We start from the raw sequence: 60,948 nt of genomic DNA, 5'->3' as shown, positions 1-60,948 counted from the left end.
ATTCCGAAACCAGATCCAGATTTATTTTTAAGATCTATAATTCAAGTTCAGAATCCAGAATTCTGGTCCAAAACAATTTCCAGAATTCAGGTCTAAACACTTAAAACCGTATTACTGATTCTTTAGTAATTCACATGCTCTTTTCCGAAATTCGTTAAAGTAATATACTGATATCTCGGTAAAGCGTATTCTTTTGCCGAAGTTTGGCATAATACTATGCTGAGCTTGTCAGTAAATAACAAATATGCCGACATCAGCCAACCAATTTGCCGATATTTCGAACAGTGAGTTAGATTTTACTGAAACTCGGTGAGGCACTTGTCATCTAATGTCTCTTTTCTATTTTGAAAGCACCACGTCGCCGTTGCTCGTGGAGCTAGAAAAAAAAATGGAGTGAGGAAATTGATTTGTGTATTCCGTGCAAAGATAAGTGAAATAAAAAACTATCTACAATGCATATATACTATAAGGAGTGTATCGGTAAGTAGTTAGCAACATTCAAACAGTTATTACTCTGAAATGGCTTAATTTTTTGCAGCGTGTTTTGCGGTGACATGTTTGTTTACATGTCAATAATAGCTGCACAATTGGTTTGGTTTGGTTTCAATGATGAGTCGAATCGATCCGGAAACGCGAAATAAAATTCTGCACACTTGATGCGTAGTGGTGTCACGTACAACGAAATTGCAGAACGGGTGAAAGTGCACCACATCAGTGTCCAAAATATTATCGAGAAGTTCGGTAAGACCCTTTCCATGAAGGATTTGCCCCGATTCGGTAGGAAAACGGGTCCCAGCCAGCCCGGCCAGGACTTAAAAGTAATTGAGTACATCAGGAAAAACCCATCGGCGTCGACGCGGGATTTGGCCAAGCAGTGCAACACCAGCATCGGGATGATTCAACGGATCAAAGTTCGGAACTCCCTGAAAACGTACAAGAAACAGAAGGTGCCGAAAAAGTCCCTGGTACAGCCAGTTCAGGCAGGAACAAGAGCGCGAAAACTGTATAACCGGATTCTACAGAATAAAAACGGATTCATCCTGATCAACGACAAAACCTATGCCAAGGAAGACTCTCGAGCGCTGCCCGGACCGCAATATTATACGAAATCGGTGTACCAGGACCTGGACGACACTGACACCACGGTGGCGATGGAAAAGTTTGAGCAGAAGGTGTTGGTCTGGTAATCAATTTGTACCTGTGGTTTGCGGTCGTCGATTTTTTTTCACGAAGGGCACAATTAACGCCAAGGTGTACAAGGAAGAATGTTTGAAGAAGAGAATGCTGCCACTGTACAGAAAGCATAAGGCTCCTCCTCTTTTCTGGCCGGATTTGGCTCCAGCCCACTACGCCAACTCCGTTCTACAGTGGTTGTCAAAAAAAAAAGTGCAATTACAGGTCCAGAAATCAGATGCAGAATTCAAGTCCTGAATTAAAGCTCAGAACTAAGGTTCAGAATTCATTCCCAGAACCAAAGTACAGCACCAGTATACAAATTTATAATTCAGATACAGAATCAAATTTTATAATTCTAGTGCAGAATCTAAAATTCTGTTCCAAAATTCATTTCCAGAATCAAGATCCAGAGTTAAGGCCATCGTCCAAGTACCATGCGCGCGGGTGGTTTTAGGAAATTTTCGATGGAAATTTTGAAAAATTTGCCAAAACCAAAAACATACAGACCTTTGAAATACTTTCATCTATCTACAGGGTGAAAATGGCTGGAAAATTCGGATGATTTTCCGAGTCTTATCAAAAATAGCACTGAAAAAATGAGATTTCTTTGTAATCATTCACAATTATTTGGAAAAATAATTCGATGGTATGAATTTTATTTTTAAACCTAATGTTCAGTGCAAAAGTCAGGTCTAGTATCCAAACCTAAAATCCAAGTCCAGAATCCAGGAGTAAGTGGAGAGTACAGAATACAGGTTCAGCTCCTGAATTCAGTTCTACAATTCATTTCCAGAATCCAAGTCATGAATCCAGATTCAGAATTCGTGTCCAAAATCCAGTTTCAGAATTCAGGTTCAGAATTCAGTTCAATAAAACCGGATCTGAATCCAAATCCAGAATCGTTATTGATTCACCTGAATATTTTAAATAAGACGATCATGACTCGTTTTGCTCATTTCTAGAATCGGAATTTTGCCCGTGTAAGTAACTGATTATAGCTTTAACACTACACTCACATATGATGTAAAAATGATACAATAGATTATAATTCCGAAGATGGAATGAACCAGCAAAATGTTCACAGGGTATGAAGAAATTTGTACTTCACTTGCAAGATAGCTCGCTGAAGCATTTCTTATTCCGTTTTCAAGAATGTAGCTTATAAGCCGAAAGCTAGAGGTGCACTTTCATGAAAATACAAATACAATCACTTCACTTCAGCATTGATATTTAAGCATTAAGCGTAGTTTATTACAATGACATAAACCATCTGAAAATACATAACTCGCAGAAGAAATTAAAACATCTACCCAGTACATGGAAAACTTGTTTTACAATTAACTTTTATGCTCATTTGCATACTTTCACTTGAATAAAATGGCCACTACGTAACTGACATAAATGACGTTCAATTGCCATTGAAAATTTTCAATATGAAACGTTTCTGGTGAAATGAGGAATATTATTGTTTTGTGTTTTGCTGTCTTCGTTCTCAGCCAAGTGACAGCATTCGAATACATCGATTTTGTTTACCTGAATGGTTATGACAAAATTAACAGATGTGTTAGTTAAATCAAAAACATTTCAGTAGAAACAACCAGAGCGTGAAACAACAATTGTAATATTGAAATTTTGTGATCTGTGGGTTCTCCGTTCTCCGAGTTTTTTTTTTACGATTTGCTATGATGGCTTAAAATTTGAAAAAGAGCATCATATTGTAATTCAGTTGTGCCATTCACTATCAGTAGAATTTGATTTTATGTAAATCTGATATGAGTTCGACAGACTTCGCAACCGACTCTGACACTAAGAATCCTACCAGTTTGGGTCACTATGTAAACTGACTTTTGTACCGAGGTCCGGAGGGACGAATGTCATATACCGTTCGACTCACCTCGACAAACTGAGAAAATGTCTGTGTGTATGTGTGTATATGTATATGTGTGCATGTGTGTATGTGTGTATGTGTATGTGTGTATGTGTGTATGTGTGTATGTGTGTATCTGTGTATGTATGTATGAGTGTATGTCTGCAAATCTGTGTGTATGTGACAAGTACTGTCGCTCGATTTTCTCAGAGATGGCTGAACCGATTTGCACAAACTTAGATTCAAACTAAAGGTCTTATGGTCCCATAGCTCGCTATTGAATTTAATTTTTATCTCACTTCTGGTTCCGGAATTACAAAGCAATATGTGTAGATCTATGAGAAAATGTGCACTCAATTTTCTCGTAAATTTCTCAACCGATTTTTACAAACTAAGATGCAAATAAGAGGTCTTATAATTCTTTAAAATGTTCTTGTAAAGTTAATCCAGATCCTAATTTCGGTTCCGGTATTACAGCGCGATAAGTGAAAAAATTTCAATTCCATGAGGATTTTTTCAAAAGTGATGGCGAAACGAGGAGCAAATGTTTATTATATATCCTGGTAAATTCATCTAGCTGGCAGACCGTGTGGGTCCGCGGGAAACACCCCCAGGTTACGAATACCCGGCGGGTGGCCCGCATGCTGTTGATAAGTTTCCGTGGGCGATGATGGTGTTGTTACAGAAGAAAATGAAAAAAAAATATAGCGAAGTAAATATTGCGGAAAACGGAGTAAAAAGGGGATATGGGAATGAAATGACTAAAACGACAGAGATCTAATTAGTTGACATCGAGATGGTGAAGAGACGGGGAGGGGGGAAGCGAAGGTTAGTGACAGCAAAAAGATCTTGTTAGTTCCGATGAAGATGGTGGACAGATGAGGAATCGGGATAATCGGCGGAAGTTAGTGTCGAACCTGCAGTTGTTCACGGGCGTATTGTCTTTGTTTCTGTTGTTTCGACCGTAAACGATTTTCGACTGCGTCGGGTGAGATGCGAGCACGAATTGATTTTTTTTCTTTTTTTTTACATTTATTTTTAGAAATATCGATAAATCGGAAGTTATTATCTTGAATCTTGAAACAACTTAAACCAACATCTACTCATCAATCTCGTTTCAAAAAATATTCTCAATCCACCTAACAGTGAGATCATCATTTTTTTTATCAGTCCGCATGTATTTGCAAGAATATTTGTCGGTGTTGTTAGTTTTCAAATTGAATTTGTTACATTATAAAGGTATTATTATTGATTATTAATAATACAAGTTTCTGGTTACTTTCACATTTTTGGAAATTTATCGTTATCTTGAAATTATGTTATTTTTTAATTGTGGTTAGGAAAGAATGACAATGTAAAGGTCAGAAATAGATATCGTTCTATGCCAAAACGCGAGTGGGTAATGTTATACATCTTACTAGATAACGTGAATACGATCAAAACTGACATGTTTCTTCCACACTTCGAAATATCGGTAATAGTATGTAGTTGTTGATTGATTGTGTGAATTTTACAACTTTCAATGCTTTACTTGCAGAATTTTAACGGTGCATCAATATTAAAGTACGTCTTATTGACGACAAACATAGTATACCACACACAATTAAATAAGATGGTACAAAACAGAGCAAAGTTTTACGGGGTTGAGTACGAGACACGACCGATTACGATGACAATCAAAGTCAATCTTCAAACTCATTTATAAATTAATTCAAATTTGAAAAATACACGACTTATTTCTCCAGGAGTTTAGGATTGAGTAGAATCGTAGTACTAGCCAGGCAATGATTCTGTGGTTTTTTTTACACACATATAAAACATTATAGCCCTTATTCACTACACGGTGAAAACCAAGTGAAGTGATTGTTACCCTTATTATCGATATCACTTCACGGTGAAAATCAAGTAAGGTGAACGTAGGTTTTAATCACAAAAGTCGCTTCAGAGATAAAAGTAAATATTTTGATGAGCTTGTTGTTATTAGAGCAATTCTAGGAATGAGTAGACGAAAAAGTGACAAAATCAGAATCGACCTTCTCCGATTTGGATGAAACTTTGCACATGGCTTCAGTATGGCAAACCATAAGTTTTGAACCGATGGAGAGATCAATCTGACTCACGACTGATTTTTAAAAAGAGCGTTTGTATTTTTGCATTTCACAAAAATTGCCTTTTTCAAATCGTTGTAACTCGGAAACCGTTAATTGTACAAAAATGGCGTTCAGGAAGAAGTTGTAGGGAATCGATTGGGCACTCTAAAAAAGTATACACTGAAGAAAATTTTTGATTTTTTTTCTCAATAATTACAAAATAATCCGAAAAAGTTAAATAAAAAAAATTAGGGTGTTAATTTTTTTTTGAAAATTTTTATTTTTAAATTAAATGTTTCCAAATAGATTGGTAGATTAATTATATAAATTCATCACAAATCATGGAGTTATAGGCACCCAACGCAACGATAGAAAAAGTCAAACGCGCGCCATGAGTTTTTCTCTTTGATGAATGATGAACGAATCATTTAATTAAATTTAACATAAATTGTTGAACATCTTCCCGATGGTATGAAGAAAAAATTGTGTTTCTGCGTTAAGTGCAACACCAGATGTTTACGATAAAATTTTTCCCATTCTTGTGCAGAGTGAATTTTGAAAAGAGGCCCTATAGTAAAACAAAACAAGAGTGGTAGGATGCTGGTTCAGGCCAAAACAGAGTTGATTCTTTATGATTCCTTTTGAATAACATCTTAAGCGCATCGTTGATTGTTCCGAAAGTGATGAAGGCATCACTTATTGCTTCTCATAACCGCAAATCGCCGGTCAGATAAGGAACTTCATTCCATATTTCGATGATTTCTTTTTTCGAACAGCCTCCGAAATATCAATCTTTCACTTGGCAATGAAATATACTTTGCACGGTTTGTGGGCCAACATGTAATCCAGCACGCGTTTTGATTTTTGGGTATTTTACTATCCATTAGAAATGCGGAGGCTTGTTTATTCCGTCTAGCAGCCTTAACTTAACCCCTTTTCTAAAGTAAGTATGGTAAAATCACATAAGAAAACTCAATTAGTATGATTTCCAAGACTGCCCATGGTTTAAAAAAATGATCTGATCTCGGGGGCAAATAAATTGGAACAAACGAAATTCTGTCAGTTGTATATTACAAAAAAAACAAGAGAACAAATATTTGTTTCACAGCACACTATGTTCCTAACTGAACAACTTTCGCTTAATGGAGTCCAGAACAGTTTGATCTTGTGGCACTGTTGCTTTGTACCGTGCCTCTTCTTCCAGGTAACGGATGCGAATCGGTTTCAGTTCTGGACCCCACTCGGGCAGTGGGCGGAACGATTTCTTTAATGAGTCGAAAAGTGATAGCGATGATTTTGTTTTGAGCCGCCATGCAGCATACAAAGCCCATCCTGGTAGTTGAAGAATGGCAAGGATGTAAATACCCCAACCGAGAACTGAAACGAAAAAGAAACGTAACGATCTCAGTTGTTAAAAGTAAGCAAGTTGTTCTACTTTACCATTATATCCACTTGGAACAGAAAAAGCTTCATACTCAAAAAAGCTCAGCAATAGAATCAACATCGTTACCAAGGGAGTTACAATACCCCAGCAGATCTTCCAGAACCAGCTTGTACGTCGTCTCAACATGAATTTTATATCGCGACAGAGCCGGTCTACGCCGTAGATCCAAGCAAGCGTCACCAGTTCACACACCGCCAGAGTCAAAGTCACGTATTTAGCTCCATAATAGTCCAAAATATCCAGCAGATCTAGTCCACCAGGAGTCAGATAAATCAATCCAAATGAGAATCCAACTACGGAAACCACTGACACTATCTGCCAATTCTTCAGCCACGGGCACTGATCACGGATTGCTGTCACGATGCTGGTGGTCACTCCCAAATTGCTGCCCAGTCCCACGACGAACAGCATCAGGAAGAACAAAGCCGAAAACAGTTGAGGTAGTAGTTCAAATTTGGCAATTGCATTCGGGTAGGTCATGAATGTAAGTCCGGCACCACTCTGTACCACTTTCTGGATGTCGTCCTGCTCGGTTACGAATGCCAAGTTGCCGATTACACCGAACACTATGCATCCGGCAATGATGGAAGTTAGCGTGTCCAACCAGGAAATGATCATTGCCACCCTTCGGTCGAGGGGAAAATAATGAAGCATTAGTTAAATTTGTATTGAGCAATTCCAAAAATTGATGACAGAACATGAGGAAAAATCAGGATTAGTTTACTTCGATTTAAATGAAACTTTCCAATAACTAACTTCGGAAATTCACGTTGAAAAACCGCGTTAAAAAGATCTCAGAGTAATCCGATTTTGATAATAATTATTGTTTTGAGTTTTATAGATAAAATTTAAAAGAAAATTCAACACATGTTGAATTTTATAATTTTCTCATAATTTACTGTTATTAACTGTAAATTACTCAGAGAAAGCAGGGTATTTAAACGCAATAAAATGTGTAACTTACTTGTATACATCGTTAGTAAAATTGTTGAATGATGAATAAGCAATTATACCACCGAAGCAAACCGATAGCGAAAAAAAGCACTGGGTAACGGCTTCGTACCACACCTAAAAAAAAGATATCTTAAACCACACATTGTTTCGCATAACAAAGTCTACTTGCAGGCTCATTGCAACCAGTGGTGGGTGCAATTGGGCTTTCGGCAGTAACGCACCGTAACATTCAACAGTTGATCCCACTGCGGTGTAAGAAAGTATAGAATGCCATCGAATGATCCTTTCAGTGTGCAAGCGTGCACTAGCAGAATGATGATAATGACGTACGGAAAGATAGCCAAAAAGTAGGAAGCCTTTCCGGAGCTTTTAATGCCTTTGATGAGAATAGTTGCAACGCATAGCCATGAAAACGTTAGGCACAGGATCAGCTTCCAATCTGGGACTCCAACGCCGTCATAAAGAGATTCGTTCTTATGCATTACGGTGATGCTGAAAAATGCAAATATATTCAAAAAACGACTTCACTCGTTACTAATTCAATCCTTACGTGAAATAAAGCTCTGCAGATGCTTTTGGTGGGGTGGTTGAGTTAGTAGACTCGACTTTCCCTACGTTGGCTGAATCGACACAGTTTGTCCACGATGGGTCACACTTAGCCCACGGTAATTCGGCACTGAAGGATGCCACCAGGTACCGCAGTGTGATAGCCAATATTGGCGTGTAGTAGGTCATGACGACGAACATGGCAACAGATTGACCTACTCCGATTCCTGTAAATTATTGGGAGTAGATTAGTTCGGTGATGGACTGTCTATAACATGAGAACATCTCACCCCTCATAGCAGGACTCAAATCGTACACTTTCACTACTCCGCGGCTGGCAAACTGACCAATAACCATTTCCAAATAGTAGATAGGACGTCCCACGATAAACAGTACCACCAGATACGGAATCAAAAATGCTCCTCCACCATTTTTCAATGCGGTGTACGGAAACTTCCATACGTTGCCGAATCCAACGGAATAGGCTATACAGGATAGCATGAATTCCACATCTTTACCCCATTTATCTCGGACCGGTGTCGATGATCCCGTTGTTGAATTTTCATTGCCATACGAAGACAACGATGTTCGCGATACATTGTGAGACTAGTTGAAGGGAAACAATAAATGAAAATGATATCACAGCTGATAATGCGTTTTTTTTCTGCAGCAACGAAAGCTACTTCAGCGTTTATCTGCATTTTATAATGTTGATCTACACGTCTGTGCACAATCTGTACATGTAAAGATTCTGACGTGTTCTGATTTCTAAGGTTGAAGCCCAATAAATCTTTTATGGCAACTGATTTTAACGACTCGGTGAAGTACGTGTAAAATGATTGCTTATCAGGGATCTTTCATAAACCACGTGATCTCAGGAAAGCCAGGAAAGGTGTGTCGTAAAAACCCACGATTTTGACGTAAGACTACGTCTTTGTTTTCCACATAGGCGTTCGAATTTAAATCTATAACTCAATCGATTTTAAATATTTTTTGATATCATACACCTACAGAATGTGTAGACGATAAGATGGGATTACGAAAATGAAAATTTTCAAGGTAAGTTAGACTCGAACTTGTGACCTTTTCCAAATCCAGAAACTGTTTATCCAATTTACCCATCGTTAAATGTGGTTAAACATAGAATAAAGCTACATTTTGCAGGGTCGATGAAGTTCTATTTTTATCTTTCTCGTGTGTTTTTATATTGCAAGTAAGTGTGCACAAACATTACTCAGTCATATATTATATATTCTATCGTTCGACCGATAAAGGCTTTCAAAAATGTGATTTGGCATTAAAACTTATCTTCGTTATCTACTTATAATAAAATTTAAATATTTCGTTCAGGTCACAGAGAACAGACATCCAAGTAGAGATTTCAATTTGTGTAAGAAATTTAACGGTTGTTTTAAAAAGCAATCACCAAGTAGCAATTCTCCTGTAGAGGCGCATCGAGCAGTCCAGTAATTCCTTATGGGTTCTTGCGTTCTAACTTTCATACAACGGTGATTCGTGCGTGCAAAGTCGTGTGCAATGGTGAGTTTTCAATTCAATTCAGAACAATTCAATGATATGTTTTCGCAGTTCAAAGTTGTATTTAAAAAAATCACAAACACGTAAATCGAATTGATCAGATTTCTTCAGTTCGGTTTTACATCTCATTCAAGTCAGTCGATAAAACAAAACCAATTACGTTCGAGACAGAAGAAACCAAGTACAGTGTTGTGTAGTGAACAATAGAACGACCTCGAAATGAGTGAATAGAATACAATTGTTGTTGACTTCAGGCAGTGCAAAATTCGACCTTCGATACGAGAACTTGAAGGTTTGCTTAAGGAGCAAATGCATCTTGATATTAAACGTGTGCATTTACTTCAATGCAATAAGACCAATGATGTTGTTTATATCCAGTTCTATAAAGAGTTGGATGCAATTCAATTTGCTAAAGACAATAATAATGTGCACTATGTGGAGCATGAAAATATCAAGTACAACATTCCAGTATATATGGAAGATAGTGCTATAGAAGTGCGTGTGCATGATCTTTCCTCAAGCGTCATCGATCTTTATATTCGCAAAACTATGTCCCAATACGGATTCTATCTATCGAAAAAGAAAAGTGGAAGAATTTTTTCCCCATTATTTTAAATGGCGTACGTTTATTACGCATACACTTGAAGAGGCCAATACCTTCTTATTTGATTTTCGGTCAAGATACAGGAATTCCGTGCAAATCACTTGTTACCTATGACAATCAGATGGCCACATGTCAATATTGCCAACAAGCTGTTCACTACGGTAAGCCATGTGATAAACTGGACAAGGAGACAACTACACCAAAGGACAACGGTGCTTCCTTCACACAAACCCCAAGCAACCCCAGTACACCTGAGACAGCCGCCAACAACAATGAAGCATCCCCTTCAACGAAACCATCAGTATCCCCTATAGAACAAAGTACACCAGCTGCAGTTAACAACTTACCCTCCAACCAACCAGCAATTGCAACCAATATACAACAAGGTGCATCTACAGCGACTAGCAACGAAAAGAAGACGGAAATCGACAACAATACCATCAGTGCGACAATGGATGACGAGACGAACCACGAACGAAGTGCCCCTCAATCCTCGCAGGAGGGAAATGGAAGCTCCCCTAGAAAAAGGGTGACAACGAGATCCAACTCAAAAAAAAATTTATTTAAAAAATCGGCTTAATCGGCCACGTAAAGCTTGTACGCAAATAGGCCTGAATAAAAAAAATCTTTTAAATAAAAAAAAAGGCGGGTGGGTAATGTCAGGGACATAACTGGATGTCGTGAATACGAAAACAACTGACATGTTCCTTAACACTTCCGAATATCAATTGTATGAATTATGCACGCATTCCCCTTTTTCACATTTTTCGCAAAAACAAAGAAAGCTTCACTTGATCTCGATTACTGTGAGTTTCACACAGCGAAAAGTGCACAAATCTAAGCAAACTGTTCTTGATTTGCACTAAAATGAGGACAATTACCTTCGATTTGCGAACAACAAATTCTAATAGTTCTTTAGAAAACTTTTAGAGCCATTAGAACGGCTGATATTGTGCAATGCTCTCCACCGTTGTTTTTTTTTCCCAATGCTAATGACTGGCAGCTGTGACGTAATCGCTCTTGTCGAAAGCGTGCAGACGACACAAAACACATCTGCTCGCAGTGGCGATACAATCCAAACTGATTCAAGTTTTGTTGAGAGGCTTGTTTCTACCTGATTTCGTTTGTAGCTTTTTCACTAATGGGCGGTCCTAACGGCTATAAAAATAGCCGCATACAGAATTTTAATGTCGATTATTTCATTTCGGATTTGCATATTTTATTGAAAGAAACTATCAATATGCTGAAGGGACTCGTTTCTAGCATTCACAAGGACCAAATTGAGGAACTCACTGCGATATTCACCACTTTTCGGAACATTTTTCCCGGACGATTTGTACAGCAGCAGATATTTTGTTCTCTTACTTAGAACGCGTTCGGATTGGCTGGTGTTGACATGGAGCAAATCATGCAGATCACTGAGCTATGAGCTTTAAAAATACGAGAAAGGCAAACGCGCCTTATGAATTATCCTCTTTGATACTCGTTTATACCAAACATTTCAGAAATGTTTAATTTTGAATTATTTGAGACTATGTCACAAAAATGAAAATTTTATCATAAAATTGTGATCATATTTCCATGTCGGCATGTCGCAAGAATTATGTTGATTCATTAGACACAACAATAGATATTCACGATCAAAAACTTATCACTCTCTCAGAGGGTAAATTTTGAAAAGGCACCCCATAGTAAAGTAAGTCGTATTCACGACAAAAATGGGTTGTATAGAGGTACAGTAAAGTAAATTCCGCATAATTCTTTAGGAGTATTATTATGGTTTTAAGAAGAACCGAATAGAAGTCTGGAATAGAGAACTGGACCCTGAGTTCAAGACCTAAATTTAGATCCAATAACACTCAGAATCCAGTTTCAGTCGCTGCTGGTTCTCGCCTTGGTGGCCAGCAAGCGAATGAGAGATGCGACCTGAGCGTTTGAGGTTTTTAACCACGCAGAAGGTGCATTCTCCGTCGCTGCTGGTTAACTCTCGCTGCTGCTGCTGGCTGGTCCTCGCGCCTCGATGGCCAGCAAGCGAATGAGAGATGCGACCTGAGCGTTTGAGGTTTTTATTAACCACGCAGAAGGTGCATTCTCTCTCGCTGCTGGTGGAAAGTTTAACTCCCGCTGCTGCTGCTGGCTGGTCCTCGCGCCTCGATGGCCAGCAAGCGAATGAGAGATGCGACCTGAGCGTTTGAGGTTTTTATTAACCACGCAGAAGGTGCATTCTCTCTCGCTGCTGGTGGAAAGTTTAACTCCCGCTGCTGCTGCTGGCTGGTCCTCTCGCCTCGATGGCCAGCAAGCGATAGAGATGGGCAATTCGCTCCTGAGCTGTTCCAGTGAATCGAATCATTGAAGTGAGCTGACAGCTCACAGCTCTTTTCAAAAGAACCGCAGGTCACCAGCTCACTCATTTGCTACCCAGTTCACTGCATTATGTCGAAGGGAACACGCTACGAGCTGATCGGATCTTCGGCTCTTTAAGAGATTCAATTTAGTCGACATCAATTAAAGATAAGTTAATTCGCATTGCATTCATTGCATCATTGCAAATCAATGATTCAATTTCGATCATGCATATGAAAGAAAACCGGTGCATAAGAAAAACGGCATACAAAATGAACCTTAAGTTTAAACTAAAAGAGCTGGTGAGCTGATACATCGAATCGATTCACTTTGGTGAGCTGATCGGTTCGGAGCTGTTCACCAAAATGAGCTGTTTTGCACACCTCTAGCAAGCGAATGAGAGATGCGACCTGAGCGTTTGAGGTTTTTATTAACCACGCAGAAGGTGCATTCTCCGTCGCTGCTGGTTAACTCTCGCTGCTGCTGCTGGCTGGTCCTCGCGCCTCGATGGCCAGCAAGCGAATGAGAGATGCGACCTGAGCGTTTGAGGTTTTTATTAACCACGCAGAAGGTGCATTCTCTCTCGCTGCTGGTGGAAAGTTTAACTCCCGCTGCTGCTGCTGGCTGGTCCTCGCGCCTCGATGGCCAGCAAGCGAATGAGAGATGCGACCTGAGCGTTTGAGGTTTTTATTAACCACGCAGAAGGTGCATTCTCTCTCGCTGCTGGTGGAAAGTTTAACTCCCGCTGCTGCTGCTGGCTGGTCCTCGCGCCTCGATGGCCAGCTAGCGAATGAGAGATGCGACCTGAGCGTTTGAGGTTTTTATTAACCACGCAGAAGGTGCATTCTCTCTCGCTGCTGGTTGATGATTCCACTCCCACGACGTCTGCTTCCATCGAACGCACGAAAAAAAAAGATCGATTTTCGACCAAGGTTCCCCTTTTATACGCATTCAGTTGAAGATATGTGCCTGACTATCTCAAAATCGTCGCCCTTGCGCGAAAAACCCAAGCGAAAGTAAAAAGTTTTCCGCGTTGTTTTCAAATTTTAAGAAAACTTAATTTTTGAGTTGTTTGTGGTTATCGCACATTGTTCAAAATATTATCCTGAATTCCTGATCATATTTTTGATGAAATGGTGAAAGAATTATGTTGCTACCATTAATACAAGTCGAGATATTCGCGATTAAGTTCTGCCCATTCTTCCATATGGCTAATTTTGAAAAGGCACCCCATAGTAAAGTAAGTCGTATTCACGACAAAATCAGATTTCTTCGATAAAACCAGGAAGATTCGAACTTGTTTTTATGCTTAGTTCTCCAATCGATGTTCTACACTCATTTTGCCTTACTGTTTTCTACACTCAATAAACTTAAAACAATTGATTATCGATTATTCGTCGCACATTTGAAGCCTCTTGTTAGAAAGCTTGCCCTTGCAGACATATTTTTCAATGAGTGATAAGTAATAAGTCTTTGTACACCAATTTCTTATTATTATTATTATTCGTTTATTTATCTCGAGTTTGACCGTTTGGTCATTCACCGAGGTGTGTACATGAAATTGTTTTACAGTGCAAACTACAAGTCCAATGAAAAAAACAAAACATTTTCGGAATATGCTTCATTCAAACATGTTCTTGCTTAGAGTCCTTAAGTTATGCTTCCACATACATGTAAAAGATTTTGTTTTGGTACGACATCCATCTCGGATTTGGCAATAAGATTACGGTTTCTTTACAAAAAAACTGACACTCTGTAATTAACCCTAGATGACTATTTGAAATAAGCGAAAATGTGTGTTTCAAATTCACAAAGCCGGGAACTGAGTAGATGAATATTGGGAAACAACAATCAAATCTCATTTCAAAACACACAAAAAATCGTAATCTGGATAAAAATCTTTTGCATGAAAGTATAAAATTTGATAGAAACTTCATCAAAATAATCAGGATGAAACATTATGTTATGCCATCAATATTGTATGTTGTTGCGCTGGTGCTCTTCTTGCACTGACTTAAGAAGATAATTTTTTTTTTATTTCAATTATAGAGGCTTTAACATCTTAGGTCATTCGCCTCTTCGGACCAGAAAATCTTTCTGACCCTATGTGCGAGGTTGGGAATCGAACCCAGGCGGGCTGCGTGACTTAAGAAGATAATGAATAACGCCCTCATTTAGAGTTCTTGTAGGATAACTCGCTTGGTAGAATGTTCGGACATAGGCGTTAGTTTTCGTTTATGAGCTTTAGGCCTGAGGACAGCGGGTCGCGTATAGATCTTCTTCCCTGACTCCCCAAATTCCCTTTGTGTCTGTGTGTTTAGGAACCTTGTTGAGTAGATTTGATTTCTCTCCTCTTATTTGCCCGGATACCACCAGGAAACTAAAGCGAATAAAATGGCGGATGCACTTAAACTAACTTTGTTTCACAGAAAAATACAATACTTCATTTGTATCGCGATAGCATATATGTTTTTATGCACCAATCTAAACTGAATTATCTAGACTTTGTCACGGTAGATTTATGATACAAGCCTTCAAAGCCGAGATATTCGATGAACAAGTAGAGGTATGCATTTCCGAGCGTTCCAATTTTCAGCTGTTCTTCTGTCAGAAAAAATACAACACGAGCGGTAAACTCAATGACTCTTTAGCGTACTGTCCTCAGTTCTAAAAATGAAAGTGAAAAGTAAAGCGCTACCTGAAGAGAGTGGCATAAAACTGATTCCATTTTTCTTTGCAGCAGTTAAGTTCCAAGGGATTAGAATATATTTTGATGACCAATTCGACTCAAGACTGGTTTTTAAAAAGGGTGGACTTATTTTGTAACTCAAAAGTGGTAAATTGTACGCGATTGAGGTCCAAGAAGAAGTTGTAGAAATTAAATTGAGCAATCCAGAACCAATATACACTAAAAAAAAATAAACTGCACAATTCAACAAAAAACCGACTTTGCTTTGAATTTTATATCAAAATATCTGAAGCACGACTATTTTAAGGAGAAAAGTCCTCTGTAAGTAAACTTATTGAACAGCGAAATCATATTCTAGGTTTTGAAAGACTATTTTTCATTAAGAATTTAAAGTACTTTCAAATTGCTTCAGTGTAGGGCGGATCGGGGCTATATCGGACGCTTCCTGGAAATTGAACAAAACACGCATTACAACTACGTTTTTACCCAAGTAATCTACAATATTATAACTTAGCTATAATTCCCAATTTGTGATATTGGAAAATATATCTACGTGCAGTATACTTCTACTAAATATACTTCGTAACTTGAGCTCATATTATTACAAGCGGGTTTTGTAATTCCAGGAAACGGTATTTGTTTCATAAAAAACCGATTCCATTTTCTATTATTTGGTTATACTGCTGGCGAGAAACTTAAAAAAGCGTCTAAAGTGAGAAGAACAATTGCTCGCAAGTTTCAATTTTATGCCTTTCCGTGAGTCTATGATGACATTTGGACAATAGAGATACAATGCAAATACCCGAAACCCGACCCGTACCCAAAAATGTTTGTCTGGTTTGGATCGGGCACTGGCGGTGATTTCTTCTTTTTTAAACTGATACGAGTCGAGGTCGAGTTCAAATATTTGGTCGGTTTGTTGGTCGGTTTTTTATTTTCGATCGGGTATAGGTCGAACTCGGGTATAAAGAAATTGCTTACCCGACGTTAGCAGTAAATTGTAATTATTACAAATTCTGTCCTTAATATGTACTGTTGGCTTTTTAATATCTAAGGTATAGATAAAGTGTTTTTTTGTAATGGTGATCGCAATTGCAATGATTTGCTTTATTGTAAAAAAGTACTTAAATCAATAACCTATTTTTCAAGAAAAACAGCTTGCTTGCGAAAAAATATATAGTCACTGACCACATGAGAAGTATATTTACAATTTTTTCCACAGCAAAATTCACAGCAATATGGAAGTAAATAATATCCTAATGGTAGCTGTTGTCATTAATCATGTGACCAATAAAGTTGGAATTTCACCTTTTGTGACTACACATCTAACTTAAATCTTTACAATATCGCACATAATACAATTAATAAAACATATTAAAAAATGTAGTAGACATCCTTATTATAGTCTATCGAAAGTACGTGGTAGTTGCAAAAAGATTTATCGTCACATGTCTACAAAATTTAATATTGAAAGTTATATTTATTTGAGCAAAAATTATTGTCCTTTGAATTCAAAAGGCAACTAACTCATAATCTACATTATAAACTTTGTTAATTTTATTTCACTTCACGATGAATCATCGGAAATCAAAGATACCCGCAAATGCAAATCTCCAAGGGGATATTTTACTCCTCCCTCGTTTATTCAATCACTCGTCACGTATGGCTTTGATGATCCGCTAATTTGTACTAGTTGAAACGTGCAATGCATTCAGTTTGTTGAGAACGATTGAATCAAAACAGAAACCCTCCTAACGGAATGCAAAGGTTCTCTGCAGTGCGCGGACAAGCTTTCGTGGTTTAGTAAACGTGTTACCGGTTAGGCAGTAGCGAGTATGAATAAATCTTGGGGAATTCAAAGCCGTGGTGCGTGGTATCCTGTAGCGAACAAGTTTCTTATGGCAACATGAGGCCACCTTCTTTTTGTGACGTTTAAAGTATTACCCTCGATTAATCGGTGTACCGAGTACCAAATCGTTGGTGTTTTCACTTTCCCGGGGAATCCCGCACTAGGTCAGGTTTTAACGGCTACAGACAGTGGGTTTTTCTACTCACTTGCCTCGATACGCGAACCGAAAAAAGTGCAATTAAGGTTTTGTTTTGTTCCGACTAAAAAAATTTTCCCGATCAAAATATAATAATATACACAGATAAAAATATTTTGTGAATTTACATCTATTTTCATGCACATATTTGGAGCAGGTAATTAAATATAAAGTTACTTTACAATTCTGTAGATTTCAATATAATTTAATCGTAAACTAAGCGTTAATTGAAAGATACGGTTATATTCATTGAAAATTCAATGCAATTCGATTTAGTTTTGCATCTATGAAAGTTTTCAATCAAAATTTCGATTCAATCCATGTCGATTCCATGTTACTATTGATTTACATCTCGTGTAAATTTCATTATTTCTTTCTGTGTATACTCACCAAACTGTCTTTAGAAATATCCAACCGCGATTCCACAATGTACGCCTTGTTTTCCATGTCACTTCTCTAGCACTTGGATTAGATAGGCAATCTGTCAGTACCTGTCTCACATCACTTTCGACTGAAGCTGAGTATATCTCGCGAACAACTGTGATTGCCGGCTTCGATCGATGTCAAGATATAGATGAGCTACAGTGCAGTGTCATTTTTGCGGACAGAAGAGCGTTTTTGCTGCATAAATCTGCCAAATGTCACTCACTGTAAAACCTATTGATTTTGATAAAAATTATTTATTAAAACATTGCTTGGATTAAACTAATTTCCGTAATTATTTGTTCCCTATTTTGTTCCAATACATTATTTTCTTTAAATCCTGTCGTCAGGACTGGAGTAGAAGGAATATGCTTTAGATTGTGTTCGCTTCACGTCTCTGATAACAACTTTACTACTCTCCAGCAGAAAAGCTATGTGATCTGAAAAATATTAGTTTGATTCAAAAAATGTAGCTAGAATTGATTTGTGAATTTAAGAATTTTATTTTTATTTCTAAATAGAAGGAATATAATTTGTGTTCTAATATATGTTAATTACAATATTATTTAGGTTTTTTGGTTTTCACAAAACTCACAAATTCAAATAAAAGATTGGAACTTCAAACAGCGCAAGCATCGCATACCGAAGGAAAGACGTCATCATGCTAAAAGGTGGATGAATGTGGATTTTGTTTGAATTAAATAATTTCTTGCTTTAGTCATCGAAATATTATTGAACTCGAATAAAAACCTGGGGATGTTAAGTACAGCAGTTGAAGTGAAGAGATAACGTTTTTACTAGACCATCACGTGCAGTAGCTGGGGTGAGCAGTCTAAAATTATTCGTATACAAAATAGTTCGTCTGAAGCTTGTGAATGAAATCTAATTGGAACAAAGTAATCAATTCAAAATGAATGTTTTCCTATGTCACCATTTATGGGCTCACTAGGGTGTGATGAGGTTCTATGGAAAAAAGAAAGGGTTTATTTTCTCGCTCCGCCGAACTTTTCGTGCTTCTTTTGCATCCCATATGAACTATGCAATATTTTTGTTCGATCAGTGAAACTAAATCTGCTAGTCCGTTGCTTAAACTTTGTATGGGATTTATGTATTGGGAAACAGAGTTTTTCCAAAAAAAAAATCATCCTATATTAAAAACCGGGAAATTCAATGATAAAGAAAATATTCGAAAACCCCCAAGCTATCCGACGATTGAAGAAATAGTTATTGAATGGAAACCGCACAGAAAAAGATAATGAAATTTACACGACATGTAAATCAAAAGTAACATGGAATAGACATGGGTTGAATCGAAAGTTTGGTTGAAAACCATCATCGATGCAAAATTTAATTGGATTGCATCGAATATTCAATTAATAAAGCTGTATCTTTCGATTAACGCTTAGTTCTGCGATTAAATTATACTAAAACGTACAGAACTGTAATGAAACTTTATGTTCGTTTGTCTGCTTCATACATGTTCATGAAAATAGATCTAAAATCATAAAAATTTTCATCTCTGCGATTTTTTTCCCATAAATACGCTTATTTCATAGGCAATATACATAAGTTTTTCTTCGCCGTGGCATCCACAATACATAGTACTGTGTACCTAATACATCTCGAATATCATATTAGTCTGATGGTATTCATTAGTTAATCTAAACACGGTTTTTATCAAGCGAATTGCTATTATAAATGACATTAAATAAAATACATTCATTTTGTTCATGATCTTATAACCATTTCAAGTTTGTTTGTATCAGTTCATCACATTTATTTAAAATAAGATAGCTGGCTATTGGTTGAACTCATGGAAGAGAAAACAGTCCAACATAAAATAAAATTCAAATTGAAACTCCAATGGACTTAATGAAATGATCGAATGTCGCGAACTGGGACATTGGATAGTCTACCTTGGGTACGCAAGAAATTTGTTAGTTGAGATCTGACATCACGATACTCCACGCATGTCCAAACGACATGATCAATACCTTCGCCGGATATTCAAAGGAGATGTGCATCTAACGTGTAGTGATTGGACATGAGTCTGGACATCACACGAATGAAGTCCCTACTCACATCCAGTCCCCTGTACCATGCCTTTGTCGATATTTTATGAATAATTGAGTGCATCCATCGACCCAGATCATCTTTATCCCAAGAAGCTTACCAGCTGGCGAGTGTTCTTTGACGAGACGAGCTATAGAATTCGTTGAAAGCAATCGATCTCTCATAAATTTCACTCTCAATAGCACCACGTTCGGCTAAAATATCGGCTCTTTCATAGCCTGGAATGGAGCAATGAGCCGCGACCCAATCTATTGTGATTTGATAATTATTATTCAATATGACGTTCAAACACTGTTTTATTTTGCCCAAGAAAACCGGTTCCTTTTTGCCAGTAGCGTTTGAGCGAATGGCTTCAATTGCACTCAGACTATCTGTGAAGAGGAAATAATGGTTTGGAGATAATGTGACGATTACACTCAAACTATAATGAACTGCTACTAACTCTGCTATATAAACGCATGCAGGTTCTTGAAGCCTAAATAAAGCCTAAACATTATTGTTGAACATTTCAAACCTAGTAGCCTCTTCAATTTGTGATCCGTCCGTGTGGAATATTTTCTCAGAGTCAATATGCCTGAACTTACTTGTAAATATTTTTGGGATTTCCATCGAGCGTAGGTGTTCCGGGATTCCACGCACTTCGCGGGCTGATTTCCTGTGACATATGGTTAAAATATACTTTCATGAATCTTGTTTGAGATTGAAGCTCAACTAGCCTTTCGAAGTTATTAATAACCAGGGGATTGAGTACCTCACATCTTATTAGCAGTCGCGATGAAAGCTCCCTAAAAAGATATTTCAATGGAAGGACTCCCGCCACAACTTCAAGACTCATTGAATGTGTCGAATGCATGCAGCCTAAAGCAATTCACAAACAACGATACTGAATTCGCTCCAGTTTGATAATATGAGAGTTTGCAGCGGAACGAAAGTAAAAGCATCCATATTCCATCACTGAAAGTATCGTTGTCTGATACAATTTTATTAGATCTTCCGGAAGAGCACCCCACCAAGATCCTGTTATTATTCGAAGAAAATTGACTCTTTGTTGGCATTTTGTTATCAGATACTTAATGTGTCCTCCCCACGAGCATTTGGAATTAAACCACACCCCGAGGTATTTGAAAGTCAAAACCTGTTGTATCATTCTTCCCATCATATGAAGCTGAAGCTGCGCGGGATCATGCTTTCTTGAGAAGACGACCAGCTCTGTTTTCTCCGCAGAGAATTCGATACCCAGATGAACAGCCCAAACGGACAAGTTATCTAAGGTATCTTGCAATGGTTTTTGCAGATCAATAGCTTTGGGGCCAGTAACTGAAACCACGCCATCATCTGCCAATTGTGTTAGTGTACATGGGGTTACTAGACAGCTGTCAATGTAATTCACTTAAAAATTATAGAGCAGCGAACTGAGACATGAGCCTTGCGGGAGACTCATGTAGCTAATTCTGAATGTTGCCAAATCGCCATGTTAAAAATGGCGCACTTCTATGACAAAAGGTTGTGCAAATAATTATTTATAACCGCTGGAAGTCCATGTTGATGGAGCTTGTCTGAGAACATCAATGGAAACTGAATCAAATGCTCCTTTAATGACTAAAAATACAGATGCCATTTATTGCTTTTGAGCGAAGGCAATTTGGATGTCAGACGAAAGTAATGCAAGACAATCATTCGTCCCTTTATTTCTACGGAAGCCAAACTGAGTATCTGACAACAAACCGTTCGTCTCGACCCAAGTGTCGCAACAACATTGCAATGGGTCTATATGAGTTGTGATTGGAAGCTGGTTTCCCCGGCTTTTGAATGGCAATAACTTTCCCTCCTGCCTCCAGTCAGGGGGAACAATATTTAACTCAAGAAACTTCCAAACAATTCCATGAAACGTCTTTTTGCAAGGTCGGGCAGATTCTTCGCCAAGTTGAATTTAATTCTGCTCAACCCAGGAGCGTTATTGTTACAAGACATGAGTGCTATGGAAAATTCCATCATTGAAAAGAGGCTATCAATGGAACCATTATTTGGAGAAGACTTCCTAATAATGCTATTCGTTGGAACAGAATCTAGACAAACTCTCCTCGCAAAATCAAATATCCATCGGTTCGAGTACTCCTCACTCTCATTTCCTACGTTACGATTCCTCATTCGTCTGGCCGTAGTCCAAAGAGTGCTCATTGTGGTTTCTCTTGACAAACCTTCGACAAAATGTCTCCAATAGCTACATTTCTTGGCCCGAAGTATGCTTTTGTACTTGGTTTCGAAAATCAAGAATTTTTCAAAATTCTGAGGAGCTCCTCCTCGTCGGTTTAAAAACGTCTTGAAAGGATTTTGTTTCGCTTGTTTAGCATCTGAGCTCTCTTCTTTTCCCAGCAAGGGTTTGGAGGCCTTCTGTTAGACGATGGACCAAGAAATCGTTTGGTTTGGGCTTGTTCTGCCGCCTCCATAATCGAACAAACGAGGAAGTCATATTCTTCAAGTGGGGGGAGCTCTTCCAATGAGGTCAAAGTACTTGAGATACTACTTTGGTATTTAATCCAGTCAACATTTTTTGTCAAATCATATGGAATATTAAATGAATTAGCAATGCCAATGGTTCATGAATCTATTCCGACTGGTACAAGAAGAAGAGGAGCGCAGAGAGCAAGGTGGATCGATCAAGTGGAGGGTGATCTCAGAAGCATCCGTTCCTTTAGTGGCTGGCGACAAGCAGCCATGGACCGAGGTATGTGGAGACGTATACTTGATACAGCAAAGGACACCCCAGGCCTATAGCTGTTAGGTAAGGTAAGGTAAGCAATGCCTTTGTTACTGCTAATTGAGATGATGATTGGTAAATGATCACTACCGTGTAAATCAGAAAATACTTTTCAGGTGCAATCTAGTCGAATTCAAGTCGAGAAAAGAGAGGAATTTTATGCATTTGGACGTGCAGGAGGTCTTGGGATCATGCTACCCATATTTAATACCGTCATGCTAAAATTGTCGCAAATATTATATATTAAAGATGATCTGCTATCATTATAAACGGAACCCCACATCATTCCGTGCGAATTGAAATCTACCAGAATCAAATGTGGAGCTTCGAAGGGCTTAGACCATTTCATTAAGCTGTCGTTGTCCACCTTGAGCTCTTGGAGGCCAAAGCAATGCAAATGTCCTATCCTTTAATGCAGTGTTGGTGATTGCCGAAAATTTGACAGAAGCTGCTATATTGCTATCTATATTGTATACAACATTTTCAATCCGGTAGAAGATGCTATAAGAACTCGAGTCTCTCAATACATGAACCGCGAGAGAATTTTTCTACATTTCTTCGCTCCACTTCATACTCTGAGTATTTCACGGCCCATGAAAAAATATACAGTCTGATAATGATCGTTGCTGTGTGGAATTTCCCAAGAGAGGATCGCAAGTTAACAATTATCGCAGAAAATCGAATCGATGGTTCATCTTGATGTTTCTCATACTAGGTTGCAATATTTCAAAACCCTTGTGTGGAGCATTCACATACATTTTCATAGACACAACTTATACAAAGGTTATATGCACATAGTTAGAATAAGCGGCAATAGTGAAATGATTCTATCGCAATTATCAACTGCCTGTATAGAATCGGATCGCAAAACGAGAATAAGCGACCGTTTGTTGCTTCAGAGAGGATCTCCACAGCAGCGTGCTAACCTTTGATTCTCAGAAATGTCATCGAGAGAAATTCGCTCTCGCACTGGTGTCTATTCTATGTTAAATGAGCCATGCCGGGTGTTTGTTGTTGCGATGTTTTCCATTTCTCTTCGATGGCACTGATTGAATCGTGTGAAGAGTGAAGATTGAACGTTCTTTGATACGATAAAAGCCATCCTTGCTTTAATGTTTATTTGACAAGCAACAACTTCTATACTAGAAGTTGAAAGAATGTTTAATCTATAAAAGGAATAACATTTCTTAATTCCTAAAAGCACTCCACCATACGGGCAGTCTCTATCGAGACGTATAATGTTAAAGTCATTAAAATTTAAGGCTATGTTTGATGTAAGCCTTGTTTCGCACAAAGCAAATACATCACATTTTTGACTATGCAACAAAACTTTAAATGAATCAAGTTTTGGCATGATGCTTCGACAATTCCACTGCAGGACAGTGATTGAATCATTTGCGGCGGATGACAAATTATTCATCAAATGATACGAAACCTGAGAGAACTGGCCATTGAGCTGATAACTGTTTCCAAAAAGTTCTAGCTATTGGAAGGAATGCCACTGGATTATTGTCTTTTCTTGTGTTAGTTCCCGGATTGGTTTGTGAATTTGACAGACCAGGAGGCACAGTTTTTGGTTTGAAATTTGGCTTTTTAGATTTGACACGGGGATCTTTTTTTGAAAGTGTAATTTTAGGTGTCTTTTTGCTATTTTGTGGTTTGGTAAGATAGCTTCAAAAGCTTGGTCTTTACGCAACTTAAATACAGTGCATACTGAAAGATCATGAGAACTCTCCCCACAATAAACACATTTTTTCAATATCTTTATCGCAAAGAATATCCTTATGAGGCCTTTTACATTTTATACATTTAGATTTATTACTACAATAAGTAGCTGTATGTCCGAATTTTTTACAGTTCGTGCAATTCATAACATGCGGGGTGCGGCAAATGTTACTCGAAACGAATCTAAGGGACGATAAGACCATCGACATCGACAATAGATGCTGAGTACAATTGCTTGCACTCGAGTATATTAACTCCCTCAAGCATGGAGTTTTTAAAACGACCAACTCCATTTTTAAGTAAATTATCGGCTGTAAGACTTGCTTCAGTGACAACATCGTCAATTTCCACCTCCTTCGATGGAATGTAAACTCTATATTCAATTGCCAATAATTTACAGGTTACGCCTGTTTCAAATCGTTAACAACAACTAGAATTTTATCTCAATTAACTTTAGAGATTTCTTCAACTTTTGAAAAATGTGATGTCAATTCCTTTGTAATTTGCATCAAATTTAATACTTTTTCTATTTCTATCCATGGCCCAGTGGTACCCTCTGGATAATGTTTAGCCCTTGGAGTATTTAAGATCTTATTAGTATCCGGAAACGGATTCGGATGATCTTCCGCGAGATCATCCATTACATTAACTGTTTTTTTTGTAAATTAATAATATCAAAATGAAAACTTATGTATAGTAAAATTTCAGTTATAAAGTTATAATCTATCGTAAAGAACGATGTGAAGCCCATCCAACGATTTCCAATTAGCAGTCTTTTGGTATCGTTTTCTGCTATATCAGTTGCTCTGCCGTCGTTGTGGTCACCTCTGAACTTGATGTGCTGCCTGTACCTGACTCCAGGTACAGTGTTATTGCTCTTGGTGGCGAACAAATGTGATGCTTGCAGTGTAGCACCTCGCGATATATGTCGTCTCTTTCGATCCTACGCAGCGTACAAATTTTGGTACCTGGTAGATCAGCACTGGGTTCCTCTAGCACCTCTGTGCTTTTGCACCCCTTCGTCTTCGCACCTTTATGCGATAGCACCTCTGTGACTCGACACTTCTATGCGTTCGCACCTCTGTGCGTATGAACGGGATGGCCTTCGTTGCTAGCTTTCCAGTCGGGAAACGCCCCGCCTTGACTATCAGCACCAGCAGATTTAACTACTTGTAGCCGTTGGCTCACGAGCAGTATAATCGAAACAAAACCTGTTCGCTTGAACGGTTTTTACTGAATGACATCTATGCGATATTGGTGTTGGAATTGATTCGAAGCGTTTTATGCAAATTTTCGTTACGAGAGTGCCATTACAGTGCAGTGAATCAAAGTTTTTATTTATTTCTTATTTTTTTCATCTAACCTGAATAGGTCTCCTTGAAGTACATGTAGGTGAGGAAAAGCTCGATTGAAATAAATTCAAACGAGCGTAAAACCCCACTCTTTTAAAACACACAGATGAATATATTATGCATCAATTATCATACACATATTTGGAGCAGGCAATTGAATGGACTGTTACTTTACAGTTACAGTTTACAGGAGTCACAACAAAACCACACCAAAGGCCTGTTATCCCTGTTGGAATGTAGCAAGAATTGGGCAACGGAAGTTAAACGGGAGCACTCTTTTTGACATCGATTTGCGTTTCCAGTGTGCAGCAGCAACAGTCTTCAGATCTTGATGGGAGCGCTGTATTTGATAATAGCGTTGCGCAGTTAAGTTGTCCGGAATTCGAATCGGATTTCATTGCGAGTTCCACATGAATTCCGAATCGAATGCACCTACCGATTCCGATCCAATACGTTGACTTTTACCTGTGGTATTAGTTCTCGTTGTTCGCCGCAATAACGGTCGTAAAAAATTGCCCTTAGTTAGGTAACAATATGAACACGATTATGGTTGGATTGCGAATACTTTTCTTCTCAGTACGTAGACTTAAAGATGCTTCCAACAAACTGATGATGGGTTGTCTGTTCGTTTTTCCCACATTCATGGATTCATTCTGCCCGAAACGTGAAGTGTTGTAGCATTTGAAAGAAAATGTTACAAATTGGTATGTGTAGAGGATTTCTTTCGCTGGAAATTGCAATCTTTTTGCCCTTTCGATTGCAGTTTCCAGTCGTCGCTATGTAACTAGATGTGTGTTATAATAGTTATGAATTTGATTAGTATTAAGAATCATTTCACTGAGAGTTGCAATCGTGTCTATTGATTGTATCTCTCAGTGATTTCAAGTTATACATAAATGTTGAATAGTATACAAGTTTTGAGAACATGGCATTGCTTTGAGAGAAATTGTGAACATTTTGCCAGTTTTCTAGTAAACTCGTGAAAGTGATTCCAATAAATATGAGTGAAATTGCAACAGGCGTGTGCGTCGGACGCGAAAAATTTTCGCATGTGATTATTTTTGGAAATCTATCTCGATTTGTAGAAATTGTAACAAATAATGAAATTGAAACAAGACAATTGCCTGTATTTCAGTTATTTATTATTGAATTCAAGATCTTTTTTATACAAATGTAGCGTTTTCTTCATACTTTTAATAAAAAATACGGATAAAATTATTCGTCACGGTTTCGAAGGAACTCTTGAATTTTTCCTGTAACACGGCTTATTAGGCGGCGCACACCTTATTCGTCCATCGTTTTAGCTATCTTATTCCACCATGTCGTCATCTGATTGATGTCTTTGACAACCTTTCCCTTTGCCTTGAGGCTCCTCTTCATGATTGCCCAGTATTTCTCAATAGAGCGTAACTGGTACCAGTTGGGTGGGTGGTCGTGGTATCGAATGAACGGCCAAATTCGTTCTTGGAGACACTCTTTTTGGTATAGTTCCGATGTCATTGTCTTATTTGTAACGAAAATTTTCGTTTTTTTGCCACAGCTGCAAATGCCCTGCCAAATCATAAATTTTCTTGCAAATTTGTCGGCAAAAACAAATTTAAATTTGGCTGGAACATCCCCCCAGCCGTTGCCAAGTGAAATTATTGACCTGGGATTTGCCCGAAGTCAGCCTTGACATAGGTTTCATTGTCCATCAGAAGACACCCGTCGAACTTGGTCAGCACCTGGTCATATAGTTTCCGAGCACGAATTTTGACCACACTATGGTCCGATTTGGCTGTTTGCTAGCTCGATACGACTTGATTCCTTCCCGGAGTGGAGTTCTCCTCACGGTACTAAGGGCAGCACCGTCTTCAAAATCTTACCCCGCAGTTTCCGGTCGACAGTTCCACTCCGACGATTAGCTTGAGGCTTCCGAATCGTCGTTAATGTTTCCTTATACCGTTTGATAACGCGCCGTACGGTATTTCTGGGCAATTACAGCTGTTTAGCTAACCTAGATGCAGACCACAATGGATTTTCCAAATATTGTGCACAATTTTTTCCCTTCTTTCGGATTCCATGTTTACAAAGTACAGTCGATTTGCGGAATGTCAAAAATCATACGTTAAGCTGACAAAATTCCCAAAACGTGAGCGCCAAGAACTTCCAAATCCGTCCACCAGGAGCGCCACAATATGAGCAAAAGTTTGTTCCAATTCTAAATGAAGCAAGCTTTATGTGATGATTCTATGTTAAATGAAAGTGAATGTTTATTCAACTTTTGAATGAAAACGGAACAAATTTCAATCGTTCGACTCATTGATTAGCATTTTTCGGAATGCACATTTCGTGATCGGTTTTATCTGTTTTGCCCTTTCTCGTATAGGATGGATAATCATTGTGAAAATCGACTTTTGAACTGAGGCCTGGATTGCCATGAGTCAAATAACAAATCACTTCGTCGAAATCGCAAAATGCCCGCGACATTAATGTGCACTCACTTTTCACCGAGATAACTGATTTTTACAAACTTAGGCTCAATTGAAAGGCACATCTACCCTACACAAATTTTCGACGTTGGACTACGTCTTCATTTTCTATATAGGGGTGCGAAATCAAAATACGAAAAGTGAAACCGTACAAACAGTGGTCAGGTTTTGAACATATATATCTCAACCAATCTGAAACAGATTTTAGATATAATTACACCTTCTGCTTGAAAAAATTTCTACGCGTTGATTTGAGTTGATAAAACAATATATTTTATATACAGGGTCCGGCACTCGAAGTGCAACCAATTAAAAAGGCCATAAATTCAGTTTGGAAAATTACTTTTACTTAATTCAAAGTACAAAATGTGTAAAAATAATACAAAATTCAGAATCAATTCACTTTTGCTCGATATGACCACCTTTTGCCTTGACTTGATGACTTGAGAGAGCGAAGGAGTTGCTTCGTTTGGCCGAAAGCGGTCAATTTCCGAACATTGTATTTTCTGACGAGAAAATTTTTCCAATTGAGCAATTCGTAAACTCTCAAAACGATAGGGTTTACTTGACCGACCGTTCATACGAGAATTTGAGTCATCGATTGGCCACCAGGAGGCAGCACCCGCAACAGATAATGGTTTGAGCCGCTGTAACCGCAGATGGGCGCTCTCCAATCGTTTTCATCGAGCCTGGCGTCAAGGTAAATGCGACATATTATCGGGAAAGTATTCTGGAGGTTGCTTTGAAGCCGTGGGCAGACAAACATCTCGGTGGCAGACCATGGACGTTTCAGCAGGACTCGGCACCGTCTCATAAAGCTCGAGTGAACCAAGAATGGCTGAAAAACAACGTTCCGAACATCATCACGTCCACACAATGGCTCTCGAATTCACCACATGCGAATCCAATGGATTATTCTCTTTGGGCCATTTTGGAGAGCAAAGTCCGAACTAAAAGATACACCAGTCTCGAGGCGCTGAAAAAAATTATTTTCCGCGAGTGGGCCAAAATACCTGCAAGTCACATTCGGCCAAACGAAGCAACTCCTTCACTCTCTCAAGTCATCAAGTCAAGGCAAAAGGTGGTCATATCGAGCAAAAGTGAATTGATTCTGAATTTTGTATTATTTTTACACATTTTGTACTTTGAATTAAGTAAAAGTAATTTTCCAAAATGAATTTATTGCCTTTTTAATTGGTTACACTTCGAGTGCCGGACCCTGTAATTGCTGGTTGAAATTTTAATTTATAACCAGCAATGCATAATTTCCCTCCGTTTCCTAAGGCATTACCACGGTTTTCCCTAACAGAGATGACAGTTCCGTACACAAAAGTTTACGGTTTTCATAGCAATACTACGTTTCAATATGTGGGTGTGTGTTCGCGTATAGAAACTCTGAACCAGAATCAGTATCGAACCGACTTGCACCAGCGATGTCAGCCCTACAGAGATCAACGTAGATCTACGGGTTCGGAGGTTTCTGGGGAAAATGTTAATCTACGGAAATGACCCTTCAGTTATCTGGTATCGCTGACTTGCATTTGGTGCGGTTCGATAATGCCGTAGGGAAGGTTGTATTATGCTTCGTTCGCCTTGCACGAGGGGCAATGATTTTCAAGGTGTATGTGTTCGTGTTAGGAAAGATGATTCGCGGTACATATTAATGGGCTACTCATTGTGAGCACAACTATTTACTTGCAATAAACATTGAGATTTGGCCCTATTAACTTCACTCGGCTCCATTTCACTTCCCTGTTAATTTCATATCAATACAAAAGACGTAGTTATAAAATCTGTCATTAGAAAATAAGCTTTATAGTATTTTTTAATGGAATCTCGTTTTACTCGGTTTAGGAACAGTTTTCTACTCAAACGAAGTTATCATCGAGTATTCCGAGCATCACAGAAGTACGCATTCAATTTTCTCGGAAATTTCTTAACCGATTTTCAAACTAAGATGCAAATGAAAGGTCTTGAAATTGTTTAAAAAGTCCTCAAGAAGCTGATCCAGATCCGATTTCCGGTTCCGGAATTACAGTGTGATTATGGAAAAATTACAATTTCATGTGTATTTTTTCACAAGCGATGTCGAAACGAGATGCATATTTTTATAAAATTTACTGGTAAATTCATCTAGTTGGTGAACCTTGTTAGTTGGTGGATATATAAATCTACCCGGTTTCTGCTTCCAAACGCACCGGTAATAGTGAAGAAAGGCTCCAAAACCGGAACTCACTCCGATTTCTCAGCAACGGTTAAACCGATTTTCACAAATCATGATTCAAAATAAGGCTCTCAGTGTCTTAAGAGACACTGTGCAATTTCATCTAGATCCGACTTCCGGTTCCGAAATTATAGGGCAAAAAGTATCAAAACTTCCAAATTATCATACAAGAAGAAGAAAACGCACTCGCCTACCACACAGTGTGATTTGTTCAATTTTGTATAGCGTGCAGGGATGCCACATTTAAATCTATATTAACTTGACATAGCTGTTTATAAATCGAAAAGGTGATCGTAATTTTTACCACACAAAGTTTTTGTTTTTGTTCAAGTTTGAAAAAAAATCTTTTCAGAACATAAGTAATATGAGAACGGCTTCATTACACCACTAGGTGGATTAAAAAATGTTTACACAAGCGCTGGCGAAAAGAGGTGCATATTTTTATAAAAACTTTCTAATACATTCATCTAGTTGGCAGATCTTGTTGGTTTGTGAATATATATAGACTACTTGTCCCCGGTTTCCGATTCTGAAAGCACCGACAAAAGTGAAGAAAGGCTCCAAAACCGGAACTCACTCCGATTTCTCAGCAACGGTTAAACCGATTTCCACGAATCATGATTCAAATTAAAGCTTCTTGTCTTAAAATAGACTGTGCAATTTCATCCAGATCCGACTTCCGGTTCCGAAATTATATGGCGATGAGTGTCAAAACATTCAAATCCTCATTGAAAATGACGTTGCAAAAGTGGTACGCGTCGGTACGTGCGGCTTTGCTTCGTTCGCAGCGTGCTTTGTTCAACTTCGTATAGCGTGCAGGGTTGCCACATTTAATACTATATTTTTTAGGTGAAAAATATGTAAATTTGTAAATTTAATTTACTTTGTACCTACTTGTTAGTGTTATTACAAAATCATGATAACGATGCTTTTCTATAAAAGTACACTTATTGCCTTTCTCATATAAAAAGTTTATGCAATCACTTGAAAAATTTATTAGTGAAAATTGGCCCAGAGGGCTAAGTGTTTTATATTATTCGACATAGTTCATCGACCTGAGCAATGTCTGTGTGTATGTATGTGTGTAAGTATGTGTCAAATAATATCACTCATAAAATAAGAAATCTCATAGTCCAATAGTGTCATCATGCTTTCATGGGGTAAAGTGTGTTTCAAATTGCACACCGTCATTTAGAGCGACGATGCAAGAAAGGGTAAAATTATTCTAGATTTGGCTCATAACTGATTCAATTTGTAGGCTATATTAGTTACTTACTAAACGAACCGACTGCGGCTATACTGGTTCCAAGTAATGGAAATAGTGGTCAAAAACTGTAGAACGAGATTCGCATTCGCTCAATTTTCTTAGAGATGATTTGATTGATTTCCACAAACTTAGACTCAAATCAAAGTTCTCATAGGTTGCTGTTTAATTTCATCCGGGTCCGACTTCCGGTTCCAGATCTATAAGGTAAAGTGTGTTTAATCGTTTAGTGCGATGATGCAAAATATAGAAAAATTCTTATTAACCTCACATAACTCTTTACAAATTGAAAATGTTATGTTAGTTCATTGAAAGTTTTTTATTTTATTCAAGATTGAAAAAAAAGTACGGGTGTGTAATGTCAGAGACATAACTGGATGTCGTGAATACGAATATGACACGCTTTATTTATGCTTCCGAATTCGAATTGGTAGTTGATCGATTGTTTGAATTGTGCAACTTTTCCCTCTTGCATTACTAGAAATTTAAACGATGCGCTTAGACTAAATTACAGATTAGTTACATTAAACATTCTGAAACGCAATTAAATATTATGAAATAAGCAGTATAGTTCTTTATAATGAAATAATGGTGGCTCTGAAAACAACTTATTATGAAAGCGTTCGTGATGGAGAGTGACGAGTTGAGTTAGTTCAACACGCAGACTCTGAATTCTAAACCCATATTCCGGAACTAAGCTCTGAAACTTGAAGACGATTTTTCGCCATGACTACCAGAATGGGTTGTATAGAGTACAGTAAAGTAAATTTCCTTTAGGAGTATTATTATGGTTCTAAAAGAACCGAATAGAAGAAGTCTCGAATAAAGAACTGGACCCTGAGTTCAAGAACTAAATTTAGAATCAATAACAGACTCAGAATCCTGTTTCAATTCTAGAACTGCAATTTCAGTTCCGAAATACAGTTCCAGAATACAGTTTCAGCACGCAGGCTCTGAATTCTAAACCTATATTGCGGAACTAAAATCTGAAACTTGAACTTCCCCGTTACGACTACCGAAAAACAAATAAGAGTTGCGACCTGAGCGTTTGAGGTTTTAACCACGCAGAAGGTTTTCTCTCCGTCGCTGCTGGTTGAAGGTTTAACTCCCACGATGTCTGCTTCCATCGAACGCACGAAAAGAAATGATAGATTTTCACCACGGTTTCCCTTTTATACGCAATCAGTTGAAGATATGTGTCTGACTACCTCAAAATCGTCGTCCTTGCGCGAAAAACCCAAGCGAAAGTAAAGAGTTTTCCGCATTGTTTTCAAATTATGAGAAAACTTAATTTTTGAGTTGCTTGTGGTTATCTCACACTATTCAAAATATTATCCTAAATTCCTGATCATATTTTTGATGGAATGGTGAAATAATTATGTTGCTACCATTAATACAAGTCGAGATATTCACGATTGAGTTCTGCCCATTCTTCCATATGGCTAATTTTGAAAAGGCACCCCATAGTAGAGTAAGTCGTATTCACGACAAAATTCTTGACAGAATCTTCTAGTGATATTTTTGGAAATATAAGTCATATGAGAAAGGCATCATTACACCCCTAGGTGTATTAAAAAAGGTTTTTATGGTTTTTTATCTAAGTATTTTTCAAGACCAAATACAACCAAATTATAAATATTGTAACAAAATATTCAAAAAATCATTTTCTCTTTGTGCGTTTAGTTTGAAATTCGGAAAACAAATCATTAAGTACACCGGATTACTCTGCTCTTGTTTTAATTCGTTTTTCTACCTCAATGTACTGCAATGTGAAAAAACGAAGTTTCGGACATGCTAAAAGGCATATAATCCCTTATTGTAGGAACTAACTTCTGGCACAAAACATCTTGCGCACGCATCGATGCACTGGCTGAACTGGAATATCGTGAATGTTGTATTACTTACTATATAGTTTGTATGCTTTGCTATCCATTGATTGGATTTTGTTTAATCTATGTTTATTTCTACTAATACACAAACTGGCGTGTTACGTGTTTGCTTATTACATTTCTATTCGGTAGGCTCTTTACCGAACGATCCGTTAAACATTGATAATGATTTTTTTCTGTAAAAATATAACCGAACTAGAAAATCCAAAAGTGGATGCATGTCTTACGGGAAAATTAGTTGTACGTGTTCTTCTTGTTCAATGTTTTATATGTCGATGGTCGCGCCAATTCTTAACGTAATTATTTTTCTATTTGAAAAGACGTTGATAGAACCTTTCCAAAAAATTCTTTTTTCTTAAGCTCAAAGAGTCCTTGTGCCTCCGAACAGTTACATTATAATCATTTTTCAAAAGCATACTCTCCGGTCCCCAATCCTCTGTAGGTTTCGACGCGTGAAGTAACTTGCTGAGCACTCGTTTTTCCGGTCGTTTGCAAATTGCATAAACTGCCCAGCCGACTACCTGCAGTACCGAGAAACCGTATAAACACCAACCGAGCACTGCAATGGAAGGCAGTAAGATTAAACCGATGCGAGTGTTGCTATTGGAAAACATGTAAATCTACCATTGTAACCTACAGGAACATCCTTTGGTTCATATTGGATTGATTCCATGATGAAAATTGCGCCAATCATAAGTAGAGTCAAGAAACCCCAACAAACTCTCCAGAATATACCGGTTTTGATTCCTAGCATGAACTGTATGTCAATGCATATTCTTCGCACCCCGTAAAGCCAGCAGAATGTAATGACTTCCAGAATAACCAAAGTGAGAGTTGCAAATGTTACTCCATAGTAATCTATAAGATCCAGCATAATCAAGCCACCCTGGAAGTGAAACACAAACATCAATTTTGATCATTTCTATGAAGCTCCTGCACAATCTCACCGGAGTAACAAACACCAACCCGTAACAGAATCCCGCAATTGAAATAATCAAAACGGTTTTCCAGACAGTCACATGCGGATAACGGTCCTGGATCGACGTTAGAATGGTTGTCACGATTCCGACATTGCTGCCCAGCCCCAGTAAGACGAACATCAGGAAGAACATGACAGCGACAAAATTTGGCGCAAAATCCATCTTAGCGATGGCATCTGGATAGGTTATGAATGTCAGCTCCGGACCGGACTTCATCACTTCGGGAACTGGCTTCTGTGTTATGTAGGCCAAATTGCCAACGATGCCAAAGACAATGACACCGGATACCGCCGAGGTCGCCGTATCGAGGATGGAAATGATTGTGGCATCACTGAAAAATACAAAATAAAATTTTAGCTCGTCTTAGGCATTCAAATTTCAATAGAAATAACTACAAAACTAACCGATAAATGTGACTGGAAAAGTTATTGAAAGATGAAAATACGATCACTGCTCCCAATCCCACGGTCAGAGAAAAGAAACATTGGCCAATGGCTGCATACCAAACCTACGGAAAAAATTCAGATAATTTTTTCATATGACATTATTACATGCCATTATTACATCCGGCTTAAGTATCATTTCCCACTGGGGCTGCACGAAATATTTGATCCCGTCGATGGCACCGGTCAATGTACAGGAACGAATCAGTAGCAACAGAAGAATCACGAATGGAAAGAGAGCCAGAAAGTAGGTAGCTTTCCCCGAGCTTTTAATTCCTTTCACCAGAATGCCAGCGATACAGATCCAACACGCCAACAGACAAAGTGACAGTTTCCAATCCGGAAGGCCGATTCCGTTGTCAATGTTAGGTAATAGGTTCATGATTTCCTTTCTAGAACGAAAAAAAACATCAAAATGGCGCTATTCCAAAACGAATTTTATTCACCGGAAATAGAAATCTGCCGATGGAGTAGCCGTCGGGGTTCCATTGATAACGGATGCTCTTCCAAGAAAGTTAGAATCAATGCAATTTAACCATCCCCGCTGACATTCGCTCCAAGGCAGAGGACTTTGAAACGAGTCGAAAAAATATCGAAGAGATAATGCCTGTATCGCTGCGTAGTATCCCACAATGATGAACATCGTGATGGTCTGTCCGACTCCAACGCCTCGCATCAACGGACAGACATCGAACACCTTCACACATCCTCGGCTAGAGAACTGACCCATCACCATCTCCAGGTAGTAGATCGGTCTGCCAACTACGAACAGCACGATTAGGTACGGTATCACGAAGGCACCTCCTCCGTTTTGTAGTGCCGTGTAGGGAAATCTCCAGACGTTCCCGAATCCGACGGAAATTGCGATACATGACAGCAGAAACTCAATACTGCTACCCCATTTTTGGTGTCCACTGTCATCAGTTTTGATCGTAATAATGGCATTTTTCAGTGTTCCCGTTTCGCCATTAGCCTGTAATCAAATTCAAGACATTTACTAAAGTTGTAAAACGTGCGAAAAAGGGTGTAACTTCCGTTGTGTAATAATAAACGTGATTTCAATAACGCTTTCGTTCAATTATTTACTACCAGATCGAGGAAAAAATCAACGACTAATATAGGCTCCGTCACAATTGCTTGTTGTTGCGGGTGACGTTCGCTAATTGAAAGATATGAACGATTCAACGCCCACAAGCTGCAATCTATTTCGATTCAAACAATAAAAACGATGTAGTTGCAAGGCTTTCACTAGACGACTAAACTGGGAACGACGCATTTCAATTGACTTTGAACATGCGACTCATAGCTTATGGTACATAAAATCAATTTGTGCAGTGCACCTTTTGAAGTGTCACTCAAAGTGTCAGACTCTACGAAGTAAATAAACTCTCATCAAGCGACAGTTTGTGTGGGGCGGAAGTCATTTTTTGAAGTGTAGACAGCCACTCCAAGTTTATGCACAACACGCTTTTGTCAAGCGTCCGATGCAATTTTTCATAATCGCAAGATTACTGGTAACTGACTAACAAATTTGCTTCTCTCCTGATATAATAATGTTACACGGCAGCTAATTTGTAGTGATAAAAGAGTAATGGAACTAAAACAGTTTTAGCATCAGTGTTCAATTCAGATGAAAAGTATGTGAAAAATGGTGCTCATCAGTTCGATAACAACATCGAGTAGAGCGAAGGCTTATTGAATTTATTGAAGTTATTGAAGCAATAACTGAGTAGGGAAAGATGGGATAAAACACACCCCGGGACAAAACGCATTCCATGCTTTATCAGCAATTATCAAACTTTGGCGCAGAAATTTTATTGAAGCTTTGTCATGACACGATATTACTAGAAATTTTTGGTAGCTATGGATTGATTATATCTAATCAATGAATAATAGTAACAAATTTACATCTGGAAAGTATTTCTTCATCGAAAGGATCAACACCTTTTTTTTAATTCCAACAAAAAGTATTATGAGTGCGCATTTTGTTGTTTTGATGAATGTTGACCCGTTGTTTAAGGTCATCCTGCCTCTATGTTCAGATACCTACGCGTTAATTATAATGTAAATTTTTCATGATTTCCACGATCGCTTTGCTTCACATATATTTCAACCCAAGTAGCAATCCGCAACTAGTTCTGATACGGCTAAGTCCAAACTATGTTGCAACAAGAGCACAAATATGTTTTTTATGTTATACTGGTTAAAATAAAGTGACAGCAATGTTTCTTCATAACATAACTAGTTACGAAATAGTTATTTAGGTTTCCAAGCACCACATCTTTCTGTCATATTGAATTAATCATATTCTATGAGTTATCGCTACTTAATCCAAACATATCTTTAATCACAACTATGCTTCTAGCTACTAGTTGAAAATAAGTTTATTTGGCTTCAAAAGTAGCAACCCGTAACTAGTTTTGACTTAACCCAATTGTGTTGCAACAAGAGCACAAACATGTTTTTTATGTTATAATGGTTAAAATTAGGTGACAGCGGTGTTTATTCATAACGTAAACATTTAACTAACTATCACTTGTAAGTTATCGTTACTTAATTCCAACATGTCTTTAATCACACCTATGCTTTTAGCTACCAGTTGAAATGAGGTTTATTTTTCGTTGCGAAACCATTATAAATACGTTAACATATATGTGAATCGTTACTGTGAATTGATATAGCAATAACATAGATATTATAAGATTATAACATATAATTTCTTCATTGATTCAGATAGTTATCGGTAGGTTTTCCCAACGTTATGATAACGAAACTGCAACCAAAAAAACTTTTATTGGCTTGAATATGGCGAACACAATAAGGAGTCTCAAGAAGTGTATGAAACATAAATAAAACCAGGATATTACTTTTTTCAAAACTATTTTTTGTCGAAAATAGTGAAAGGCAGAATAGTCATTTTTGTTCTATGCCCTATCATAAACAAAAAGAAAACAATATTGAAATTTAACATCGATTGTGATAATATTATTATTCTCATGATATATGAATTTAAAATAATGAGAAGTCACTCTACTTGGATTAATTTGGAGCATTCTGACCATCGGGTTATTTTGTTGTTTATTTTTTATATCTTTATGAACAGATTTTGATTTAATGCGCATAAAAAACAGTTAAGTAAAATTGAATTCCGCTCGACAGTTTTAAAATCGATGTGAAATTTGTACCTTGTACCAAGTTTGTGATTTGAAGTACTCTTCTGCCTTTTTATTGATGATAGAAAAGTATTCTTGATTCATTCAATGTTTATTATGTCGATGGTGACTAAATTTCAACTAGTTTACTTGAAAACAAGTTATTTTCAAGTTATGGAAAGATAAGTTATTTCATTATAGCATTACAACGTAACGACAACTCAGAAACTGCGCTTTTTAAGTCACGCAATTGGTTAGATATTGGTAACAATCACTCAAATTTCTGGTTGCAAACTAGTTACAAATAAGCTAGCGCGACAAAAATTGTTACTTGGGAAAGGACAATTTTTAGGCGATTTCAAAAATGAGATATTTTATGTATTTTTCAATGCATACTGCGAATATTTGTTCGTAATTGTTAGAACTGATGGTGACTGAAGATAGTTACGCACGGAACTTTTGCGTTCTATTTTCATTAACTAAGATATATAAACTTTTCCTTGGCGGGTGCGTATTACTCCATCTTCTCCTAATTCAGTTTGGAATGCGGCAGATATGAAAACATTTCATTTTGTCTTGACCTGGGACTACGTTTTTGTTTTCTATTTAGGGGTTCGAATTCGAACAAAGAAAACCATACAAATGTTGTTCAGGTTTTGAACATCTTCTGCTCATCCAATTTAAGACGGATTTTCTGGTGTTATTACACCTACTGCATGGAAATATTTCTATGGATGGATTCGAGTAGATAAAACTATATATTTATTCAATTTTTTACGATTATAGAGGCTTTAACCTTAAGTTCATTCGCCATATCTGAGAAAATGAAGTGAAGGTTTTGGACAACCAGCTCCGGTACTTCCGAAATCGGGAATTGAGATTCGATATATCCGAAATCAAACTTTTTGGTTGGCAACAAACAGAACGTACACAACATAAAAATTATATGGCTGGTTCGGAGGACTTCATTCGTTTTCACGTCACCATGTATAGAAGAACTCGCCCTTGGAATTGATTTTTTCCGTTTCACCCTGCAATTCCGGAACCAGGAGTAGTATTCAAATAATATTAAATTCGTTCCATGGAAATGCTGGACCATTCATTGGGATCTAAGTTTTTAAAATCGGTTCAGCCATCTACGGGAAAAATAAGTTCATATTTTTGTAAAGTTGTTGCACATTTTTTTTTCATAAATACGTTTATTTCTTAAGGCAGTTTACATAAGTTTTTCTTCGCCGTAGCATCACTTTTACATAATATTCTTATCCTAATTTAATTCTAACATAGTCACAACGTTTTGCATTTATTAAAACATATTCTCTTATTACTTAAATATCATCTTAGGTAACTCGTCATTAATTATGAAATCTACTCGGAAATATTATTTGAACCAAACGATTAACTTCTATAAATTATAAAATAAGCTGTTATTTTCAGACATTTTGTTAATAATTTCATAAACTGTTTCGAGTTTGTTTGTATCATTACATTATTTTTATTCTAATTTAGCTATTGGTTGAACTCATGGACGCAGCTGGGATCAGAACTAAGTCTTGAAAGGGGCCTTTATTAAATTGAAACTCCAGTTTTCTTTATGAAATGATAAATAAGTTTCATGTATGAAAGGTCACGACAAGCAAGAATGTCTCGAACTGGGATATTGGATAGTCTACCTTGGGTACGCAAAGAATTTATTAGTTGAGATCTGACATCACGATACTCCACGCATGTCCAAACGACATGATCAATATCTCGATAACCTTCGCCACAAGCACAATGATTAGTTTCGGAGAGCCCAATTCGAAGGAGATGTGCATCTAACGTGTAGTGATTGGACATGAGTCTAGACATCACACGAATGAAATCTCTACTCACATCCAGTCCCCTGAACCATGCCTTTGTCGATATTTTCGGAATAATTGAGTGCATCCACCGACCCAGATCATCTTTATCCCAAGAAGCTTGCCAGCTGGCAAGTGTTCTTTGGCGAGACGAGCTATAGAATTCGTTGAAAGCAATTGGTCTCTCATAAATTTCACCCTCAATAGCACCACGTTTGGCTAAAATATCGGCTCTTTCATTGCCAGGAATGGAGCAATGAGCCGGGACCCAGACTATAGTGATTAGATAATTATTGTTCAATATGTCGTTCAGGCACTGTTTTATTTTGCCCAGGAAAAACGGTTCAGTCTTGCCAGTCATGTTTGAGCGAATGGCTTCAATTGCACTCAGACTATCTGTGAAGAGGAAATAATGGTTTGGAATTAATGTGACGATTACACTCAAACTATATTGAACTGCTGCTAGCTCTGCTATATAAACAGATGCAGGTTCTTGAAGCCTAAATGAGGCCGAAACATTATTGTTGAACATACCAAACCCTGTCGCTTCTTCAATTCGCGATCCGTCCGTGTAAAACATTTTCTCAGAGTCAATATGCCTGAACTTACTTGAAAATATTTTTGGGATTTCCGTCGAGCGTAGATGATCCGGGATTCCACGCACTTCGCGCTGCATGGATGTATCGAAAAATAAAGTTGAGTCAGGGGCACTTAGGATGCTGACACGGATAGGAATATATCTTGAAGGGTTGATTTCCTGTGACATATGGTTAAAATATACTGTCATGAATTTTGTTTGAGATCGAAGCTCGACTAGTCGTTCGAAATTATTAATTACCATGGGATTCAGCACCTCACATCTTATTAGCAGGCGTGATGAAAGCTCCCAAAATCGATCTTTTAATGGAAGAACTCCCGCCAGAACTTCAAGACTCATTGTATGTGTCGAATGCATGCACCCTAAAGCAATTCGCAAACAACGATACTGAATTCGCTCCAGTTTGATAATATGATAGTTTGCAGCGGAACGAAAGCAAACGCATCCATATTCCATCACTGAAAGTATCGTTGTCTGATACAATTTTATTAGATCTTCCGGATGAGCACCCCACCAAGATCCTGTTATTGTTCGAAGAAAACTTACTCTTTGTTGGCATTTTGTTATCAGAAACCTAATGTGTCCTCCCCACGTGCATTTGGAATCGAACCACACCCCGAGGTATTTAAAAGTTAAAACCTGTTGGATCATTCTTCCCATCATATGGAGCTGAAGCTGCGCGGGATCATGCTTTCTTGAAAAGACGACTAACTCTGTTTTCTCCGCAGAGAATTCGATACCAAGATGAACAGCCCAATCGGACAAGTTATCTAAGGTATCTTGCAATGGTTTATGCAGATCAATAGCTTTGGGTCCAGTAACTGAAACCACGCCATCATCTGCCAATTGTCTTAGTGTACATGGGGTTACTAGACAGCTGTCAATGTCATTTACGTAAAAATTATAGAGGAGCGGACTGAGGCATGAGCCTTGCGGGAGACCCATGTAACTATTTCTGAGTGTTGCCAAATCGCCATGTGAAAAATGCATGTGTTTCTCTGACAAAAGGTTGTGCAAATAATTATTTATAACCGCTGGGAGTCCATTTTGGTGAAGCTTGTCTGAAAGAACATCAATGGAAACTGAATCAAATGCTCCTTTAGTGTCTAAAAATACAGATGCCATTTGTTGCTTTTGAGCGAAGGCAATTTGGATGTCAGACGAAAGTAATGCAAGGCAATCATTCGTCCCTTTATTTCTACGGAAGCCAAACTGAGTATCTGACAACAAACCGTTCGTCTCGACCCAAGTGTCGAGACGTCGTAGAATAATTTTTTCGAACAATTTTCTGATGCAGGACAACATCGCAATGGGTCTATATGAGTTGTGATTGGAAGCTGGTTTCCCCGGTTTTTGAATGGCGATAACTTTCACTTGTCTCCAGTCAGGTGGAACAATATTTTGCTCAAGAAACTTGTTGAACAATTCCAACAAACGTCTTTTTGCGAGGTTGGGCAGATTCTTCACCAAGTTGAATTTAATTCTGTCCAACCCTGGAGCGTTATTGTTACAAGACAAGAGTGCTATAGAAAATTCCATCATTGAAAATGGGTTATTAATAAAACCATTATTTGGAGGAGATTCCCGTATAATGCTCTGCGTAGGAACAGAATCTGGGCAAACTTTCCTAGCAAAGTCAAATATCCATCGGTTCGAGTATTCATCACTCTCATTGCCCACGGTACGATTCCTCATTCGTCTGGCCGTGTTCCAAAGAGTGCTCATTGAGGTATCTCTTGACAAACCTTCGACAAAATGTCTCCAATAGCTACATTTTTTGGCTCGAAGTATGCTCTTGTACTTGGTTTCTAAAACCATAAGTTTTTCAAAATTCTGAGGAGTTCCTCCTCCCCGTTTTAGAAACGTCTTGCAAGCATTTTGTTTTGCGAGTTTAGCCTCTGAGCACTCTTTGTCCCACCAGGGGTTGGGAGGCCTTCTGTTAGTCGTTGGCCCAGGAAAGCGTTTAGTTTGGGATTGTTCTGCTGCCTCCAGAATCGAACAAATGAGGAAGTCATATTCTTCAAGTGGAGGGAGCTCTTCCATTGAATTCAAAATACTAGAGATACTACTTTGGTATTTAATCCAGTCGATATTTTTTGTCAAATCATATGGAATAGTAGCGGAAGTAGCAATGCAATTGCTACTGCTAATTGAGATGATGATTGGTAAATGATCGCTACCGTGTAAATCAGGCAGTATTTTCCAGGTGCAATCTAGTCGAATTGATGTTGAGCAAAGAGATAGATCTAATGCACTTGGGCGTGCCGGAGGTCTTGGGATCCGTGTCATGCTACCCATATTTAATACCGTCATGCTAAAATTGTCACAAATGTTTTGTATTAAAGATGATCTGCTATCATTGTAAACGGAACCCCACATAATACCGTGCGAATTTAAATCCCCCAGAATCAATCGTGGTGCAGGAAGGGCTTCAACCATTTCATTAAGCTGTTGCTGTCCAACTTGTGCTTTTGGAGGAATATAAACCGAAGCTATGCAAATATCTTTGCCTTTAATGTTTATTTGGCAAGCAACAACTTCTATACTAGAAGTTGAAGGGATGTTTAATCTATAAAAGGAATAGCATTTCTTAATTCCCAAAAGCACTCCACCATACGGAGAGTCTCTATCGAGACGTATAATGTTAAAATCATTAAAATTTAAAGCTATGTTTGAAGTAAGCCATGTTTCGCATAAAGCAAATACATCACAGTTTTGACTATGCAATAATATTTTAAATGAATCAAGTTTTGGCATGATGCTTCGACAATTCCACTGCAGGACAGTGATTGTATCATTTGCGACGGGTGATAAATTATCCATCAAAAGATACAAAACCTGAGACAATTGGCCATTGAGCTGATAACTGCTTCAAAAAGGTTCTAGCTATTGGAAGGAATGCCATTATGAGGGTCTTTAAGGGTTCAGATATATTGAATGCTGAGAAAATCCATTCAACAATTTCCGAAAACTTCAGTAATCCTGTTGGTGGCTGTGAAATGGAGCCCACTGGATTATTATCTTTTTCTGTACTAGATCCTGGATTGGTTTGTGAATTTGACAAACCAGGAGGCACAGTCTTTGGTTTTGACTTTTTTTGTTTAACACGGGGATCTTTTTTTGAAGATGAAATTTTAGGTGTCTTTTTTGGTAATTTGGAGGAAGACTTCTTTCTCTTAACTGACCCTTGGGTAGTGATAAACGAATTACCTTCACTATTTTCGTCAGAGTCAGAGTCCTCTGGTTCCTCTAGATTTGAAAACCCGTTTTCGGTTTCCAAAGGGGGGACATCAATGACCGTTTTAAGCATTTCTGCATATGTGCGCTTAGACCGTGCTTTTAAAGAAAGCTTAATTTTGTCTTTGTGCACTTTAAATGCAGTGCATACTGAAATATCATCATGAGGACTATTCCCACAATAAATACATTTTTCAATTTCCTTGTTGCAATCATTATCTTTATGAGGCCCTTCACACTTAATACATTTTGGTTTATTACTACAGTAAGTAGCTGTGTGGCCGAATTTTTTGCAGTTCGTACAATTCATTACATTTGGAACAAAAAGCCGAACAGGGAGGCGAATTTTATCGACATAGACATGGGACGGCAACGCAGACCCGGCAAATGTCACTCGAAACGAGTCTGATGGGCGATAAACTTTTTTTTCCTCTTCATGAACTACTGAGTACAGTTGTTTGCACTCCAGTATTTTCACACCCTCAAGCATAGAGTTCTTGAAACGACCAACACCATGCTTGAGTAAATCATCTACCGAAAGACTCGCTTCGGTAACAACACCGTCAATTTCGACATCTTTGGAGGGTATGTAAACTTTATACTCTTTATTGAAATGTTCCGAAGAGACAATATCATTCGCGTGTTTCAAATTATTTACCACAACACGAATTTTATCGTTATTTACTTTTATGATCTCTTTGATTGAAGAGAATCGTGATGTCAAACCTTTAGAAATTTGGTAAATGTTTAATGGCTTTGATATACGTCTAAAAAAGACAATCCAAGGCCCAGAAGAGCTCTCCTGATATTTTTTCGTTCGTGGGGGTATCGGATTCATGCTAGGATTTACGTCCATGGATTCATCCATCACATTAAAATTTTTAACTAAACTTTAAAATAAAATTTGAAACCAACACTACACAGTACTCAATCAAAAGGAAAAGAAAAAACTTCTACCTTGAAATTGTTGTCTATCTCCGTTGCACTGCCGTGTAGATCCTCGTTGCTCTAGATGTTCTTGTTGGATGTATCTGGACGTTGATACAATGCTGAAGCTCACTGTAGCGATAGAATATGATGTGATGCTACTGCTACCTGACATCCAGCACCACTCGAATTCCGATTTGCTTTCGTCTTCGCCAGCTGTAACCAGCGCAGGTCACCGGTGTATACCTGCGTGTTGTATGGCAGTGGAAAGACCGACTTGTCTTGTCTCCTTCTTCCTAGTGCTCCGCACCGATATGCTTCTGCACCGAAGTGCCTTCGCACCGGTGTGCCTTTGCACTCTCCTGCTTCTATGTGCCTTTGCACTCTTCCTCTTCGATGTGCCTTTGCACTCTCCTGCTCAGCACTTGTGGCTGTATATTGCGGCCTGGGTAGAGTTTGGGAAACGCCCTTTGTTGTTTCCTTCACCAGCTTGGCCCAGCACTAGGGCTCTCTTATGCAGCACGACTATACGTTTTAACGGCTGCTGCCAACAGGTTTCTACCTGTAGTTCAACCGTTGTCGTATTTAACGCGTGTAAACCAACCAGCGTTATTAAACTGTACGCTTCTATACACAACCTTCTCGGTTGAACGGCTATTACTGAATGGGTTGTTGCACATATGACCCATTAATTCAGGAACAGAAAGTCAAATCCTGATAAAATTCAATAGCGTTCCATGGGTAAGTTCTATGGTATTATGATTTAAATTTATGTTTGTTAAACTGAGTGACATTATTATTATGGTAAGTACATAGTGGAAAAATGAATATTCAGCGTCTTATTATTTTTGTCAAAAAGTAACTTCAAAGCTAAATAAAAATCTTGTTTTATTTATGATTCATATACTTCCTGCGACTTCATAAAGTGCTCGAAATATTTGAGCCAACAAATAGGATTCTATAATTCAAAAACAAACTGCAGAAATTCATGTTTCTGCTATATCAATACACAGTAATGATTTGTCAATTAATCGATTTGTGTAGTTTTGAGACCAGTTTAGAAATTTACGTGTTTTGTTTCGCCAGTTTAAGTGACGGTGTACAATATTTAACACACTTTACCCTGTAACTCCGGAGCCGGTATTCGGATCCGGATGAAATTCAGGAATTCCGTATGGGACCGTAAGACGTTTCATTTGAATCTAAGTTTGTCAACATCGGTTGAGCCATCTCCGAGAAAACCTAGTTAGATTATTTGTCACATACACAGACATTGCTCAGCTCGATGAACTGAGTCGAATGGTCTTGTGATGGGGCAAACTTTTACTAGTCGGTTATTCAAGTGATTGCATAACCTTTCTATATGAGAAAGGCAAAACATATTCGTGTCCTTGTTGCAACATAGCTTGGACTTAGTCGTATCAAAACCAGTTGTGGATTGCTACTTGGGAACCCACTTACCGCTCTTTATCATGGGCTAAATTTTCTCGAAGATGACGTAACGAATTTCGATAAATTTCGGTTCGGGATATGTTATCTTATATGTGACGATGTGATAACCTTACCATACCAATGGCAAGAGATATAATCTTATAAATGTTTTAATGACAGGTTTTTATTTAAAAGATATTTTTATTCAGGCCTCTTTAATGACAAATGTAAACTCATTGATCTCGATTTATTATCTGTTCACCGCGAGTTTTTTGTAGCAGATCTTCTTCAGTCACGAATCGATTGCTCTGAGCTCTTATATTACTCGTCGCAATCTTCGCACCTACTCTTATATTCGGATTCTCAGTGCTAGAACTAATTACGGATTCAACGAATCGTTCGTTAGCATATACCTCATGTTCAATCACTGTTTTAGTACTTTTGACCAAGGATGGCTTTTATCGTATCAAAGAACGTTCACTGGCAACTCTTCAACGATTGAATCAGTGCCATCAAAGAGAAACGGAAATCATCGCAACAACAAAAACCTGGCATGGCTCATTTAACATAGAATCGACACCAGTGCGAGAGCGAATTTCTCTCGATGACATTTCTGAGAATCAAAGGTTAGCACGCTGCTGTGGGGATCCTCTTTGAAGCAACAAACGGTCGCTTATTCTCGTTTCGCGATCCGATTCTATACAGGCAGTTGACAATTGCGATAGAATCATTTTACTATTGTCGCTTATTCTAACTATGTGCATATAACCTTTGTATAAGTTGTGTCTATGAAAATGTCTGTGAATGCTCCACACAAGGGTTTTGAAATATTGCAACCTAGTATGAGAATCTTCAAGTTGAATCATCGATTCGATTTTCTGCGATAATTGTCAACTTGCGATTCTCTCTTGGGAAATTCCACACAGCAAAGATCATTATCAGACTGTAATTTTTTTTTAAGGGCGTGAAATACTCAGAGTATGAAGTGGAGCGAAGAAATGTACCAAAATTCTCTCAAGGTTCATGCATTGAGAGACTTGAGTTCTTATAGCATCTTCTACCGGATTGAAAATGTTGTATACAATATAGATAGCAATATAGCAGCTTCTGTCAAATTTTCGGCAATCACCAACACTGCTTTTGACTTTCTTCTATCACGTAATGTTATTAAGAATGTTCCTCTAATTGCTGCCTAATTGGTATTAGTCTAATTAGTATTAATATAGGTTTAGTCTAATAAGTATTAATAATATTGAATTAAGCATAAGAAAAATGTGTGATTTGGATGATTGTGATCTGCTGATGCAAAAGGTGAGTAGGTTTCATGCGTGTTGGGGTATGACAGAAACTAACTTAAGTGGGGTTTTCACATTTTAATACATGCACACGCCAGCAGCTCAGTCATCGCCAATGAGGAAAAAGAACGTCCCGGATGGTCACGTCCCGGCCGTCCCGGAATAGTGCGAATAGACTTTAAGTCCATATAAGTAGTTTCCATAGGGCACATGCGAAAACATACTATATCTACTCAATAGTAAGCAATATTTTTATTCAACTGTTGAGTTGCATTGCCATAATTTCAGGTATAACGTGGTTCACTTGATTTTAGTTCATTGAACGAAACTTTTCTCTTTTTGATTTGACAATAGAAAAAGCGAATAAAAGAAAACTTTACAACTACAACTCTAAATTCAGTAAACAGTAGTCAAACAATAGACACTCTTTGTTTTCCGTGTAGCATCAATGACGGTTATTGCTACGAAGGCGTAATTGATTACAGCAATGAGAAGATGTCGTGAGCCTACGTCTTGTCTGTTTATATATTTAGATCTCGTAAGAGAGACTACTTGACCATATCTTCTATTAGGAAATTTTCGCTGTCTAATCTGAACTTCTTGATTGATCGGCAGAAATATTGAGCATACATTTATGTCATATTGTTTATGTAGGTATGACAGCGTGACTACTGAAACGGGTCGCGTTATCGTCCCATATTTCCGGTAATGTCGTTTGTTTGGAAACTATTTCAAACTATTATAACCAGAATGTTACCACAGATCAATATTGATTTACGTGCTCATACTACCTATATCAAAAAGTTCCCGGAATTTATTCAGATGATAAAAAATACAAGATTATTCATCTAAATCGATATTGTCCCCTTCAAAGTTCCGTTTTCTTATAATTACGAACAATCTTATTTTTCTTTAGACATTTTAAATAAAATATATACGGACCATAACACCCGATCGTGAAAAACACAAAAAATATACATTTACAAATTATGCGAAATCACGGGTATCAGAATATAGAGGCAAGATGATCTTTAACAACGGGTGAACATCCATCAAAACAAAGTTCATGACAACCACGGGGCAAAAGGCACCCTTATAAAATTTCTTCTTCTTATTTGAAGAAAGTTGCAGCCGTTTCGTGGACGAAATATTTGCCAGATGGAAAATTGTTCACTAATATTCATTAAATTGATAACTTATGCATAATTTCTGTATGCGATTTCTTAAGCATTTTGTTTTGCACAATTAGGGTGCTTTTGCCCCTAAAAGCATGGGGAAAAGTTGCAGATACATCGTCTGTATTAGAACTAATTTTAGAAACACGAAGGATTGGCAAAGAAGTTCACTGGTTACATAATTAAAATCGTCTTCCTCACCCTAGAAAAGTACCATGGAACGAACATAAAAAATTACTTGTAACAGAGACATAATTGGTTTTTGTTTATTTTTTCAGATATGATTGAAACGCTACCAAAATTTTATAGTAATATGTCTCCTAGCCCCCATCGACTGCAACACGCTTATGCCAACGCTTGATTCAATCCTCGGAACATTTTTCATATTCAAATTTCGGTATAGCCATCAGAGCCATCCATAATCTCATCTGTTGAAAATTCAAATCCATTTTGAAAAATGTACAAAATCGAGGACACCTAGATGTACTCAATACAGCGTAACTTTTACAAATGTTCAGCTATCAAGCTGGAAATTTGATAGCATATCAATGACAGATGTGGCAACCTAAAAAAATCTAATCGGATAATTGAGAGCACCACACGGAGGTGATTTCGGGAACTCCAGGCTTCTCCAAATATTTCTCTGCTGGAAATTATTATTCTTCTTCAACAATTAGTGAATTAGTGAAATTTTACCTTTGCAAGTCTCTGTACCCAACTATTTCGTCTTCTTTCAAACAATTCTTCAATTGATTATTAATTAGGAAAATTATTCTTGCTCCAAATTTGCTACGTCTTTGGCTCTATGAAACACACCATCGAATGATGAAACACGTGAAACGAGTTGCAAGTGCATTTGTAAAAGGGTTGAGCTAAATATATTATCGGGTGATGCAATAAATACAAAGTAACAGTCACAGTGCCCAAAAATACGTTCACCCGTATTGTAAACATAGCAAAGCAAAGTCTTGGCATTACATTCCTTTGGTGGAGAATTTGGCCTTTCTGTTTCAACAGACTTCGCAGCCGATTCTTAGTGTACAGAATCATCGCATGGCTAGTACTATGGATCCTACTGACACTAAGAATCCTTCCAGGTCGGGGCTCGAACATACGACATCTGGTTTGTAAGACGTCCTATGCATTGAACCGCCAACCCAGGACGATTGTAAACATAGGATCCCTAAATTGAGTGCAGTCTTTTCTGTACAGTTCAAATCGTTATTATACTTTACAGTTTTATCTTACACACGTTTGAGTTAATCAATCGAATTAAAGAGAATCTCCAAGATTGCGATCAATGCTATTTAAAATTCAAATCTACTTACCTGCCCAGAATCCTTTGCGCTATTGTTCTCCATCACGACACTGGGGCAAATATTTGACACAATCCTAGAGTCAATTTATTCTCTAGTAATTTTCACACACATTACCATCACCACCAACGTCGCGAGAAACTAATTCACTACTGAGCGAATGAGGCAAAAGTGAGTTCTTGAACTTGAAACTGCTTTCCGGCTATTTGACTGCTGACTTTATGGTATTTATGGTGCTCATCAGTGCGCCGACATGCGCTTCTACTACTCGTGGGAAATGGATTTATGAAGTTGGTCGGGAAATTTCAAATTGTAGTGTGCCGTGAAATTCAAACTATATTATGTCGTTTTCGTTTTTAAATTGCACTACACCGGTGTAGCAAAAGCTGCACTAAAACCGTTCGTTTTTACCAATTGCACTACACCAGTGCTACACTTTTTCTGCACCGATACCACTGGTGTAGCACTCATCAAACGTTTGGCGTAGCTCTGTGCAATGGAATTGTTTATGGTAGTCAATGGTTACTGTTTATGTTTTCGTCATTTTTGTTCGTTTATTCATGCCTCCGTGTAGCACTGCACCGGTGTAGTGCAAATTAAAAACGAAAACGCCATTAGTTTTTGGGTGGTTTTGTGCAGACAAGATGGGCAGGAATTAATTTTCTTGTATAGGAATTGATTATTATTATTATTATTATTTGGAATAATAGTGACATTCACTCAATGATGAACCTTTTCCAGCTTTGGGTCCAATCACCCTACAGGATGGTTATCATTCAACTATTGTAGTAATATAACCAGAACTGGAGGCCAGGCAATAAAAAGCTTCCAGTGGGCAAACATTCCAATGATTGTGGTTGCTTGAAATTTCGTAAAAGTAGGTACGTCTGCTATTTTGTAGTCTATATTTGTTGCAATGGAGGTTGTCGTCGAGCTAGGGGGGATTTAGTTGACATTATCGGATTAGTACACATGGTGGATGAAGGAACTCGTGTTTCAACAAAACTTACAGCTAGAAATCCATCGACTTCGAAACTGAGTGTTGAAGAATTAGAAACTATTCTTAGTTTAATCTGGTATGTAAATCATCAGCCACATCTGGTTGCTAGTCAGTTACTGATCAGGATTAGCGGAAATTTCATAGAGCAGTGGTTTCTAACCTTTTTATATCACGGATCTGCACGTTTAAAATTTATTCTGTGTGCTGGAAATAAATTCACACTCTATTTCTAAAATTGCATAGTATCAATAAAAAAGAACACACAATTTTGAGAAAACGGCAATATGATTCATAATTTAAAAAAATCATTACTATATTATATTTGAAGCTACACAACAACAAGTAAAGCTTACTTCAGATAGAATTGGAACAAAGACATTTCCCTGTATTTCAGTTATTTATTATTGAATTCAAAATCTTTTTTTATACAAATGTAGCGTTTTCTTCATACTTTCAAGAAAAAATACGGATAAAATTATTCGTCACGGTTTCGAAGTAATTCTCGAAATTTTTCTATAACACGGTTCATTAGGCGGCGCACACCTTCTTCGTCCATCGTTTTAGCTATCTTATTTCACCAGGTCGTCATCTGATTGATGTATTTGACAACCTTTCCCTTTGTCTTGAGTCTCCTCTTCATGATTGCCCAGTATTTCTCAATAGGGCGGAACTGGGGGCAGTTGGGTGGGTTAAGGTTTTTTCGGAACAAACTGGACCGTTTCTCTACCATTTTTGAACGACTTTGCCATAATGACAGCTTGCCAAATCTGGCCAAAACATTACGGGATGGTCGTGGGATCAAATGAACGGCAAAATTAGTTTTTGGAGACACTCTTTTTGGTATAGTTCCGACGTCATTGTCTTTTTTTTTTTTTCATAAATACGTTTATTTCTTAAGGCAGTTTACATAAGTTTTTCTTCGCCGTAGCATCACTTTTACATAATATTCTTATCCTAATTTAATTCTAACATAGTCCCAACGTTTTGAATTTATTAAAACATATTCTCTTATAGCTTAAATATCATCTTAGGTAACTCGTCATTAATTATGAAATCTACTCGGAAATATTATTTGAACCAAACGATTACCTTCTATAAATTATAAAATAAGCTGTTATTTTCAGACATTTTGTTGATAATTTCATAAACTGTTTCGAGTTTGTTTGTATCATTACATAATTTTTATTCTTATTTAGCTATTGGTTGAAGTCATGGACGCAGCTGGGATCAGAACTAAGTCGTAAAAGGGGCCTTTATTAAATTGAAACTCCAATTTTCTTTATGAAATGATAAATAAGTTTCATGTATGAAAGGTCACGACAAGCAAGAATGTCTCGAACTGGGACATTGGATAGTCTATCTTGGGTACGCAAAGAATTTATTAGTTGAGATCTGACATCACGATACTCCACGCATGTCCAAACGACATGATCAATATCCCGATAACCTTCTCCGCAAGCACAATGATTAGTCTCGGAGAGCCCAATTCGAAGGAGATGTGCATCTAACGTGTAGTGATTGGACATGAGTCTGGACATCACACGAATGAAATCCCTACTCACATCCAGTCCCCTGAACCATGCCTTTGTCGATATTTTCGGAATAATTGAGTGCATCCACCGACCCAGATCATCTCTATCCCAAGAAGCTTGCCAGCTGGCAAGTGTTCTTTGGCGAGACGAGCTATAGAATTCGTTTAAAGCAATCGGTCGCTCATAAATTTCACCCTCAATAGCACCACGTTTGGCTAAAATATCGGCTCTTTCATTGCCAGGAATGGAGCAATGAGCCGGGACCCAGACTATAGTGATTAGATAATTATTGTTCAATATGTCGTTCAGGCACTGTTTTATTTTGCCCAGGAAAAACGGTTCAGTCTTGCCAGTCATGTTTGAGCGAATGGCTTCAATTGCACTCAGACTATCTGTGAAGAGGAAATAATGGTTTGGAGATAATGTGACGATTACACTCAAACTATAATGAACTGCTGCTAGCTCTGCTATATAAACAGATGCAGGTTCTTGAAGCCTAAATGAGGCCGAAACATTATTGTTGAACATACCAAACCCTGTCGCTTCTTCAACTCGCGATCCGTCCGTGTAAAACATTTTCTCAGAGTCAATATGCCTGAACTTACTTGAAAATATTTTTGGGATTTCCGTCGAGCGTAGATGATCCGGGATTCCACGCACTTCGCGCTGCATGGATGTATAGAAAAATAAAGTTGAGTCGGGGGCACTTAGGATGCTGACACGGATAGGAATATATCTTGAAGGGTTGATTTCCTGTGACATATGGTTAAAATATACTGTCATGAATTTTGTTTGAGATCGAAGCTCGACTAGTCGTTCGAAATTATTAATTACCATGGGATTCAGCACCTCACATCTTATTAGCAGGCGTGATGAAAGCTCCCAAAATCGATCTTTTAATGGAAGAACTCCCGCCAGAACTTCAAGACTCATTGTATGTGTCCAATGCATGCAGCCTAAGGCAATTCGCAAACAACGGTACTGAATTCGCTCAAGTTTGATAATATGAGAGTTTGCAGCGGAACGAAAACAAACGCATCCATATTCCATCACTGAAAGTATCGTTGTTTGATACAATTTTATTAGATCTTGCGGATGAGCACCCCACCAAGATCCTGTTATTGTTCGAAGAAAATTTACTCTTTGTTGGCATTTCGTTATCAGATACCTAATGTGTCCTCCCCACTTGCATTTGGAATCAAACCACACCCCGAGGTATTTAAAAGTTAAAACCTGTTGGATCATTCTTCCCATCATATGGAGCTGAAGCTGCGCGGAATCATGCTTTCTTGAAAAGACGACTAACTCTGTTTTCTTCGCAGAGAATTCGATACCAAGATGAACAGCCCAAACGGACAAGTTATCTAAGGTATCTTGCAATGGTTTATGCAGATCAATAGCTTTGGGTCCAGTAACTGAAACCACGCCATCATCTGCCAATTGTCTTAGTGTACATGGGGTTACAAGACTGCTGTCAATGTCATTCACGTAAAAATTATAAAGGAGCGGACTGAGGCATGAGCCTTGCGGTAGACCCATGTAGCTAATTCTGAATGTTGTCAAATCGCCATATGAAAAATGCATGCGTTTCTCTGACAAAAGGTTGTGCAAATAATTATTTATAACCGCTGGGAGTCCATGTTGGTGGAGCTTGTCTGAAAGAACATCAATGGAAACTGAATCAAATGCTCCTTTAATGTCTAAAAATACAGATGCCATTTGTTGCTTTTGAGCGAAGGCAATTTGGATGTCAGACGAAAGTAATGCAAGGCAATCATTCGTCCCTTTATTTCTACGGAAGCCAAACTGAGTATCTGACAACAAACCGTTCGTCTCGACCCAAGTGTCGAGACGTCGTAGAATAATTTTTTCGAACAATTTTCTGATGCAGAACAACATCGCAATGGGTCTATATGAGTTGTGATTGGAAGCTGGTTTCCCCGGTTTTTGAATGGCGATAACTTTCACTTGTCTCCAGTCAGGTGGAACAATATTTTGCTCAAGAAACTTGTTGAACAATTCCAACAAACGTCTTTTTGCGAGGTTGGGCAGATTCTTCACCAAGTTGAATTTAATTCTGTCCAACCCTGGAGCGTTATTGTTACAAGACAAGAGTGCTATAGAAAATTCCATCATTGAAAATGGGTTATTAATAAAACCATTATTTGGAGGAGATTCCCGTATAATGCTCTGCGTAGGAACAGAATCTGGGCAAACTTTCCTAGCAAAGTCAAATATCCATCGGTTCGAGTATTCATCACTCTCATTGCCCACGGTACGATTCCTCATTCGTCTGGCCGTGTTCCAAAGAGTGCTCATTGAGGTATCTCTTGACAAACCTTCGACAAAATGTCTCCAATAGCTACATTTTTTGGCTCGAAGTATGCTCTTGTACTTGGTTTCTAAAACCATAAGTTTTTCAAAATTCTGAGGAGTTCCTCCTCCCCGTTTTAGAAACGTCTTGCAAGCATTTTGTTTTGCGAGTTTAGCCTCTGAGCACTCTTTGTCCCACCAGGGGTTGGGAGGCCTTCTGTTAGTCGTTGGCCCAGGAAAGCGTTTAGTTTGGGATTGTTCTGCTGCCTCCAGAATCGAACAAATGAGGAAGTCATATTCTTCAAGTGGAGGGAGCTCTTCCATTGAATTCAAAATACTAGAGATACTACTTTGGTATTTAATCCAGTCGATATTTTTTGTCAAATCATATGGAATAGTAGCGGAAGTAGCAATGCAATTGCTACTGCTAATTGAGATGATGATTGGTAAATGATCGCTACCGTGTAAATCAGGCAGTATTTTCCAGGTGCAATCTAGTCGAATTGATGTTGAGCAAAGAGATAGATCTAATGCACTTGGGCGTGCCGGAGGTCTTGGGATCCGTGTCATGCTACCCATATTTAATACCGTCATGCTAAAATTGTCACAAATGTTTTGTATTAAAGATGATCTGCTATCATTGTAAACGGAACCCCACATAATACCGTGCGAATTTAAATCCCCCAGAATCAATCGTGGTGCAGGAAGGGCTTCAACCATTTCATTAAGCTGTTGCTGTCCAACTTGTGCTTTTGGAGGAATATAAACCGAAGCTATGCAAATATCTTTGCCTTTAATGTTTATTTGGCAAGCAACAACTTCTATACTAGAAGTTGAAGGGATGTTTAATCTATAAAAGGAATAGCATTTCTTAATTCCCAAAAGCACTCCACCATACGGAGAGTCTCTATCGAGACGTATAATGTTAAAATCATTAAAATTTAAAGCTATGTTTGAAGTAAGCCACGTTTCGCATAAAGCAAATACATCACATTTTTGACTATGCAATAAAATTTTGAATGAATCAAGTTTTGGCATGATGCTTCGACAATTCCACTGCAGGACAGTGATTGTATCATTTGCGGCGGGTGATAAATTATCCATCAAAAGATACAAAACCTGAGACAATTGGCCATTGAGCTGATAACTGCTTCAAAAAATTTCTAGCTATTGGAAGGAATGCCATTATGAGGGTCTTTAAGGGTTCAGATATATTGAATGCTGAGAAAATACATTCAACAATTTCCGAAAACTTCAGTAATCCTGTTGGTGGCTGTGAAATAGAGCCCACAGGATTATTACCTTTTTCTGTGCTAGATCCTGGATTGGTTTGTGAATTTGACAAACCAGGAGGCACAGTCTTTGGTTTTGACTTTTTTTGTTTAACACGGGGATCTTTTTTTGAAGATGAAATTTTAGGTGTCTTTTTTGGTAATTTGGAAGAAGACTTCTTTCTCTTAACTGACCCTTGGGTAGTGATAAACGAATTACCTTCACTATTTTCGTCAGAGTCAGAGTCCTCTGGTTCCTCTAGATTTGAAAACCCGTTTTCGGTTTCGAAAGGGGAGACATCAATGACCGTTTTAAGCATTTCTGCATATGTGCGCTTAGACCGTGCTTTTAAAGAAAGCTTCATTTTGTCTTTGTGTACTTTAAATGCAGTGCATACTGAAATATTCTCATGAGGACTTTCTCCACAATATATACATTTTTCAATTTCCTTGTTGCAATCATTATCTTTATGAGGCCCTTCACATTTAATACATTTTGGTTTATTACTACAGTAAGTAGCTGTGTGGCCGAATTTTTTGCAGTTCGTACAATTCATTACATTTGGAACAAAAAGCCGAACAGGGAGGCGAATTTTATCGACATAGACATGGGACGGCAACGCAGACCCGGCAAATGTCACTCGAAACGAGTCTGATGGGCGATGAACTTTTTTTTCCTCTTCATGAACTACTGAGTACAGTTGTTTGCACTCCAGTATTTTCACACCCTCAAGCATAGAGTTCTTGAAACGACCAACATCATGCTTGAGTAAATCATCTACCGAAAGACTCGCTTCGGTAACAACACCGTCAATTTCGACATCTTTGGAGGGTATGTAAACTTTATACTCTTTAATGAAATGTTCCGAAGAGACAATATCATTCGCGTGTTTCAAATTATTTACCACAACACGAATTTTATCGTTATTTACTTTTATGATCTCTTTGATTGAAGAGTATCGTGATGTCAAACCTTTAGAAATTTGTAAAATGTTTAATGGCTTTGATATACGTCTAAAAAAGACTATCCAAGGCCCAGAAGAGCTCTCCTGATATTTTTTCGTTCGTGGGGGTATAGGATTCATGCTAGGATTTACGTCCATGGATTCATCCATCACATTAAAATTTTTAATCAAACTTTAAATAAAAAATGAAACCAACACTACACAGTACTCAATCAAAAGGAAAAGAAAAAACTTCTACCTTGAAATTGTTGTCTATCTCCGTTGCACTGCCGTGTAGATTCTCGTTGCTCTAGATGTTCTTGTTGGATGATGATTGTTGGATGTGATGCTACTGCTACCTGACATCCAGCACCACTCGATTTCCGATTTACTTTTGTCTTCGCCAGCTGTAACCAGCGCAGGTCACCGGTGTATACCAGCGTGTTGTATGGCAGTGGAAAGACCGAGTTGTCTTGTCTCCTTCTTCCTTGTGCTCCGCACCGATATGCTTCTGCACCGATATGCTTCTGCACCGAAGTGCCTTCGCACCGGTGTGCCTTTGCACTCTCCTGCTTCTGTGTGCCTTTGCACTCTTCTTCTTCGATGTGCCTTTGCACTCTCCTGCTCAGCACTTGTGGCTGTATATTGTGGCCTGGGTAGAGCTTGGGAAACGCCCTTTGTTGTTTCCTTCACCAGCTTGGCCCAGCACTAGGGCTCTCTTATGCAGCACGACTATACGTTTTAACGGCTGCTGCCAACAGGTCTCTACCTGTAGTTCAACCGTTGTCGTATTTAACGCGTGTAAACTAACCAGCGTTGTTAAACTGTACGCTTCTATACACAACCTTCTCGGTTGAACGGCTATTACTGAATGACGTCATTGTCTTATTTGTAACGAAAACTTTCGTTTTTTTTTGCCACAGCTGCAAATGCCCTGCCAAATCATAAATTTTCTTGCAAATTTGTCGGCAAAAACAAATTTTAATTTGGCTGGAACATCCCCCCGAGCCGTTGCCAAGTAAAATTTTTCACCTGGGATTTGCCCGAAGTCAGCCTTGACAAAGGTTTCATCGTCCATCAGAAGACACCCGTCGAACTTAGTCAGCACCTGGTCATTTACTTTACTACTAGACAAAATAAAAACAGAACAAAAGTAGATCAATTTATTTACCCCATATATTTTATAAGGCTCACTGCGTTAGCTCTAAGATCCTTACTTAAAACTTCAATAACACACTATAATAGATTACACTTATGAACTTGTATCGAGGTGATCAACTCTGAAGGATCTAGTTCGTAGTCCACAATGACTAATTTTGATGAATTATCCAGGTTGTTCTTCAAAATGATTCACAGTTCCCTGAAAAATAAATCGTTGGCACCTAGGGGTTTGCGGACCACCTGTTAGGAATAGCTGGCATATAGCATGGACCAATGGATCAAATCTGGTACTGAAAGGAAATCGACTGATGAATGGATTTCCGAAGGAATTTTACAATGATATGGAACGGTGGAAAACGGTTGTAATTACTTTTCACTGAATTTATAAAAAATGTTTAATTGCCTAATCGTATACCAACATAGAATGTCTTGTGATCAAAAGTTACCTAACTTTTTTCATAAGATCCGGTGAGTTATGACGACATTTGGTCGATAGAATGGCGTCGACTGACTGCAATCGCAGAGTGGTTTTAAATAGGCTTTACTTCATCCATCAGTTTTCATAAAAAAAAGATGTAACATTCTATGGTGGTCCAAAAAGCAAATTTAGCCGGAAACATTGTTTTTGCTTTCATTTTTTGAACATAGAGATTTGTTGTCTTCGACATGTTGTTTTTTTTCATAAATACGTTAATTTTTTTAAGGCAGTTTACATTAGTTTTTCTTCGCCGTAGCATCACCTTTACATATAAATCTTAACCTAATAAAACTCCTATATAGTCACAACTATTGGAAATTAACAAAATATATTAGTCTTATTTTTTCGAAATCAAAATAGGTATTACGGCATTTATTATTGAACCTACTTAAGAATATTATTTTAACCAAACGATAATCTGCTATAAATTATATAATGCTGTTATTTTTGTATAAATCTATAAGTTTCTGAAAATCGATTTAGTCATCTTGAAGAAAAGCAAGGTAGATCCTTTTTGCAGTTTTTGGCCACTATTTCCAATACTTCCTAAATGAGTGAAAGTTGGCATCACTGGGAGTACGAGCGGTGTCTAAATGCTGCTCTCAAAAATGTCTATTTTCAATGTGTTGTTTGATACGTATAATTAAAAATTTGGTTGAAACAATTATTTTGAGTGATAGTACAGGTGTGACAAGTGAGTGTTTAGTAGTGAGAGTGCTATTTATTGAATAATGTTGATTCACGAAACTGAAAATACTCAAGCGGCGGAAACTGAGAGTTTACCACCCCAAAATTCAACGATATTAACCGATCGAAGCGCCGTCTGCATATCATTGTCGGTGTTATCAGATTTCTATGGAATGTGTGAAAATGTTCAAGTCAATAGTGTTATTCGGACTAAAAATCTGAAGGTGGTTTGCATTCGCGAGTGTTTATTTTTTCAGTAGTCGTGTTTCATCTTGCGTTGTTAACACTAATGCGAATAGGAGAAAGAAGGATACTGGTGAGATCGTTCCGTGGAGATATTTTATATTTTTCTTATATTATATTTCTCCTGAGTATCGAAAATTGTTTGTTTTTGTTGAGATCATATTGTTCGCCAAAACATATCCAGATCTCTCTCCCTCCCTACTAACACATCTCCTATCTCGGGATGCTCGTGAAGATATAGTGGTATTCACGGTCTCTAGAAACAACGAGTATCGGACTAACATTGATCATTTAATTAAAAGTTAGGAGTGAGTGGGTATGTGCAGTAAAAATGTTTTGCTTCTCCCAAGCATCATTTTTTTGGTTCATTGTATATTTCCACTCATTCGGTCAATCACGAAGTGCAACTACTGGCAATCTACTTCAGCTCACCTCAGCTCACTATTTTCAATACTTCCGATATTTAATTTCGAGGACAAGAATAGCCGATATTGGTTCATATGGCCAGCAATAAACATGACCTACAAATTGGACCTGTTTTGAACCTAGTGATTAGGTGGCGCTAAGAAATTTTTACCACTCAACCCAGTAGGATCCAGATGAAATTCAGCAATATTATTTGGGATTAGAAGACCTTCTACTTAAACCTAATTCCATCAAAATCGGTCAAACTATCTCTGAAAAAAAAAACAGTCTTAGCTTCATTTTGGAGTATTTTAACTCTATTTTCGATGCTTCCGGATACGGAAATCGGGGACCAGGACAGTCGGAATCAGTTTGATAGGTCGTCCACTATTAACGACTAACGGTTGGAATAGTCGAGCCCAGTTTATAATGTTTTTTTTACGTTTAAGTGACACTATACATTTTTTATCACTCTTCGCCCTGTAATTCCGTAACCGAAAGTTGTATTCGGGTGAGATTTTTAAGCTTTGTATGGGATCATAAGACCATTACAGGGTCCGGCACTCGAAGTGTAACCAATTAAAAAGGGCATACATTCAGTTTGGAAAATTACTTTTACTTAATTCAAAGTACAAAATGTGTAAAAATAATACAAAATTCAGAATCAATTCACTTTTGCTCGATATGACCACCTTTTGTTTTGACTATGGCCTTGAGACGGTCAAAAAACGAATCGCAAGCTGCCCGAATTTGACTTGCAGGTATTTTGGCCCACTCGCGGACAATAACTTTTTTCAGCGCCTCGAGACTGGTGTATCTTTTAGTTCGGACTTTGCTCTCCAAAATGGCCCAAAGAGAATAATCCATTGGATTCGCATCTGGTGAACTCGAGAGCCATTGTGTGGACGTGATGAAGTTCGGAACGTTGTTTTTCAGCCATTCTTGATTCACTCGAGCTTTATGATACGGTGCCGAGTCCTGCTGAAACGTCCATGGTCTGCCACCGAAATGTTTGTCTGCCCACGGCTTCAAAGCAACCTCCAGAA

General features: G+C 38.0%; 1 protein-coding gene across 1 annotated transcript; it reads right to left on the bottom strand.

Annotated features, from left to right (window-relative positions):
- Positions 1–6,187: 6,187 nt before the first annotated feature.
- On the bottom strand, positions 6,188–50,044 carry LOC131433798 (sodium-dependent nutrient amino acid transporter 1-like). Its single transcript, XM_058600397.1, has 13 exons — positions 49,881–50,044; positions 35,343–35,869; positions 35,018–35,288; positions 34,858–34,961; positions 34,421–34,784; positions 34,098–34,359; positions 33,791–34,032; positions 8,368–8,683; positions 8,082–8,304; positions 7,753–8,023; positions 7,542–7,645; positions 6,574–7,202; positions 6,188–6,510 (listed from the first exon to the last, which is right to left on the bottom strand). Exons 1-13 carry the CDS (start codon positions 49,911–49,913, stop codon positions 6,254–6,256), a joined length of 3,603 nt encoding a protein of 1,200 aa, XP_058456380.1. The 5' UTR covers positions 49,914–50,044; the 3' UTR covers positions 6,188–6,253.
- Positions 50,045–60,948: the final 10,904 nt, after the last annotated feature.

Source organism: Malaya genurostris, chromosome 3, assembly GCF_030247185.1.
Source record: "Malaya genurostris strain Urasoe2022 chromosome 3, Malgen_1.1, whole genome shotgun sequence".
NCBI lineage: Eukaryota > Metazoa > Arthropoda > Insecta > Diptera > Culicidae > Malaya > Malaya genurostris.
The sequence above is the reverse complement of the archived record's forward strand: the minus strand, read 5'-3'. Positions and strand labels throughout refer to the sequence as shown.

Bases quoted from the DNA above. Each gene is read 5' to 3' on its own strand.
- LOC131433798 (XM_058600397.1), bottom strand. From the start codon at position 49,913: ATGGAGAACAATAGCGCAAAGGATTCTGGGCAG. The intron at 35,289-35,342 runs GTGAATAAAATT...TTTTCGTTCTAG, and splicing joins TCGGCAGATTTCTATTTCCG to AAAGGAAATCATGAACCTAT. The intron at 6,511-6,573 runs GTAAAGTAGAAC...TTTTCGTTTCAG, and splicing joins TGTTCCAAGTGGATATAATG to TTCTCGGTTGGGGTATTTAC.